This window comes from Nicotiana sylvestris, chromosome 8 (genome assembly GCF_000393655.2).
Source record: "Nicotiana sylvestris chromosome 8, ASM39365v2, whole genome shotgun sequence".
NCBI classification, from domain to species: Eukaryota; Viridiplantae; Streptophyta; class Magnoliopsida; order Solanales; family Solanaceae; genus Nicotiana; species Nicotiana sylvestris.
This window is the reverse complement of record NC_091064.1, coordinates 93,246,807-93,318,895: the sequence shown is the minus strand read 5'-3', so window position 1 is coordinate 93,318,895 and position 72,089 is coordinate 93,246,807.

Here is a 72,089-nt window from a genome sequence, read left to right as displayed (position 1 = left end):
GTCATGTGTTATGTCCATGGAATGTGTAACCGCTGTTAGGATATGTTTTTGGGGCTCTCTAACAGGTGGATAGGCCTAAATACAAAGGAAACTCTAGTGAATTTTTTTGAAATATAGGGAGTTAGCTAAATTTGGGGACTGGCAACATGTTTCGGGTTAAAAAGAATAGAAGATTGCACTAAGACTGTTAATAAGTGAACCTTGATCCTCATTTGAGGACGAATGATCTAAAGTGGGGTAGGATGTAAGGCCCTATTAATTTCCTACTCAGAACCACGAATCCCGTGGTGCCAAGTTAGGAGCATGTGTTAGGATTCATAAAAATTCTTCGCGGCTCGCTACACCTTTGGATTGAACAGTAAATTAAAAAGTCAAGAAATAATGTTTTCCAGAGAAGTGCGATTTTGCGGTCGAGAATGCGGTCGCATATAAGGTATGCAGACCGCATAGGGGGCATAGTCACTACAAAGTGAGTAAGTGTGTTAGTCAAATTTGAGGATAAATATGCGGTCCATTTTGCGATCGCATAACCGATATGCAGACCGCATAGTCGTCGCATAATTTCCTTGGGATTTTGTAAGGAGCAGTTTTGCGGTGCATTATGCGACCGTAGAACTGGTATGCGGACCGCATTTCTGCTGCATACCTAGACAGAATGTTCAGATTTTAGGAGCACTTTTGCGTTCCATTCTACGGGCCGTATTTCCACTATTTCCGATCGCAGACCTAACTCGGGGCTCCAATTTTCTAAATTTTAAACCCGACCCCTTAACGATATATTAACTGTTATAGCTCATTTTAAGCATTTTTCCTGATGCTTTTAGAGGCCAACTTCCCCTGTAGTGTATATCTCTTAGAGGCCATCTCGTCCACACGCTGCCTATGTTCGAGAATCTCAGAATCCTTGGCTCTAACCCCTCCTCCATCAGGGCATCTTTCTTCTCAAGCTGCAAAAATCAACCAAAGATGTTAAGCGCTAAAGTCAAGAAAGTGTGAAATTAGAGATACGGGAAGGTCGTATTACCTGCTCACAATATCGTTCCGTTTTCGAGACATCATCTACAAACGAGACTGGAGGTCGCAAAGTTCTTCCTCCTTCTTTGTTGAAAGAGCTCTGAACTCATCAACCTCTAATGAAATCCTCCTGCACTTTTCCACATAGTGGGCCCGCTCGGCTTGGGACTTAGCAAAGGCCTAATTGTAAAGCACTAAAAGCTGAAAGCATTGTATGCGATTAAAATTGGGGAAGGTTGATTTTAAGGTTTCTATGGCATTTTAGAGCCCGACCTCGATAGGACCAAAGCACAACCCATGGCTCATTTTCGAAGCACTCACCTCAGTAGAGGCACATTGAAGACTCGTTATGGCGCACCTCGAGGCGGCATCGAATTCAACGACCGTTGTAAAAAGGTAGAAGACCCCCGAGGGCATGTGACATGGATTGGCAGAGTCTGCAAAGGACAATACAAATCCACATTGAACCGTTATGCAGCTGTACCAATAGCATTTCCCCATCATGATTAGATATGCACTATATATGGATCCCCCTCATATATAAAGGGGACCCTTATCATATTGTAACTTCCCTCTGGAAGAATGATTGATTACACACACATTGAATACAATACAACACACTCTGCTCTCCTTATTAACATTATTGTTCTTTACATTTATTGCTTGTTCCTTCATTGTTCATTTACTGTTAATCATTTATTGCTCATTATTAGCCATAAAAGGCCATCTTTAAAGCCCCCATTATCATTGATTCTTCATCGATCTTTCGTAGCTATTAGCCCCGTCTACACCTCGAGTCCCTGCTCCAGCTAGCTCGAAGCCCAGCTTTGGAACCCTATTTGTTTGAATTTCCTATTTTCTTTACTCACACTTAGCATCTATTGTCTAACAACTAGCGTCAAGATAAATCATGTATTTTTAGAACCACAAAATCAAATATAATCGTAGTTACCATTTTCAAGGTAAAAAATATGAGAATGGGCCGACGACTAGTTAGTAGTTGATTCAGGAAGAGCCTAGTCATTAGTAGACAAGAAGTTACAGAAATATCTGCAGATCATGCAAGACAAATGTAGTAAACCCCAACATGGAGAATTCAGCCTCGCAGTAATGTCATTATAATATTTGAGATATATTCAAATAGGAGTTGGGGTAGTTAAAGGTACCGTATGAGTATTACGGGGATAAAAGAAAGTGCCACTGGAAAGGCAATAAAAATAGCAGTTCAGAAGCAACCATACAAGCACAAGGGCACAGAGCTAAGCAGCTATGGATGATTATAGGAAAGGAAGGACATCAAAAGGTCCGTAATAAGCTCAAAGCTTTACGTGAACCAAGGGTTCTACCTAAGTACTACAACGAAAGACTAGATGAGGAAATAAGGAAGAAGGCGTCAACCTAAGCACCATGACCTAAAGACGAAATGGTTGTGTACCAATAGTCTCACAAAAATATTGTAAGCACTCCAAAGGAAAGTGGCGCTTGCAGTGGCTAATGAAAGTGAAGTAAAATTATAAGTAATATTCGAGATCACATGAGTTGCACGAAAACTCTGGCATGTGTGGGCACTAAGATAAGCTAAGTATGGACACAACAAAGGGCGCAGAAATACCAGGAAAAGTTATAGCATACATTGAAAAAAAAAAACTAAGGTGGAACGAAAGAAATTATTCGATCAATGATATAGAGTGGATTACGTTATGAACACACTTAAGGGTTAAGAGTTTTATACACATAGCACATACAACCATAAAAGATTCTGGTATATGTTAAAAGAAGGAATTGAGCCTAGGTCATAGACTAAGGATTAAATTGCTAAAGGATTTGTCATGCATATTCCTCAGCGACCAGAAAAGGTTAAACAAAATAACTAATACCATGAACCAAAGATCGGGAGATAACTTAAGCTGCCATAAAGGCCGATCAGAAGAAGGAGGAAACTAAAAAGTTACATCAACGAAGTAAATCAGGAATCCGATTATTGGACCCAAAAGTTATAAGAATCATGATTGAGAACATAGCAGAATCACTCTTAATATTAGAGCTGTAGGAGAGATAGCACAACAACCATATTCTAAGACGACTCTACAATAAAGTAAGTTAGAAAAATACCAGCCTCATAAGAATTAAGTATGGAGCTCCCACCGGATTGTATAGGCACTAGAGGTGCAAGTATTATAACAGAGCTTCAAATGGTGAATGAAATCTCTACTTATGTGGGAGAGAGGTTATGAAACAGAGATAGAAGAATGTGAAGTGATATTTTAAAGTAAGGTAATGGTGAACAACGTACGAAATACTCATGTCTAGAAGGATGAGAGTGGTACATACTACAGGTAAAAGACTAGAAGTGTTATGATTCAGTATCAAGGAATGATAGTAGCATCATCGGTGGCATACCTTCCTGCCTATGGTTTCTAAGTACCGAAATTTCTAATTAGAAAGTAAGAGAAGAGTTAGACATGATGTGATTTGTTGTTTGATGTTCCAGAAAAGAATATGGGAATCGGTCGCAAGCTAAAGCATGATAGAACGACAAGGTTTTAGAAAGACAAGAGGAAGGATAAGAAGAAGGCAAGTGAGAAGGTAAAGAAAATGGATAAGTCCTCGGTATTAAGCCCATGAAAACAAAGGAGCTGATAGTTCCTCTAAGTTATAGAAAACTCAATATAGCATGAATGAACTCAAATGAGACTAAGACTAGTGCATTTAGAAGAGATGGAATGCTGCCCAGGTATCAGAATAGGGAGTAAATGTGATAAGGGCCTTCTCTTGAGTAATGATTTGAAAAAGAAAAAAAGGGGGAAGAGGATTTCATGAATTGTAAGGGGCTAAAATACCCATATAAGGTGAGTCACACTGGGATACTATAAAGTACGGTACTGGAAGTATAGCATCACCCCTAGGTGGATCAATCTAATTATTTCAGATGTCCCCATTAAGATGCAAGCCCAAGCGGGATGATGAATCAACATTAAGGTGGATCAACAACAGATGGATAAAAGTTCAATAGTATGAGATGAGATTAGACCATCAGTCTTAAGGATAAGCAACGAGAAGTAACCTGGAGTTGGTTGCAGACCATAGTAATTATAAATCAAAGTAAGAATCATGGTATAGTATGGCCTATATAGATGCAGTAAAGTCATAAAAATGGATAACCAGGTCTATGAAATAAGACATAGTCATATTCGCAAGTTCTACAAAGTACTTAGCAAAGAACTTCAGTACACCTATAGATGCCCATAGAGGCATTCTATCAAGCCTTGTATATATTTACAAAGTAAGGCCTAGAGATTGGCTAAAAGCTGGAAGAAAAAGGAGAGAAAAGTCGCATAGGCACACTTACAAGGTCAGTATCGTACAAGCTTCATGATAGAAGGTAACAAGAGTTACGACATTGGCAGGATTCCGACCATAACTCGTGGTGTGAGAAAAAGGCCTAAAGCGGGGAATGCTCTGGCCTTTAGAGTTATTTACATAATAGTTGCCTAGATGGCAAGAGGAGCACTAAAGTATTTATAAGAGCTATGGGTTATGAGAATGATAAGTGCATTAGTCAACATTCGAGGACGAATATTCCGAAGGAGTGAATGATATTAAATCCCGCATTTTCATATGTTAATGTTTGTCCTCAATTAATTGACATAGACTCGGGGATGAGATTATCTTGAAATTAGCATGTTTATGCTATTTATACAATGCATTAAGTAAGTGTGATGAAAGAAAGGGTACACGAATTAAAAAAATAAGTTCCATTTAAGGTTGTCGAATTTAGATAAAATACGATACGAGCTATAATGCCCAACACTTATGGACTAGTACCATCCAAGGTACCATATTACCACGGTAGTATGATGTATAAAGTGTATTAAAAATAAGTAGAATTTTAAGTAATTTGAGATAATTTTTAATTATGCGTGTAATTGGTTAATTACCGATTAACGGAACATTACCTAATTAACCAATAAGTGGATAAATATCAATAACTCCCACACCCCAAAACGTGGCAGCAAGCCCTTATTAAGAAAAAATAATCTTAGTCATTTTATGTTAGCTGGTATCTTAATGCCTTAGTTACAAGACACCTCCCCCTTTAAAGATTTCAAAACAAACCTTGCAAATTTCATTTCAATGTTTCAATACCAAGGAATATTGTTCAAACTCCATTATGCAGTCGTCTACACAAAATTCAAACTACGGTCAATTCTTTTAACTTAAGATTCCAATTTTGGGACTAAGTTTGCATTTCATTTGGTAACTTACCCGAAACCAAAATCAACCATCCTGATAAGTCATATAACCACAATATAATATAGGGAAAGAAATAAATAAGGGGACATGGCTAAAATACTCAAAATGATCGGCCGGGTCGTTACAATAAGTGTGGTTTGGACGCTTTCGGCGAATTCAAATTTTTGAAAGTTAAGAGAATGATTTGTTCTTCAATTCATGATCTTAATGTTATTTGTAGTGTTTCGAGCCTTTTGGATAAGTTTGGTTAATGTATTTGGACTTGTTGGTATGATTGGACAAGGTCCAGACGGTTTGAGGTGTGTTTTGGGTTATTAGTTGAGAGACTAGTTAAGTTACAGATTTGTAGGTTAACCACGGTCAAAATCGGGTCAAGACGACCTCATTTCAATGTTTAGAGTGTGTGAGTAGGTTCGTACGTGTTTGATGATTCAAATCCATATATTGTTTATGTCCGAGATGTTCTAGATGAGTTTCGGGTTCTCAAATTAAGATTTTACAATTGCTATATTTTGTGGTGCGATAATTTAGAAAATACTGGTTATGTCCTTATGTTCGTCCATAAATTTCAAACTTCCTTTAAAACTTTAAGCATCATATCTCTCTTATTTTAAGGCCAAATTGGGTAATTCAAAAGTCTATCTTGGGTGAAATCTCGCAGGGATTATGCTAGGATTATGAAATTTGAGTTTCAATATCATCTTGTATTTTATTTGGTTTGGGACAATTGCTATATTTTATTATTTGTTTATGGATTTAATCACTTTTTCTAAGCGCTCGAGAAGAGGAGATTTTATGGATATTTTCATCGCTACTTTGTGGGTAAGTAATTTCTACTTATTTTTTGTATTATTTTTGTTACGACACAAACCAATGGGCCATGATCAGTGCCTGAGTCTTACTTATCGAACACCCCTAAGCATACGTCTAAGATATAAACACGAAATAAGGGTAGGTCATGCATAACATCTATCAATAAACGGTTGAAGCATGTGAGTAACATATGTGAGGAAACATGCCCAAAAGACATATATATATATACATGCAGTATACGGTAGGGTGAGCCAACAAGGCTGCTATGGACAACTATTTATCAAAATAGAAGCCGACAAGACCACATACTATCAAACTATACATGATTGTCTACAAACCTTTAATAGTGTGTAAAACTGTATAAAGGATGGGAATGGACCTTGTCGTACCCATATATGTATACAAAAATATCATTCCAAAACCCAATAGCAGCTTCGGATCAAATAGAGCACACCACTTATCGCTTAGCAAGGATCATAAGAAAGGGGAACGTAAGCCTGTCTACCTGCACCTACGGGCATGAAACACAGGCCCCCAGGAAATAGGGGAGCCAGTACGAATTATGTAACGAGTATATAAGGTATGAAAATCAGTATGTAAAATTCGTGAAAAAAAAATGGATTAAAGGACTCAACCTGTAAGTCTGAATAGCTCCGTGAATCATGAAATATTTATGATTTCATGCATTTGCGTGCAAATATCATACCATGATAGGTATACGCATACATAAAATTGTCAAGCCTCTGAGGGCATCCCATCATATCATCACGGCCTTAATGGGCGAAATCATCAGCATATACCAGCTGATGAGGTGTTGGTGCATCAGTAACACTGTAACCTTTCCTCATACCCCATATATATATATACACGCATATACAACTTAATATGTTTACGGGTCAATGTACATGTATAAATGAATGCAATGCATACGTAAGTAAGTCAATAAGATCTCTCGAAAAGTAATAAGATCAATATGCCTTCAGTTAATATAGTCAAAATAAACTTTATCAACTTACGTATTTTTTTAGACCCATGAACAGACAATATAATAATAGGATACATGGGGAATCGAGAATATAGGCACCTCTAGTACTTTTATGAATAGAGTCATTTGTGAAAGTTGCGCGTTTACTCGTTTTGTTTGTATCATATGGACCATGCCAAAAGGAAAGAATGAATAGTTTTAACATACCTTTTTTGTTTACTTAACAACATGACATCTGTTAAGCCCGTTAGTACTTAAATTTACAACAAACAAGTTTGCTTTATCAAATCAACTACATATACATAGATGATATTAAATAGATATAGGAGAAGTTAAACCTTACCTTGGCAACAAGAATACTCATCCAACTAAGCTCTACATCAAGCCCAAATAAGCTCTTTACCACTAACAACAAAGTAGAGAGATAACTAGGTGACCTTGATATTCCAAGAGAGAAATTACCTTACCATATTATGGATTTGGTCTTGTACCCTAGGATAACGGTGAGAGAGGTTTTGGGATGATATTTTGGAGCTCCATCACGTTGCAAGAGAGAGAGAGAGAGAGATCTAAATTGTTCTCTAAGTGAAATATCTATGTATATATGGCCTTACTGATGGACTTGCGCAGCTGGGTTTGACTTCCCATCTCTATAATTTTCCTTTTACCTTTTAATCTTCTCTACAAACTCTAAGTAGGTGATGCACCTACTTAATCAAGCATGTGATACATGTTGGTTATTTTTCCATTTTTAAATATGTGTCTCATCCTCGTTAAATGATTTAGACATATGTCGAGTAGCTCAAGCAAGTAGGACGAAAAGTAAGTTGGTGAAGCAGGCACATGGGGTAAGCAAACAACTCATTTTTATTTTTCCAAATCTCCTTTCTCACAATTAGGTGCATTTGTTCTCAACCTAGTCGTGTATATGTTAAACAGAAATACAGGATGTAACATCATTAAATTACTTAACATACTTTCGAAGAGGATCTCATTTCCGATCTTACATAAATTGACTTACTACGTACTATTGCATGTGAATACATGGGGTGTAACATCATTCCCCCATTTAAAACATTCATCCTTGAATGTTAACTGATGCGCTTATCAGTCTCGTAACATATAGCCCTTATGAATACTTTAATACTGTATGTGTTATCTAAGCAATTACTTTGTGAATAAATCCAAAGGCAAGATCATCCCCCCCCCCACCTTTAGGCCTCTCGAATGTTAAACTGCCAAAGAATTAAAGAAATTTCGGTAGAGTCTCCTCCATAACTGTACTACTTACTACCAACCTGTCATGCAGCAAACCAACTAATACAAAGCCACACTGTGGTACAATCATCAATAACAATAATGGCCGCACACGAACAATGACATTAACTAACATATGAATCTAGTAACATATACGCACCTAAAGGCTGTGATGTCACAGTCTTGTCCCTGTCTAGAAGCGGAAACAAATGAGGATACATAGACTTCATATCTTCTTCGCTTCACAAGTGGTCTCCTCCAAAGTACTTTAACTAAAGCTACATCCTTAGTTTTCAATCTCTGAACCTGTGTATCTAGTATAGAAATGGGAGCTTATTTGTATGATAGCTGTTGCGCAACCTGGCCATCGTCAACTGGCATGACCATAGAAGTAGGGATGGTAATGGGGCAGTTTGGGTGCGGGGCAGTACAAGTTTTAGCGTTTACAAGGCGGTGCAGGTTTGGGAGTTTGCGGTTGCAGGGCGGGGAGGGATAATTTTTAAATACAAATATCGTGCGAGGTTGCGGGTCATGGGTTGGGGATTTGCATTGACTGATTCTTGGATAGCTACGTTTTCCTAGAAAAAAAAGAGATTTACCTCATGCCCTCTTGAAGGTGAGAACTTGACCATATATACTATGTAAAGAACTATAGAAACATTGCCAGTTACAACTTACATGGTAAATTTAATTATTTATAGTGTGTTACTATTTGCACTTTCCATAGGTTTGACCGACCTAGTTATCAAATTTGGCATATCTGTCAAAATATTTCTACTACAAATAAGAATATTATAATACATAAAATATATCATCTATTAGTATCCTTTAAAAAGTGAGTTTAAAAGAACGTCTACTGGTTTCGAGGTTCTATATGAAAATTTAAGTGGAAAATTTAAGATGTTATGTAGATGTTTGTGCCATCTTTATATAATGCAACTATTGGCAAAAAAGCATAAAAAAATAGATAATTTTAATATAAAAAAACTTGCGGGGCGGTTGAACGCGGGTGGACACAGGTTTAAATCCTCTGTGAGGTGGGGTGTGTTGAAATTATGCGGGTTCAGACAGAACTAGCTTCGCACCGCCTGCTATTCCTACTTGGAAGGATCTTTGATACTCTTACCGAGAATAGACACATGAAAGACTGGATGTACAGACTCCAAGCCAGAAGGCAAGTCTAACTCATATGCTACCTGGCCTACTTTGCCTATGATTTTATAAGGTCTATTTAACTGAGGGCTAAGTTTTCCTTTCTTACCGAATCTCATAATGCCTTTCATCAGTGATACCTTTAGGAATACCCAGTCGTCTACCTGAAACTCTAAGTCTCATCGTCAATTATCTGCATAAGACTTATGATGGCTCTGAGCTACTAATATCCTTTACTATATAAGCTTAATCTTCTCGGCTGCCTATTTTACCAACTTTGGTCCTACTAACATAGTTTCCCCAACATCGATCTATCTGATAGGAGACCTACACTTCCGTCCATAAAGAGCTTCATATGGAGCCATCTAAATGCTGGAATGATGGCTACTATTATACTCGAACTCAATAAGCAACAGATGATCATCCTAGCTACCTCTGAAGTCTATCACACAAGCCCGTAACAGATCTTCTAGTGTCTGAAAAACAAGTTCAGACTGACCGTCTGTCTGGGGATGAAATATTGTGCTATGACTTATCTGAGTCCCCAATCCTGTTGATGATGTCCAAATCCACGACTAAAAAGTAAATGGACATGGTTGCATGCAATATAATTTACCCAACTATGAGTCGGGGTCAAATCCCATAGAGAACAATATGTAGGCGATTAGGAATGTAAGAGAATTATCACTTTGTTAAGCAATTCCAAACGCTTAGAATTGTTTTTAGAAAATATTTATACCTAAATGCAGAAGTGTAAACTAACCTAGAAAGCAAGTAAAATAATCAATGGCTACAAGTATGGATGCATCGGGAATTACACTCATGAAACGATCCAATGTATTTCACGATTTTACAAATATAAGCGAGTTTATGTTAATTACCCTCGGGTAATAATTCTATATTAGCTTCTTTCGAAGACTAACAAGACTTCCTAATTGAATTATCCCTAAAACAATTAGGAGATTAAGCACACTCGATTATGGCTACAAGTAGTTCAATCCTATCCCTAGGGTTAAAGACTCACGTTCTTGTTAATTAATCTTTCCTAACCCCAGCTAATCTTTCCCAAAATTAATTCGGAGTTAATGAGTGAGTCCTAAGGTTTACTAATCCCTTTGAAAACATTAAAGAACAAGAATACTTAATTAAAGAAACAATAACTCACATCATAAAAATATAAATATTATTCAATACATAAGCACAACAAGATATTTAATCTACACATTAATTATGAATATTCCTATAAACAAGATTCAAGTGTTGAAATAAATACTACACACTTATATATTCAATACAAAATAAGAAAATGAAGAAATGAACATAAATGGGTAAGAAATTCTCAACCAAAGGCTTCAAATCTTCAAAACCAAGTGTGTGTGCAAACCCTAGCTTCCAACCTTGCTCTCTCTAGTCCTAAGAATGAAAATAAGCCAAAAAAGCTCTTTTACAAATGAGCTGGTTTGGGCATTAAAGGGTTTGAGGCCAAAAAATGTGCAATGACATAATTAACCAGAACTGAAGCACGATTTTTGCATTTGCGAACAAAAGTTTGCAATTGCGAACTATGACCATATTGTTGACCTTCGCATTTGCGATCAAGACTTGGCATTTGTGAAGGTTGACTGCCTAGGTTGACTTCACATTTTCGAAGTCTTCTTCGCATTTGTGAAGGCTTCTTGATTAATATTCCTTCGCAATTGCGATGGATTACTCGCAATTCCCAAATCTGCTTTCTTCGCATTTCCCAGGATAGTGTTGCATTTGCGACAACTGCGGTCCCTTTCCAAATTTTCGTCTTTTTAGCTTCTTTTTGACTTATTTCACTTGATTTCTTCAAGGTCGCGTGTAAAACACATAGAAGTTGTAATACAAAAGTAAATGGCATTAAACACATGATTTTATCACTCAAACATAGCAAAAATGTAGTCTTAAAGACAAGATAAGTTGGTAAAATACCAACTTATCAAACCTCCAAACTTAAACTATTGCTTGTCCTCAAACAATGAAAGCGACAAAATCTCCTCCCATCTATTTAACTCAACATTTTAACCTTATCATGCCAAGCCAAAAAGGTCTACTATAAGAACAAATACTTGATTTTGATTAGTATCAACAATTAATCCAAAGTATATGAATCATCGAACACTTCTCATGAACTTCATTACATTTCAAGTGTTCAAACGCTATGCAAATCCAAGTAGCAAATCAAGTCATGACACTAAAACTTCAAAATTTGCCTCTCTATCACAATTATCTTCCCTTGTTCATTCCTCTCAAAATGTGATTAAATTCACAACTCAAATCTCATGTGCCCTCACACTTTAGAGAGTATCCCATACTCATAATTTGCAATTCAAAATATAAATGGGATATCAAGTGGAAAGAATAGTCTCTCACTCTCACAAAGATATTCAGATGCATAAAAGTAGTGTCATAGGCTTGCCCTTATTTTAATAAGCCTCCTATTCAAGAACATTCGGTTAGAGGTCCCCTAAGGACTTTTTGAGCTGTAATGTAGGTTTAGGGAAGGATTGGAGCATTTAGGATATAAGTGACTACACCCTCCTTGAACATTACTAACATTTGTCTTTCTTTTTGCACTTTGCTTCAGCCCTTATTGGCATCTAGTTATCAACATAGAGCCACCTTAAAGCACCTCTCTTATTTTCTCAAGACTTCATATTTATATATCTACATAATTTTATTTTATTTTTTTATAGCTATTTTCTTTTGGAGCTTGAGTAATTTCATATGGTCACTTTGAGGTATATGTTTCTCCACTCAATGTACAACCTTACTGATTTTCCACTTTGATACCAACACCCCTAAACTTAGGCTTTTAGCCTCATTCTCAATATTCAAGGAGGGACGGGTGCAAAAGAGAGAATTATTTCACAAAAAGGTAAAGTATTGTAATGTGGTGGCCAAAGAAAAGGTTAAAGGCTCAAATAGGGGAAACTAGTTATTAAATTCATGCAATGGTAGGCTTGAAAGGCTATAAAGGATTTTTTTCAAAGATTACAAAGAATTCCTAAGGTCATCCCTCCATCCAAACACAATTAACATTAGAATTGAAAAACCAACCGGGCAATTCTTAGACTACAAATGATGCAAAAGAACTTCACAATAGGTCTCACCACACATGACACATGAAAACTCAAGTGGAATACAAATCCAAAATCCAATTTAAACCAATGAATCTCAAGGAAGTTTCATGTAGCCTAAGAAACTATTTAGTGAATCAAAGAGCCAAAAATTGAGTCTAAAATTCATGACAATGATTTTTTTTACTTCAATCATTTTTCTTTTTCAAGGATCAAAAATTCATATACCGAGGTTTAAATTGTGTTGGTACCAAGCAAGCCATACCATTGCCAATGGGCCCATACCCCACTCAAACCGCTTATTCTTCCTAAATTAACAAAATCTTTATCTAAACTACAAGACTAATTCCCTTAAGAAAGTTGCCTAGCTATCCATCTTCGGTAAAAGTCGACAATAATTTACTAACAATTACCTGGTTCAAGAAGAAAATTGCCATCCTCGAAAAAAGAACCGTGGTACAAAGAAAACCAAGGATATCACCACTAAAATAAAACATACTATATATAAAAAAAATTAAGAAGCTAGTAAACATACCAATATAACACATCACATAAAAATACAACATCACATGAAAACAACCAAAGTACCAATCTACCATATCCACATTTATCCACAATTATACAAGAACAACAGTTATACAGGAAGCCACCCCAACTAAAGATGTTGCAATGTCCCCAATGCAACTAAACATAATAGAGTAAAATGGTGGAAAGTGCTCCCTGAATACTGCATCAGGTGCTCTCCTCGTTGCTAGACTCAGAGGCATACTCCTCTCCTTCTTCCTCCGACCAATATACTGGAGCATCATCATCATCATCATCTACCGGTCTGGTCGATGGCATTGGGTCTTGAGGCTTTAGGACTTTCCACAGCCCATTCACACCCTTCCACATGCGGGTAAAGAATTTATCTATTTTCTTCTCCCTTTTTTCATCTTGGTGTTTGCCTTTTCAGAGTGTCATGAGAACTGATCAACTTAGCATATGCCTTGGCCATAACTGTGTATGCCTTCTCCAGTGTCTTAAGTTGATCCCCTGCTTCCTCTGATCATCAACATACCTTTGAAACTCTTTCTTTGACATGTATGCACCGGGTCCCTCAGATGTTTCCCCAGGTCCCTGTGGAGGCCAACTACTAGGTCGCAAATTAGCCGCATTTCCTCAGTAAGCACATCAAATGGTCCTCCTGCAGACGATGATGGCTAGCTACTCTGATCAATCTGAGAAGAAGACCCCATCTTTCTCTTTTTGCTCTTCACATATCCACCCTCTCATCTTTTCTTCAACTGATGTAGAGGCTTTCCCGGCTCAATCTAGTTGTCCCTGGAGCTTCTTCCACCCCAGCAAGTTGGCATAGCTCAGTGATAAGTGATGGGAATATCAATGATGTACTATTCTGGATCTGATATTCCCTCAGTTCATTTATGAAGATTTCACCAACATTTAGTTGAATACCATAAAGGATGCATGCTATCATTTGAGCTATTGTAGCCGGTACATTCCCTATATTCAACACAGGGTAGATACGACTACATATGATGGCCAGCCATATCTTTGCTTCGGCAAGTGAACTCCTTGGATGTGATCCTCTGCACCTGGGCATAATATAGGCACCAAACACTCCCCTGAGACACAGTCTTTTGCATGGAATGGAGCAAATTTTTATGACTTCCAAATCCACTACTAAAAAGTAAATGTACAAAGTCGCATGCAATACAATTTACCCAACTATGAGTCAGGGTCGAATCCCACAGAGAACAATATGTAGGAGATTAGTAATGTAAGAGAATTATTACTTGTTATGCAATGCCAAACACTTAGAATTATTTTTAGAAAATATTTATACCTAAATGCGAAAATATAAACTAATCTAGAAAGTAAGTAAAATGATCAATGGCTACAAGTATGGATGCATCGGAAATTACACTCAAGTAATGATCCAATATATTTCACGATTTTACAAGTATGAGCGAGTTATTATTATTTAGCCTCGGATAAAAATTCTATATTAGCTTCTTCCAAAGACATCCTGATTGAATTATCCCTAAAGCAATTAGGAGATTAAGCACACCCGATTATGGCTACAAGTAGTTCAATCCTATCCCTTGGTAGAATCTATAAAATGAGGGTTAAAGCTTCAAGTTCTTGTTAATTAATCTTTTCTAACCCCAAATAATATTTCCCAAAATTAATTCAGAGTTAATGGGAGAGTCCTAGGGTTAGCTAATCCCTTTGGAAATATTAAAGAAGCAAGAACTCACTTTGTTTACCGCGAAAATCGTAATAACAATCAAATTTGATTTAGTAGTTCTAAAAATACGTGATCTATCTTTATGCTAGGTGTTAGGCAGTTGATGCTATTTAAAAGACTTATAAGCGATATAAGATCTTAAGAACAAGGCGATAAACAAACCGAAAAGTTAACAATCGGGGCCTCGAGCTTGCCGATTCGATGGCCTCGGGGTCTTGTCTGAAGCTCGGCTGGGAGCTATCGAGGGTGGTCGATGGAGGCCAACAGTTATAAATAAATCAATGACATCTCTTTATGGCCAATAATAAGCAATAAATGATGAACAATGTGTGTAAGTAATGAATATATGCATGTAACGACCCAGCCTGACGTTTTGAGAGTTATAGCCTCATTTCCCCCATCTATGCTTCTTTATGTATTTTTCAGTTTTGTTGAGTTGATTCGAGTTGGTAGGTTTGGGCTCGGAGTAGTTTTGGAGTGAAATGAACACTTAGTTTCTTAGTTAGAAAGCTAAGTTAGAAAAGCCAATCGAATGTTGCCTTATGAGCAAACGAATTCGGATTTGAATTTTTATGATTTGATTAGCTTCGTTGGGTGATTTTAGATTTTGGAGTGTGTCCGAAATATAGTTTGGAGGTCTGTGGTAGAATTAGGCTTGAATTGGCGAAAGTTGGAAGTTTAGAAATTCTTAGGCTTGAATTCGAGGTTGATTTGGAGTTTTGGTGTTGTTTCGGGTGTTCTGGAGGTTCGACTAAGTTTGGGTAGTAATATACGACTTGTTGGAATTATTGGTTGAGGTCCCGAGGGTATCGGGTGAGTTTCGGATAAGTTTGGGTTGTGTTGCGCTCATTTTTCTTATGTTTCGACGTCGTTTTTCAAGCATAAATAATATCATATTGAACAAATGAGCTCCGATTTCTTTTTTTATTGAAGCATTAGATCCATATCGTAATTACGGACCTGTAGCAAAACGAATGATCGAATTTGGACATCGTATGAGGATTTAAGGGTCATTTTACTAAGAATTAGGTTGTTAGATTTTTCAGATTAATTACGAAATTGCCACTAGCAGCTTGTTTAAAAATCTGCACTATTTGTAAATATTAAAACCTACATATCTCATTCATTATAAGGTCAAATTGAGTTATTCAAAAGCCTAACTTGACTAGAATTTCATAAGAAATCTATTGGACGCATAAAATATGAGTTTCGGAATCATTTGGCATGAGAAACAAGGCATAATAATTGGCAAAAAAATATATAAAACTAGGGTTTGTTTATTCGGTCATATTTTGAGTTAGGGAGCTCGGATTTTGGCGATTTTTGGAGGCGTTTTTCACTATAGGGATTGGGGTAATTTCTCTTTACTCAGTTTTGGTTATATTTCATCTTCGTTTTTGGGATTTGATTTATGATTTCAAAATAAAATTGAGGGTGTTAGGATTTGAGTTTTGGAAAGTTTTAAGTGAGCATTTGAGGGACCAAACAGAGTTCAATTTTAATAAATTATATATGGTTAGACTCGGGAGGGGACGAGGATTATTATTCTATCATTGTTAACTGATTCCGAAACATAGGCCCGGGGGCTGGATTTTGGCCGATTTTGAATTTTTGGCATATTTTGTAGTTTTTATTATGGAATTCGATTCTTTAGCACATGGTGATGATATTAATCTGATTATGGTTAGATTCGGAGCTTTTGGACACTGAGTCTAGAGACGAGGCCATCCCGTAGTAGGATTTTATGCGATTGGATTGAGTAATAGTTTTAACTCTGGCCTTGAGGGTATAAACCTAGAGAATTTGATATCATGTGATTGTTCGGAGGTGATACCCATGATAGGTGATGGGCATGTAGGTGTATACCCCGAGAGATTGAGACTTGGTCCGTCCCGTGAGGCCTCATGGCCATAATCTGTGTTTACGTAGTTACTTGTTGTTGAACTTGCCTGCCTTCATGTTAGAGATCATGCTTAGGCTTTATTCATGCTCACAATTATTTATACTCAGTTATAGAGATTATTGTACCTGTTTACCTCAATCTCTATTAATTGCTAATATGCTATGATACGTGATGTGGGCTATGTTCCCCTATTTGTTGATGATGGTGGGGCTAGTGAGGTATATGATTGAGTGAGGTTGAGGGCCTTGTTGTGAGGATATTAATACCATAGCGCGTGAGTTGCCTGCGTTGCACGTGAGTTGACCGTGCGGGTCCAGGTATTGATATCATAGCGCGTGAGTTGTCCGCGTAGCACATGAGTTGTTCGTGCTTAGCGCTTGGGCTTTGGGAGTTCCTCCGGAATCTGTACACACCCCAAGTGAGCGCAGTGTGTTGAGTGTATTTAGTGTTGAGTGTTGAGTGTTGAGTGTTGGGTATTAGTGCTTAGTAATGGAGTGACATTATTGTGAAGTTGCATTTACTTTTGCTGTTGTTGCATTTATATGTTAAATTTTTTTGTGGTATTTACTGAGTTATGAAATTTACCTGTTTATTCATGTTTATTTTTTTAAAATTGTGAAAATAAATAATCGGACTGTTTTACTTAGCTCGTCACTACTGCTCAGTTCCTTAGTTATTTCTGTTACTACTGAGGTGGTTGTACTCATACTACTCCCTGCACTTTATTTGCAGATCTAGGTGAGTTAGAGCACGGTGATCGTTGATTTCAGGCCAACTATCTGTGGAGATTTCAAGGTAGCTGCCAGCGTCCGCAGGACCTTGTTACTCCTTTTGTCATTTCTTCTTTTAGACAGTTAGACATTTTATATATCTTAGTTTATAGTTTTAGACGCTCATGACTTAGTGACACCCCGATGATTAGGACTCCTTTCTGTATTTTATATTAGTTATATTTAGAGTTGATTTAGTTTATGAGAAATTTAAATGTTGAAAAGTTTTATTAAATTCTTATAAACAAATAAGTAGTAATATTTTGGGAATATGCATCCCTTGTAATACGATAGGCGCCATCATGATCATGCTTAGGTTTTGGGTCGTGACAAGTTGGTATTAGAGCGTAGGTTACATAGGTCTCACAAGTTATGAGCGGGTTTAGTAGAGTCTTGCGGATCGGTACGGAGACGTCTGTACTTATCTTCGAGAGGCTGCATAACCTTTAGGAAAATTTCTCCTTCATGAATTCTTATCGTGTTGTATTGATTCAGCTTGATGTGTAATTCTTTGAATTCCTTCCATGCATTCGTATGCACACATGAGTGCTCGGTATCAGTTGTGCATCGACGGATTGTGATTCCCTAGATGAGGTGCGAGATGTGATTTCTGTGTGTTGATGTTGGGCTAGTCTGGAGGATTTAAGGACGGGTTTTGACTGTAGATTGAGCACTAAGGTGTTGATTGTGTGAGCGCGTGCTTGTGGACTTATATGTTCGGTAGTGTCCCTATTAGTGAAAATAGTGACTGGATTGATACGTTATTAGTATGATGTGACCGCGAGATGCCAAACATGACTTCTCCCGAACTAATTGAGTTCATCTTGCACTATATTTACCCAATCTACATCCTACAAAGCCTTAACAACATTTTTAGGTTCAATAAGAGATAGGAAAGTATCAAAAGCACAAAGATTTTTAATTGTGATCTAGTTTTGACTCCATAGGTTGGATCATTAATTATGTTCTCAATAGGATAAGAACTTTGATACGTATGGGGTTTCACAACCAATTGATTTCTGCTTGGTGTTTCTCCCATGGTCTGTTGCTGAGGAACATGGTTATGAACAGGTTCCTTTAGAGGATTAATTTCAGTTCCTCTTCGATCAGTTCCCCCTGTCAGGTTGCCCTGAGTGGAAGGACATGTTCCTTCTTTTGGTGCCACTTTAGCTTGAGCTGAGACTTCAGTCAAATCTTTGACCAGTCCAATAGCTTCATCTTCATGTTCCTGTCTCTCATAAAGAATGTTAGTTTCATCGAACACTACATGTACACTTTCTTCTACACACAAAGTTCTTTTATTGAGCACTTTATATGCTTTGCTATGTGAAAAATATCCCAAGAATACTCTCTCATCACTTCTGGGATCCAACTTACCTAGGGAGTCCTTTCCATTATTGTGCACAAAGCACTTGCATCGAAATTCCCTAAGATGGGATATATTTGGTTTTCTCCCTTTAATTAATTCATAGGGAGTTTTCTCTACAAGAGGTCTAGTCATGCATCTATTGATGATATAACATGCAGTGTTTACAGCCTCAGCCCAGAAGCTTTGGGGTAGTTTACTAGAAAGAAGCATATCTTCAAGAGTCCTGTTCTTTTTTTCAACTACTCCATTTTTTTGGGGAGTCCTAGGGGCAGAGAAGTTATGATCTATACCATGCTCATCACAAAATTTAGTAAACTTAGCATTTTCAAATTCAGTTCCATGATCAGACCTAATGGATGCAAGTTGATTACCTAGATGTTTCTGAGTCTTTCTGACAAACGCAGTAAACATATCAAATGCTTCATCTTTAGATGTTAAGAATAGTACCCAGGTAAACCTAGAATAATCATCAACAAGTACCATCACATATTTCTTACCACCTCTCCTCAATGTTCTCATTGGACCACAGAGATCCATATTAACCAGTTCCAAAGTCCTGGTTGTGCTAATCATATTCTTACTCTTAAAGGATGATCTTACCTACTTCCCCCTTTGCACAGGCCTCACAAACTTTGTCTTTCTTGAACTTAATTAGGTAAACCTATCACTAAGTCACTGGAGACTAATTTTTTGAGTTGATTCAGACTTGCATGAACAAGTCTTTTGTGCCATAGGACGGGATCATTGTCCAACACACTCAAGCAAGTGAGTTCATTTTCTGAAAGAGTAGACAAATCTACAATATAAATATTGTTAACTATTTTTTCCCTGCAAAACAATCTTGTCAGTGGTAAGGTTAATCACAAAGCATTTGGTATAGTTAAATGCTACAAGGTCACTTTTGTCACATAATTGTGATACACTGATTAGGCTATATTTCAAGCCATCAATCATGTAGACATTCTCAATGGAGTGTGAGTCTGTCTTACCTACCTTTCCAACCCCAATAATCTCACCTTTCTTCCCATTTCAAAAGGAGACATTACCTCCTTTTAAGTCGTCATGTGAAAGGAGCCGGTTCTTGCTTCCAGTCATATGTTTTTAGCAGCCACTATGCATGTACCATATTTGGCTACTTCCCTTCACTTGGACATGCAAAAAGAAATCAGGGGTTAATCTTAGGAGCCCAAACTAGTTTGGGTCCCTTTCTATAGGCAAATGGGTAAATCAAACTCCTTTTACACCACTCAGGCAACCTATTTTTCTCTTGAACAAAGTCTTTGTTCTTTTAACTGGCCTTTTCTTTCGCATTACATTCATTTTTGTAATGACCAGTCTTACCACAGTGTATGCAGATTTTGTTTTCATGAAGAGTGAGATACTTGCTTTTAGGGTCCCATATAGGTACTTGAGCCCCATAGCCAAGTCCTCTCTTGTTGATACTGTGATGTTCTTGTAGTTAGGAAAGTGCATCAGAAGCCTTATTCCATTTACAAGTTTTGTCTAGTTCATGCTTTACCTTCCCTAGGTCTTCTTTTAAAACTCTTATCTGCTCATCTTTCTTGTACAACTCATCCTTCATTTTTCCTAAGTTTTCTTCTAAGGTGTGATGTGTGTGATCAGCTTTCTTCTTACTTGTGGCCATGTGTGTTGTGAAACTCGCACACTAAGTTGTGATTTCTTTGTGAGGGATCAGATTGTATAGGCCTGGGCCACTTGGCATCTCTCATTTTACTGATGGCGAAAATAATGTCCGATACATCAACATTGAAGTTGTATTCTGACAAATGAGGTGCACCTGTTGGCCCTGCGTTAATATCGAATCTGGCTCTATTGAGGAGTCCTCGAGGATCTTGTCCTCGATCCATTCTCTGATAACTGCGAGGTAGGTTGTGCCACGGGGCATTCCTCCTATCTTCGATATACGGCTAATATCTTTCATTATTTGGTTTTGGTTCATTTGCCAGGAGCCTACTTGGTTATACATAGACCGAGAGGGCTCCCAACTGCTTATCCTCGACCCTGATTTTTGATTGGTACTGGTTGTGGACGTTCGACCAGGTCATAGGTGGATACTCAATTAAATTCTATTTCAACTGTTTTGAAGCCACCGAGCTTTGTTTGTTCAGACCTTGGATGAAAGCCTGCACTTGCCAGTCGTCAAAGACTGGCAGAAGCTCCATCCTTCCATTTGAAAGCGAGACACGAATTCCCCTAGCATCTCATTCTCCCTTTGCTTAATTTTGAAAACGCCGGACTCGTCGCTACTTTGGTGGCACTGGCATGTGCCTTTACAAAGGAGTCTGCTAGCATGGCTAATTAATCTATGAAGTTTGGAGCCAAGTTGTGATACCACATCATGGCCCCCTTCAAGAGTGTTTCCCTGAACTTTTTCAGCAATACAGACTCGATCTCATCATTTTTTATATCGTTGCCTTTTACTTCGCAAGTGTAGGAAGTAAAGTCTTCATTGGGGTCTGAGGTCCCATTGTACTTTTGGAGTTCTAGCATTCTGAACTTCTTTGAAATGGGTTTTGGGTACGCTTCTTCGGGAAAAGGCCTTTGTATGAATTATTTTGAATCTATACCCTTCAGGACCAGGGTTGTGCTTGAAATCTGGTCGACCTTGGAGTTGTAGGTCTCAAATTTCTTATCGTTGGTTGATATCATTTTCTCGCCCGATTCGATCCTTTTGGTGAGGTCTTCGAGCATTTTCGCAATGGTTGGGGATGATATTGATGTGTTGTTGCTTGATATCTCAGATATATGTTTGGCTGGGGGAGCAGTCCCTAGTGCCACCGTGTTGGGAGTCTTCAGGTGGCTTTGTAGCTGAGCGATACCCAACTGTTGTGCCTACAACATTGCAAAAATAACATGAAGGTTAACTCCCCATTTTTCTAGAGCTGAGGTTTTTTTGGGCTTCCTATTGGTCGCCATGTCGTATGCTCGTGTCGGTGGGTGAGGTTTCGTCGACTTGCTATGCGTTTTGTGAAACCGCGTGCATTGGAATTGGTCTAGGCACGTTATCGGGGTTCTGTGGTGGCACGCCGATAATTGGAATTGCCGCACCGTCTTCTCCATAGTTTTCAAGGTTGTCGTTCTCAACTCTGTTCACTAAGCCAGACATTTTGACCTGAAATCAAAGATCTTGGACAAGAAAAAGTGCAAAAGATAACTTGCATTGTGTGACAAAACCAGCAAGAAAAAAATCACTATTATTTTTAGCCCCACGATGGGCGCCACACTATTTACCGTGAAAATGGTAATAATAATTAAATTTGTTGATGGGACTCTAAAATTATGTGATCTATTTTTATGCTAGTTGTTAAAGCAGTTGATGATAGATATATGAAGATAAGATATGAAGTGCGAGCCAAAATAGAGTAATAGTCGAACTAAGGGGTTAGCTATTCTGGCCTCGGACTGACCGATGAAGGGCTTCAAGGTTGATGCCTGGGCTCGGGCTTGAGCTATTGGGGACAATCGGGACGGGGCTAATAGTTAGAATATAGTTAAAGGAGGCTCTTTATGTACAATAACAAGCAATACGTGAAGAACTAGTATGAAAGTAGTAAGCAATAACAATAGTGTCGAAAGAATATGCTAGAGAGAAAAAAGAGAGTTCTTGTGTATTTCGTGTAGAATAGTTGGAGCAACATGGTTTACAAAGTGCCAAGATTCCCCCCTTACATAGGAGGGGAAATCCTAACATAGTACAAGATACATTAATGATAAGAAAAGCGGGATGCGACAACTGACTAACTTCATGATGTTGGAACAGACTAGCTTTAGACTAGCCTAATAGACTTAACCGACCCCGCCTGCATTCTTCGGAAACTCCATGTGCCTGTTGGGGTCTCGGCCAACATTATCCCCAGGCCGGGTGTCGATCGATCTCGAGGGGGAATATTCGGTCCGCGATTTTGAGCCTCCGGGGTGCTCTCCTGAAATAAATTATTAACGAGAAATTGGTTCCCCCGATTTCACCGTATACATTCATTGACCGAAAAGATAGGAGCAAAGAATATGCTCGGTGTAAGTCTTAGAGGAAAGCCCTTAAGGAGATCCATGCTAAAGGATTTGTCCTATCTAAAGAGTTGACACGGGTGAGGGTGGATGAGCATGGTGCTCGGTTACTTCTGTCTAACGCCGAGGATAGCGAAGATGAGGCTGATGGGCCATATCACCCAAGAGGGATGTAGATTTTACTTTTTGATTCTGTATACCGCATTTTCAAAGCACGTTTGTAAATGGAGCTTGCATTTTTTTGTATATGTGTACAAAAGAAAACCTTGCAGTTTTATTTCTTCTATATATCTTTTTGTCTTGAATTTAGCCAGATGAACTATTCTTTGAGTTATAATGAATCCTTAGATTCATAGTATGGCCTTGAGTCTCATTGGGCTGGCCCGTAGGCTCTTATGCGCTTGGCCGATGCGACCTCTAGAATAAGCCGACATTTGAGCACTTACGTTTTTGCTCTTAGGCATGTTTTGGTCAGCTGTTTTTGACTTAGTCTGCTAGTTGAGTATTGACTTGAGCTCATTTGACCCTCAAGTTGTTGAATTTTGGGCTAGCGATAATGGCTCTTACGCTTTTGGTCGATGCGATGTTTTAGTGTAAGCTAGCATTTGAGCTCTTACGCTTTTGCTCTTAGTCATATTCAGTTAACTATTTTGGATTCAGTCTCCAAATCAGATTTCGACTCGAGCTCATTTGACCCTCAAGTTTTTGAATTGCAAGATGGCCTTTAGGCTCTTACGCATTGGGTCCGTGCGACTGTTTGTGTGGGGTGGTGACAATAGCTCTTACGCCTTGGGTTGATGAGAACTTTTATGTATGCTGGCGGTAGTGTCTCTTATGCCTTGGGTCGATGTGACCTTTTATAGGCTTTATTTTTCCATTGTTAAGGACTTTTCCATTATTGTGCACAAAGCACTTGCATCGAAATACCCTAAGATGGGATATATTTGGTTTTCTCCCTTTAAGTAACTCATAGGGAGTTTTCTCTACAAGAGGTCTAGTCATGCATCTATTGATGATATAACATGCAGTGTTTACAGCCTCAACCCAGAAGATGTGGGGTAGTTTACTAGAAAGAAACATATCTTCAAGAGTCATGTTCTTTTTATCAACTACTCCATTTTGTTGGGGAGTCCTAGGGGCAGAGAAGTTATGATCTATACCATGCTCATCACAAAATTTAGTAAACTTAGCATTTTCAAATTCAGTTCCATGATCAGACCTAATGGATGCAAGTTGATTACCTAGATGTTTCTGAGTCTTTCTGACAAAAGCAGTAAACATATCAAATTCTTCATCTTTAGATGTTAAGAATAGTACCCCCTTGCACAGGCCTCACAAACTTTGTCTTTCTTGAACTTGATGTTAGGTAACCCTTTCACCAAGTCCCTGGAGACTAATTTACTGAGTTGAATCAGACTTGCATGACCAAGTCTTTTGTGCCATAGGACGGGATCATTGTCCAACACACTCAAGCAAGTGATTTCATTTTCTGAAAGAGTAGACAAATCTACAATATAAATATTGTTAACTATTTTTTCCCTGCAAAACAATCTTGTCAGTGGTAAGGTTAATCACAAAGCATTTGGTATAGTTAAATGCTACAAGGTCACCTTTGTCACGCAATTGTGATACACTGATTAGGCTATATTTCAAGCCATCAATCAAGTAGACATTCTCAATGGAGTGTGAGTCTGTCTTACCTACCTTTCCAACCCCAATAATCTCACCTTTCTTCCCATTTCCAAAGGAGACATTACCTCCTTTTAAGTCGTCATGTGAAAGGAGTCGGTTCTTGCTTCTAGTCATATGTTTTTAGCAGCCACTATACATGTACCATATTTGGATACTTCCCTTCACTTGGACATGCAAAAAGAAATCAGGGGTTAATCTTAGGAGCCCAAACTAGTTAGGGTCCCTTTCTATAGGCAAATGGGTAAATCAAACTCCTTTTAGCCCACCCAGGCAACCTATTTTTCTCTTGAATAAAGTATTTGTTCTTTTAACTGGCCTTTTCTTTTGCATTACATTCATTTTTGTAATGACCAGTCTTACCATAGTGTGTGCAGATTTTGTTTTCATGAAGAGTGAGATACTTGCTTTTACGGTCCCATATAGGTGCTTGAGCCTCATAGCCAAGTCCTCTCTTGTTGATGCTGTGATGTTCTTGTAGTCAGGAAAGTGCATCAGAAGACTTATTCCATTTACAAGTTTTGTCTAGTTCATGCTTTACCTTCCCTAGGTCTTCTTTTAAAACTCTTATCCGCACATCTTTCTTGTACAACTCATCCTTCATTTTTCCTATGTTTTCTTGTAAGGTGAGATGTGTGTGATCATCTTTCTTCTTACTTGTGGCCATGTGTGTTGTGAAACTCACACACTAAGTTGTGATTTCTTTGTGAGGGATCGTATTGTATAGGCCTGGGCCACTTGGCGTCTCTCATTTTACTGATGGCGAAAATGATGTCCGATACATCAACATTGAAGTTGTATTCTTACAAATGAGGTGCACCTGTTGGCCCTGAATTCCTATCGAATCTGGCTCTATTGATGAGTCCTCAAGGATCTTGTCCTCGATCCATTCTATGATCACTGCGAGGTAGGTTGTGCCACGGGGCATTCCTCCTACCTTCGATATACGGCTAATATCTTTCTTTATTTGGTTTCAGTTCATTTGCCAGGATCCTACTTGGTTATACATAGACCGAGAGGGCTCCCAACTGCTCATCCTCGACCCTTATTTTTGACTGGTACCGGTTGTGGACATTCGACCACGTCATAGGTGGATACTCGATCAAATTCTATTTCAACAATTTTGAAGCCACCGAGCATTGTTCGTTCAGACCTTGGATGAAAGCCTACATTTGCCAGCCGTCAAATACTGGCAGAAGCTCCATCCGTTCCATTTGAAAGAGAGACATGAATTCCCCTAGCATCTCATTCTCCCTTTGCTTAATTTTGAAAACGTCGGACTTCCTCGTCGCTACTTTGGTGGCACTGGCATGTGCCTTTAAAAAAGAGTCTGCTAGAATGGCTAATTAATCTATGGAGTTTGGAGTCAAGTTGTGATACCTCATCATGGCCCCCTTCAAGAGTGTTTCCCTGAACTTTTTCAGCAATACAGACTCGATCTCATCATTTCTTATATCGTTGCCTTTTACCTCGCAAGTGTAGGAAGTAAAGTCTTCATTGGGGTCTGAGGTCCCATTGTACTTTTAGAGTTCTAGCATTCTGAACTTCTTTGGAATGGGTTTTGGGGACGCTTCTTTGGGAAAAGGCCTTTGTATGAATTATTTTGAATCTATACCCTTCAGGACCAGGGGTGTGCTCGAAATCTGGTCGACCTTGGAGTTGTAGGTGGCTTTGCAGCTGAGCGATAGTCAACTGTTGTGCCTACAACATTGCAAAAATAACATGAAGGTTAACTCCCCATTCTTCTCGAGCTGAGGTTTTTTTGGGCTTCCTGTTGGTCGCCATGTCGTATGCTCGTGTCGGTGGGTGCGGTTTCGTCGACTTGCTATGCGTTTTGTGAACACGCGTGCATTGGAATTGGTCTAAGCGCGTTCTCGGGATTCTTTGGTGGCACGCTGATAATTGGAATAGCTGCACCGTCTACTCCATAGTTTTCAAGGTTGTCGTTCTCAACTCTGTTCACTAAGCCAGACATTTTGACCTGAAATCAAAGATCTTGGACAAGAAAAAGTGCAAAAGATAGCTTGCACTATGTGACGAAACCAACAAGAAAAAAATCACTATTATTTTTAGCCCCACGATGGCCGCCACACTATTTACCGTGAAAATGGTAATAATAATTAAATTTGTTGATGGGACTCTAAAAATATGTGATCTATTTTTATGCTAGTTGTTAAAGCAGTTGATGATAGATATATGAAGATAAGATATGAAGTGCGAGCCAAAATAGAGTAATAGTCGAACTAAGGGGTTAGCTATTCTGGCCTCGGACTGACCGATGAGGGGCTTCAAAGTTGATGCCTGGGCTCGGGCTTGAGCTATTGGGGACAATCGGGAAGGGGCTAATAGTTAGAATATAGTTAAAGGAGGATCTTTATGTCCAATAACAAGCAAAAAGTGAAGAACTAGTATGAAAGTAGTAAGCAATAACAATAGTGTTGGAAGAATATGCTAGAGAGAAAAGAGGGAGTTCTTGTATATTTCGTGTACAATAGTTGGAGCAACATGGTTTACAAAGTGCCAAGAATCCCCCCTTACATAGGAGGGGAAATCCAAACATAGTACAAGATACATTAATGATAAGGAAAGCGGGATGGGACAACTGACTAACTTCATTATGTTGGCGCAGACTAGCTTTAGACTAGCCTAATAGACTTCACCGACCCCGCCTGCATTCTTCGGAAACTCCATGTGCCTGTTGGGGTCTCGGCTAACATTATCCCCGGGCCGGGTGTCGATCGATCTCGAGGGGGAATATTCGGTCCGCGATCTCGAGCCTCCGGGGTGCTCTCCTGAAATAACTTATTAACGAGAAATTGGTTCCCCCGATTTCACCGTATACATTCATTGACCGCAAAGATAGGAGCAAAGAATTTGCTCGGTGTAAGTCTCAGAGGAAAACCCTTAAGGAGATCCGTGCTAGAGGATTTGTCCTATCGGAAGAGTTGACGCGGGTGAGGGTGGATGAGCGTGGTGCTCGGTTACTTCTGTCTAACTCCGAGGATAGCGAAGATGAGGCCGATGGGCCATAGCCCCCAAGGGGGATGTAGATTTTACTTTTTGATTCTGTATACCGCATTTTCAAAGCACGTTTATAAATGGAGCTTGCATTTTTTTGTATATATGTACAAAAGAAAATCTTGCAATTTTATTTCTTCTGTATCTCTTTTTGTCTTGAATTTAGCCAGATGAACTATTCTTTGAGTTAGAATGAATCCTTAGATTCATAGTATGGCCTTGAGGCTCATTGGGCTGGCCCGTAGGCTCTTATGCGCTTGGCCAATGCGACCTTTAGAATAAGCCGGCATTTGAGCACTTACGTTTTTGCTCTTAGGCATGTTTTAGTCAGCTGTTTTTGACTCAGTCTGCTAGTTGAGTATTCACTTGAGCTCATTTGACCCTCAAGTGGTTGAATTTTAGGCTAGCGACAGTGGCTCTTATGCTTTTGGTAGATGCGATGTTTTAGTGTAAGCCGGCATTTGAGCTCTTTGTCATATTCAGTTAACTGTTTTGGGTTCAGTCTCCAAATCGGGTTTCGACTCGAGCTCTTTTGACCCTCAAGTTTTTGAATTGCAAGATGGCCCTTAGGCTCTTACGCATTGGGTCCGTGCGACTATTTGTGTGGGCTGGTGACAATGGCTCTTACGCCTTAGGTTGATGAGACCTTTTATGTGTGCTGGCGGCAGTGGCTCTTATGCCTTGGGTGGATGTGATCTTTTAAAGGCTTATTTTTCCATTATTAAGGACCTTTTGAAGTAATGCTTTCCTGACTCTTCGACGGTTCGATAAATAACCTCGATTGTGAGTTGTTATATGGCGATAATCGAGAACCTCGGGAGGTTTGGCTCGGAGGCTGAGTATCTCGAAGCCAGTGCTTAGGAGATGACATGGTCGAAGCTCTTTTACCTATGTCGAGGGTAGCTTGTTTAACTGGTTCTTTTTGAAGTATATTCAAAGTAATTGAAGGATTTGTGATTTTATAGCGACGGTAGGGCCTCCCCGAGTCGTGTTAGTTTGGCTGGTACAGCCTTATGACCAGAGTCATTTGTGTTTGGCCGAAGCGTTTAGGTCTTGAGTGAAGTAGTTTCGGTGTCTATATCGAGAGTATGCCTTTTTAGGGGTCTTACAAGTACGATATGTAGCATAAAGTATGAGGTATGGTTTATGCCTTTAGTAAGGTCTTACAAGTTTTACATGCCTTTGAGGTCTTATAATTTTGGATACTTGGTACAGGTATGGTTCATGCCTTCCTTGAGGTCATACAGATATTACTGTTGCCTTATATAGGTCTTACGAGACCGAGGCTGCCCGCATGTGGTCTTACGACCTTTAGTTTTGATAAGTCGATGGAGATGGCGATTGACGACATTCCTCGAGTCATCGAGGCTTTGTTCGCTCCGGAGTCATTGCTTGTAGACTTGGTATTGCTGCATTGAGGGCTTACAATTTCAGAGTTCCCGACCCGGCGGTCTTGTGGTCTTGAGTTTTTGATGCCAGTCCCCGAGTGTTTGGGATGTTTTTGGCTCTGGAGCCACTTTAAGATATTGATGTTGCCTCATTGAGGGCATATGAGTTAGGAGGTCTGACTCTAAGGTCGCATTGTTTTAAGTTGTTGACGTCACTCCCCGAGTATTCAGGACATCTTTTAGCTCTAGGCCATTTTTGAAAAAATATCCAGCTTCCTTGAAATGCAAAATGCTTTTGGGAAGTATTCTTTGATTGCTTGGTACAAGTATACATGCCTTTGCTGTTAAGGGCTCAGTTGTTCTACACGGGCAAAGTTCATTCGACCGTTTGTCCCGGTACATTATTTTCCTATCGTGACCCTGTTTGATATATCTTGGCTTCTCCTAATAGGTGACCTTCTGAAGGGATGCCCCCCAGTATTTGAGATTGATTTCAAAAGAAGCCTTGAATACTTGTTGGATCTTCCTTAGGTAGCATATAGATGTTTCCTCGTTAAAAACCTTGCCCGTAAAACACTTTTTTGGGATAAAAACCCGGTCGAAGGAAAAGAGTGCAATGCATGCTTTTTGAATCCTAGGGCCTTCGAGTTGGAGAGTGCTTTGGACGTTTCGATCGGTTACCTGCACTCGGATCACCATAGAATGTAATTGAAAGAGAAAGGATATGGTCATACCTTAGTGTAGAATGTGCCAACGATTTTTCGAGCCCTGATATGTTTTAATCGCTTGTGATAAGGATGCGGTACGGTCACGCAGTATGGTCCCCCGCTTTTTTTAGTCGAGAGTGTAGCTTGTTATCGCTATTTTACTATTTGCTTGTCCTTCGGCTCCTTTAAAGGAGGATATTTGGGTGTCGGGGCGACATCGTGCACCCTTCATCATTTGATGGAGGGTGGATGGTATTGCTCTCATGCAGTATATCCATGGCCTTCGGAGTAAGGCGTTGTATCTCATGTCTCCCTTGATGACATGGAATTTGGCATTTTGGGTCGTGCCAGCCACGCTGACTATGAGGGTGATTTTCCCATTTGTTGTTTCCCTCGCCATGTTGAATTCGTTGAGGACTCGAGAGGCGGGTACGATTTGGTCAAGCAGACCGAGTTGGTGTACGACCCTCGACCTGATAATGTTAGCCGAGCTACCTAGATCCACAAGTACATGTTTGATCTGAAATGTATTTACAAGAAAAGAGATTACCAATGCGTTGTTAGGAGGCTGAGACAAGATGTCGATTTCCTTGTCGCTGATTGTGAGAGCATCTTCAGGTATGTAACCCCGAGTCCGCTTTTCTCTGGTGATATATATTTTTGTTCTTCTCATTATGGGCTCCTACGGGGCATCATTCCTCCCAAGATCATGTGGATGACATTTTGCGAGTCATTTGTCTCATTCTTCATGGTCACCTCTCTTTCTTTCAACTGATTTTTGGCCCGATCACTGATGAATTCTCGGAGTTGACCTTTATTGAGTAGTCTGGCTATTTCTTCTTGGAGTTGGTGGCAATCTTCGGTCCTGTGGCTGGGCCACCTGGATTTTCTGATTTTACTAATGGCAAATACGATGTCTGATACATCGACATTGAAGTTGTATTCCGACAAGCGCTGTGCCTCTGTTGGCCTTGTGAGCCTACCGAATCCGGCTCTGTCGACGAGTCCTAGAGAATTTTGGCCTTGATACATTTTTCGATCATTACAGGGCATGTTACGCCTTGGGGCGTTTCTCCTGTCTTCGGTTTATGGCTAGTATCTTTCCTTGTTTGGCATTGGCTCTTTCGCTAGAATCTTTCTTGGGTATACCGAGCCCAAGAGGTCTCCTAGTTTGTCGTCCTCAACCCTGATTTTAGATTGATATCGGTTGTGAATGTACGACCAAGTCACTACGGGATATTCAACCAGATTCTATTTCGTCTAATTTGAAGCCACTGAGCTTCGTTCATTTAGACCTTGAGTGAAGGCTTGTACTGACCAGTCATCAGAGACTGGAGGTAGTTCCATTCGTTCCATTTGAAAGCGGACACAAACTCTCGCAGCATCTCGTTTTCCCTCTACTCGATCTTGAAGACATCAGACTTCCTTGTTGCTACTTTGATGGCACCGGCATATGCCTTTATGAAAGCATCTAATATCATGGCAAATGAGTCTATGGAATTAGGAGCTAGGTTGTGATACCAAATTATGGCCACTTTCGAGAGCGTTTCCTTGAACTTCTTTAGTAAGACGGACTCGATCTCGTCGTCCTTTAGGTCGTTGCCCTTCACTGCACATGTGTAAGTAGTAACGTGCTCCTTGGGGTATGAGGTTCCATTGTATTTTGGAAGGTCTAGCATTCTGAACTTCTTAGGGATGGGTTTTGGAGACGCTTCCTCTAGGAACTTCCATTGTATGAACTTCTTTGAATCCACACCTTTCAGGATCAGGAGTGCGCCCGGAATTTGGTCGACTTTGGAGTTGTAGGTCTCGACTTTTTTGTCGTTGGCTTCTATCTTCTTCTCGCCCAATTCGGTCCTCTTTGTGAGGTCCTCGAGCATTTTTATGATGGCGGGGTCGGCTAATAACACATTGTTTCTTGACCTCTCCGGTACCTGCTCGGCTGGTGGAGCTGTCCCGGCACTACCATGTTGGGAGTCTTATGGTGACTTTGCAGCCGAGCAATCGCTAGCTGTTGTGCCTGCAACATTTCAAAAATAACGTGAAGGCTAACCTCCTGTTCTTCCCTAGCCGGGATTTCCTAAGCTTCTTTTTGGTCTCTTTAGTGCATGCTCCTGTTAGTGTGGGAGCATACATCGACGTGTTGAGCATCGCGTGAGACCGCTTTCACGAGAATCAGTTCTGGTGCGTTCTCAGGGTTTCGTGGCGGTACACTACCATATGAGATATCCACACCATTTTCAAGATTGTTCTAGTGCATTCTCAAGATTGTTGTTCACTGAGTCAGACATTTTGACCTAAAATCAAAGATTTTTGACAAGAGAAATTGTGAAAGATAACTTGTGTTATGTAGTTAAACCAACAAGAAAATAATCACTATTTTTTTAGCCCCACGGTGGGCGCCAAACTGTTTACCGCGAAAATGGTAATAACAATTAAATTTAATTTAGTGGTTCTAAATATACGTGATCTGTTTTTATATTACTTATTAGGAAGTTGATGCTATGTAAAAGACATAGAAACGAGATAAGAGCTTAAGAACAAGGCGATAACCAAACCGAAAAGTTAACAATCGTGGCCTCAAGCTTGCCTATTCGAAGGACTCGAGGTCGAGTCTGAAGCTCGACTGGGAGCTATCAAGGGTGGTCGATGGAGGCTAACAGTTATAAATAAATCAATAACAGGCCTTGTGAAAAACAAATTACGTTATTTTATTGCTTGCTATAAATAACATAAATACGTTAACGTCAGAATGAGCTCATCCCCGAGTCCACGTCAATTAACTGAAGACGAATCTTTTAACGTACGAAAACGCGAGATGTAACATAAAACACATAAGTATCATAAAGTTTCAAACAAATATGCAACTTATAGTTGCTTTGGGATGGACCAAATCATAATCCCCAATGGTTCTCGCACACAGGCTCGTCACATTGCATGTGCATCACCTCAAAATAGTAAAGCGGTATGAAATTTGGGGTTTCATATCCTCAAGACTAGATTTACAATCATTACATACCTCAATCCGTGCAAAATCTTACTCTGAAATGCCTTTGTCCTTCGAATCGGCCTTTAACTGTCCCGAATATAACCACAAGCAACAGAATATGATCAAAATAGGCTAAAGGAACCAAGTCCACAAGAAAAATATGAAATTGTAATCAAAACCCGAAATTGGCACAAAACGGCCCTCAGGCCCATGCCTGAAATCCAACAAAAATTACAAAACTTAAAAACCCATTCACTCGTGAGACCATACATACGAAATTTATCAAAATCCGACCTCATTTGGTCACTCAAATCCTCACAATCCACTCTCTAAATTTTCAAGCCATAATTCCCAAATTTATTGCTCACCTTCCCAACTAGATGATGAATAAAGCCATAGATTCATGAAATTAATACCATTATAGGTTAGAATCACTTAACCCAACATTGCTCCTTCAAATCCCTCGAAAAATCGCCTCTCTCCCGAGTTCCTTAAACCCAAAATCAAAAATGGAGAACAAAACCTCGAGCTGGGGTTTTCTGCCCAGCAAAACCGAACCTGCTATCACATTTCAGCTTCTGCAACACCGCACCTATGAAATTTCTCTCGCTGGTACAGAACTCACTTATTGCACAATATCCGCCTTTGCGGCCCCTAAATTGTACCTGCGACCTCGCAGATGCGACCAATCCTTCGCATCTGCGGCTCAAGCCCTGGCCTTCAATTTCCGCATCTGCCATTCTTCGAGCGTACATGCGGCCTCGCACCTGTGGTTCGCACTCCGCAGGTGTAGAAACATCAGAAGCAGCAGCTTCAGCGGCATTATTCCACATCGAAACTCTCTGTTAACCCAAACACTCATAGTGATAACTTCTAATCACAGCAGCTGCTGAAGCAACCCAATACTAGCAATAAACCGCTTATCAAACATTGCCTCATTCCAACACTTTCGTATACTGCCAATGATGAATGAAACACGCAGAAATCATAATCATTCCTCTGATAAACTAGACATGGAGTTCCCTCTACGTCGGTAAGGACTGTAGTAAATTTCTAAGCCAAATTTCGATAATCATTCCTCTGATAAACCGGACATGGAGTTCCCTCTCCATTGGCAAGGACTGTAGTAAACTTCTAAGCCAAATTCTGATATTATCCTTCCAACATGATGAAATTGAATCTGATAGTATTCATTTTATGTCCAATGACTATTCCATCCCGTACTTTGATATTACGATGAGTCGTAGGAATCCATAAGAGCATGAAGAGATTAAGACCATTTATGAGATTATAGAGGATTTGTGACTATGCTATTGTAATACCCTGTAAGTTTAACAACAATGATACCGTTATACACATTTGATATGGTATTTTGAGTGAAAATTTTAAAAAGGTTTGAAAAATTTTATTTTTGTATAGTTATTAATATTACTACTTTCGAATATGCTTTAAATTATACATATAATATGAGGAAGTTTATGAGATTTTCTTTTATTGTAAAGAAGGATATTTTTTTACCATTTTAAGAGTTAAGCGTACGAAAGTTTGTACTCTTTATATGAGAGTAGGAAAATTAGATGTTGAGAAGATATATGTATTTTTACATGGATATTTTAATAAAATAAGAGTGTATGTATTGATTTTATATGGTACCATAATTTATTAATATTTTAATAGTAGTACTTTAGGATGAGTATAAGACTATCTTCGAGGTTATAAGTATTTATGCTATTCTCGATGGATAAGTAATTTCGTGTAGATTAGAAGGTAAGCAAATCGATGAAAATGAGTTTCGTTAAAGTTTGACCATTTCAGATAAAATACGGTCCAAGCTATAATACAAAGTATTTATGTACTAGTATCATACAAGGTACCACATGACCATAATAGTAAGGTGTATAAAGTATATTAAAGGTAAGTAGTATTTTAAGTAATTTGACATAATTCATAATTATGTGAATAATTGGGTAATCATAAATTTTTAGTGGGTGATTAATTAAAATCGTTAGAAAAAGTTTAAGGAATATTAATGTGGCAGTATTTGCCTTAGTAAGTGATGACTCTTAAGTCATAGAGCAAGATATCTTATAAACTACATCTGTCTAGTTTTTAGGCTGCAAGCATATGTATGTGTATACGGTAAAATCGGAGGGTCCAATTTTCGGTCATTACGATGCTTCATAAGCATGTTTCCAAATCCTCGAGGCTATGGTCGAGTTTAACAACCGAGTGGTTATCGACGTCCGACTTATGGGCAGTGTAGATCGATAGTTATGGTGAAAAAGTGGGAAGTTCCCAAGGCATGTGACTAAAGCTAACCAAATCGGTTTGGCTAGTTCAAGTCCGTACCGTGGCATTGAATAGATGTACCAACCATGTATCTCTCTAATAAATGCATTTGTACTATGTTGGGATTCCTCCTCATATATAAAAAGGACCCTTGTCATTTTGTAAAGATCATCCGAGACACTCTCTATAGTGAATATACAAGAACATTCTCTCATTATTTATATTTATTGCTTACATTTATTTTGTTCTATATATTATTCTTCATTTATTTCTCATTATTGGCTATAAAGAGTCACCATCGAATTTATCATAACTGTTAATCCTTCATCGACTGCCCCTGGCCAGGCATACGACTCGATCTCGAGGCCCTCGATTTTCATCCATTCGGTTTTGTCATTAAACTATTTTAAAGCTATTATTTGATTTTATAGTCTTTTCTTAACATCTATTGCCTAACAACTAGCATAAAAATAGACCACATATTTTTAGAACCACAAAATAATATTTAATTGTTATTACCATTTTCAAGGTAAACAGTTTGGCGCCAACCGTGGGGCTAAAAATGGTAGTGATTATTTTCTTGTTGGTTCACTCCATAACGCAAGTTATCTTTCACATTTTTTCTTGTCCAAGAGTCAAAATGTCTAACTCAGTAAACACGCATGAAAACAACAATCTTGAGGACCATCGAGAAAATGGTATGGTTGTTCCAGATGTTGGTGTACCACCACAAAATCCTGAGGATGCACCAGAACCGATTCCTATGGACGTGGTATCGTGCAACGCTCAACATATAGAAATAAGCTCCAACACCAACAGGAGCATACACCAAGGAGATCAACAAGAAGCTCAAAAAACCCCGGCTCAGGAAGAACAAGGGGTTAGCCTTCACATAATCTTCGAGATGTTACAAGAACAATAGTTGGCGATTGCTCAGCTGCAATGCCACCAGAAAACTCCCAACATGGTAGCACCGGAAATGACTCCCTGAGCCAAGCATGTACCAGAAAGATCAAGCAACAAAGGTCGGCAGCCGACCCCCTCATAAAGATGTTCGTGGACCTTACAATGAGGATCAAATCGGGCGAGAAAAAGATAAAAGCCAACGACAATAAGGTACAGACCTACAATTCTAGGGTCGATCAAATTTCGGGCACACCCCCGATCCTGAAAGAGTAGATTCGAAGAAGTTCGTACAAAAGCTATTCCCAAAGGATGTAGCCCCAAAACCCATTTTAATGAAGTTTAGAATGCCCGACCTTCCGAAGTACAATAGAACCTAGGATCCCAACGTGCACGTCTATGCTTACACTTGTGCAGTGAAAGGCAACAACCTAAAAGACAACGAGATCAAATTCGGCCTACTAAAAAAGTTCAAAGAAACGCTTTCAAAAGGGGCAAAGATGTGGTATCACAACCTAGCCCCAAACTCGATAGATTTATTTGCCATTCTGGCTGATTCTTTCATAAAGGCACATGCTGGTGCCATTAAGGTAGCTACAAGGAAATTGGACGTCTTTAAAATCAAGAAAAGGGGGAATGAGATGATGCGAGAGTTCGTATCTCGCTCTAATGGAACGAATGGAACTACCACCTGTTTCCGACGACAAGGTAGTGCATAACTAAAGCATAACTTAGACTAGTATCCCGCCGTGACATGGTCAAACGTCCACAACCGATACCAATCAAAGATCAGGGTCAATATGACCAACTAGGAGTCCCCTCGTGCTCGGTATATCCTAGCAGGCTTCCGACAAATGAGCCAAAACCAAACAGAGAAAGATACCAACCATACACTGAGGATAGAAGGAATGCCCCGAGGCGCAACATACCCCGCAATGACCAAATGATGGATTGAGGCCGGAATCCTCGGGGACTTGTTAGTAGAGTTGGATTCGATAGGGACACAGGGCAGACTGAGGCACTTCACTTGTCGAATTACATCGTATGTCTCAGACATCGTATTCACCATCGTTAAAATCAGAGACACCAGGTGGCCAAGGCCTGTGCAATCAGACCCTTCACAAAGGAACCATAACTTAGTGTGTGAATTTCACAACACGCACGGTCATAGGACCGAGGATTGCCGACAACTCCGTGAAGAGGTAGCCTGACTTCTCAGCAGAGGTCAGCTCCGAGAATTCCATAGCGACCGAGCCAAAAATTTATTCTGGGAAAGAGAGGCGACCAAGAAGAATGAAGTAGATGAGCCACAACACGTCATCCACATGATCTTAGGAGGCATCGATGCTCCACAATAACCCATGGTCAAAAGAACAAAAATATCCATCACCAGGGAAAAGCGAACTAGAGGTTACATACCCAAGGACGCTTTTACATTCAACGACGAGGACATCAAGACCTTGTCTTAGCCTCACAACGACGCACTAGTAATCTCTTTTCTTGTAAATAAATTTAAAATAAAACGTTTACTTGTGGATCCAGGTAGCTCGGCCAATATTATCCAGTCGAGGGTGGTGGGGCAGCTCGAACTGATTGACCAAATTGTTCCCGTCTCTCGAGTCCTCAATGGGTTCAACATGGCAAGCAAAGCAACAAAAGGGGAAACCACCCTCCCGGTCAAGGTGGCCGGCAATATCCAAAATTCTAAATTCCATGTCATTGAAAGAGTTAGGAGGTACAACGCATTGCTTAGAAGGCCGTGGATACACTGCATGAGAGCAGTATCATCCACTCTCCATCAAATAATGAATTTTTTTACAATGGACAGGATAAAAACTATCTACGGGGAATAGCATGCCGCAAAAAAGATGTTTGCGGTGCACGATGTGGCACCAGCACAAATACCCCCACCATCGAGGGAGCCGAATGATAAACAAACAATGAAATAGCGATCACGAGATACATTCTTGGCTAAGCCCGACTAAACAAAGTGAAGGACCGTACCGCGTCCTCATAAGAAGCGATTGAATCATATCAAGGCCCGAAGCGCCGTCAACACTAAGGTATCATCATCTCCCCTTTTAGTTACATTATACATTAACCTGCGTGCATGTATCCGATCCAAACAGCCAAAGCACTTTCCAACTCGAAGGACTTACGTCCCAAAAGCATGCGTTGCACTCTTTTCCTTCGATCGGGTTTTTATCCCAAGAAGGGTTTTTACCGGCACGTTTTTTAATGAGGAAACATATATATGCTACCTAAGGAAGACTCAACAATTATTCAAGGCCTCTATTCAATCAACCTAGAATATTGAGGGGCATCCCCTCGGAAGGTCACCCCCACGAAGAAGCCGAGATGTGCTAAATAGGGTCTTGATAGAAAAATCATGTACCGGGCCAAATGGTCAAAACGAATTGTGTCCATATAGAATGACTGAGCCCTTGACAGAAAAAACGTATATTCTTTTACCAAGTAATCAAAGAATACTTTCCCCTCCATCAAAGCATTTCACGTTTCAAAAAAGCTCTATATTTGTTACAAAAATGGCTTCAGAGTCAAAAATGTCCTGAACACCCGGGGACTAACGTCAAAAACTCGAAGCCGTAAGACCTCCGGGTCGGAAACTTGAAACTTGTAAGCCCTCAACGAGGCAACATTAAGGTTACAAAAACGACATTCTAGAAACCAAAAACACCCCGAAACACTAGGGGACTGGCGTCGAAAACTCAACGCCACATGACCTCCGGGTCGGAAACTCCTAACTCGTAAGCCCTCAATGAGGCAATACCAAGTTTACAAGGAATGGCTCCAGAGACAAGAAACTTTCGATGACTGGGGGACTGCCGCCAAGTGCCACCCTCATCGATATGTCAAAAACCTGAGGCTATAAGGCCCCATGCAGGCAACCTCGATCGCGTAAGACATTCATAAGGCAACATCAAAACTGTAAGACATCATGCAAGACATGAACCATACGTGTACCAAGTAACCAAAACTGTATTACCTCAAAGGCATGTAAAAATTATAAGACCTTACAAAAAGGCATTATCCCGACCTTAAAGTTAAAGATATATATTCGAAATTTCAAGACCCCAAAAAAGGCATACCCTTGATGTAGACGCCGAAAATATTTCACTTGGGAACTGAAAGACTCCGGCCAAACATAATGACTCGGGGACTGCCGCCAAATGCCACCCTCATCGATCTGTCAAAATCCCGAGGCTATAAGTCCCCATGCAGGGAACCTCGAGCACGTAAAACCTCAAGAAAGGCATGAACCATACTTTTACCAAGTAACCAAAACTATAAGACCTCAGAGGCATGTAAAAATTATAAGACCTTCAATAAGGCATTATCCCGATCTTAAAGTTAAGGCTATATATTCAAACATCTAAGATCCCTAAAAAGGCATACACTCGATGTAGACACCGAAAATATTTCACTTGGGGACTGAAAGGCTCCGGCAAAACACATTCACTTGGGGATGCCCGATCATCACTATAAAATCACAGGCCTTCAATTACTTCGAAAGAGCTTCAAAAATAACCGGTTAAATAGACTACCCTCGACATAGGCAAAAGAGCTTCGACCATGTCAGCTCCAAACTATAGGCTTCGAAACATTCAGCCACCGATTAAAACCTCCCAAGGTACTCAATCATCGCTATATAATGAATCACAATCAAGGTTTTTATCGAATCATCAAACAGTCAGGCAAACACTATTTCAAAAAGTCCATAATGAGGGAAACATAAAGCCTATTAATTGTAAGGCCCCGTGAAATTTTTACTCAACCAGACGTTTGTGAAAAACCAGACGCTTGAGGACATGTTACGTGCTTGTGTTCTTGATTTTAATGGTAACTGGGATGATCATTTTCCATTCATAGAGTTTGCTTATAATAACAACTTCATGCTATTATCTAGATGACACCATTTGAGGCATTTCATGGTAGGAGATGTAGGTTTCCCAATGGGTGGTTCAAGGTTGGAGAAGCTGAATTGATAGGGTCGAACCTTGTGCATCAATATATAGAGGAAGCCAAGATTATTAAGGTTGTTGAAAACTGCTTAAAGTCGCAAAAAATCTTATTTGGACATTCGTCGCAGGGATTTAGAGATCAAAGAAGATGATTGGGTATTTTTGAAGGTTTCCCCCATGAAGGGTATCATATGGTTTGGAAAAAAAAGGAAAATTGAGTCCGAGGTATGTCGGACCGTACAGGATCATTCAGAGGATAGGCCAGGTAGCAAATAAGCTTAAGCTACCACCCGAGATGTCATTGGTACACCCAGTCTTCCATGTGTCTATGTTGAAGAAGGTAGTGGGAGATCCGTCCACTATTGTGCCGGTCGGAACTATTGAGGTTAATGAAGAACTGTCATATGAAGAAATTCCAGTTGCCATTCTCAACAGGCAGGTCCGGAAGTTTAGCAATAAAGAAATTGCCTCTGTAAAAGTGTTATGGCAAAACCAGCAGGTTGAACAAGCCACTCGGGAAACCGAGGAAGAGATGAAAAGGAAGTACCCACATTTGTTAGCATAGCCATGTAACATCTTCTATGAATTCAGATCCTATGAACTTTGTATCACTTGATTAGTCTATGTAAAACTGTTCCATTTTTATTATATATTTCCCATAAGGCCATGGTTGTTGTGGTTATGAGTTATATCTTATCAATAGTTTGTGTACATGCTGTTCGGATATGTTTTTGGGGCTCTCTGGCAGGTGGATAGGCCTAGATACAAAAGAAACTTTGGCAAAATTTTTGGAAATTTAGAGAGTTAGCCAAATTTGGGGGCTGTTGGTATTGTGTATCAAACTGAAGTTGCATAAGGTGCTGATAAGTGAGCCTTGTCCCTCATTCGGGGACAAATGATCTTAAGTGAGGGAGGATGTAAGCCCCCGTGAAATTTTTACTCAAAAACACGAAACCTTATAGTGCCAAGTTAATAATATTTGTTAGAAATTTATAAAATTCATTGCGGCGAGCATGCTCGCAACCGTTCGGACCTTTTGGATTGATCTGTGCATTAAAAAGTTAAAGAAAAATGTTTTTTAGAGGAGCGCGTTTATGCTGCCCATTATGTGCCAGTGGATGATCCTCGAGATAAGGAGCCCGATCATGATCCCACAACCTCGAGGAGCTGACATGACATTCTGAATATACCTTAATGGCGGGAAATGGATTCCCCTGATTTCACCGCATACAGATAGTCTCCGTGTTTCCTAGAATGAAGTAATAAGTAACAATATTGAATCGTCATCTGGAGGTCATTATTGTCATGACGTCAACCGTCTAAGAGTATTAAATGCCATTCACTAGAGAACCGTGCAGGGCCGACATCAAATACGATAATCGAGAAACCCGTGAACTACCGCAGGCTCATCTCTTCTACTTCCCCAGCGATTCCTATAAATGCACTGATTGCTAGATTCTCCCCATCTTCACCCTTCCTTTCTCTTCATATGAGGTTGGCCCTATAATGATGCCTTCCTGTCCTTTGTTTATAGAAACTCATTGGTTTCCCGATGAGGTCCCTGATTTAGCCAAATGGTCTCGTATGATGGCAGCTTGCTGGGCTCACGATAGATACTGTGGCCAGATATTTCAAAAGGGGGATGGGAGGCGAAGCATTATGGTAGGTGCCTGGTGTTCCCCCCTTTTTAGGAATGACTTCCTTTTTGCTGATTTGCCTGATTCCTCTGTCGCAGGTGCCAGGAGCTCATTCGAGGAGATACTAGGTTCCCCGAGGGAGGAGGAGAGATTGCTGGCCTAGGAATCAAGGAGCGCTGGAAAAAGGAAAGGTGCTCCGTGGTGTGAGAAGGCTTGTGGTGAGGTGCCTTCTCCGCAGCTGTTGAGGGGAAGCGATTCGGTCGGCCGACAAGCTTTAGGGATTGATGCACCATGGGACGCTGCTTCGGCCCTCGACGAGGCTCATCGTTTTAACCTTGTGGTGAGTTTTCGGCCGCGGTAGGGATTTTCTGGACTCGTGCTCCTTTCTCTTCCATTTACTCACCCGGTTTTCTTCTTCAGGCATTTGATAGGCTCAAAGTCAAACTGCTTCATTGCGAGGCCCCGTTGTGGGAGGCTCGAGAAAGGGAAAAATCCCTCAAACTTCTCTGTGCGGCAATGGAAAGTGAGCTTGTTTCTTTACGGCGTGGGGTGGACCAAAGTCGTGCTCGGGAGGCCCTCTTGGAGAAACAGGTATTTTGCATTTCGCGTTGGCCTATATTCCCCTTTTTTCCTTGATGTCTTTGACGTGTTGTTGTTTCAGTTGAAGGACAAGGCGGATGAGCTGGAGCAACTCTAGGGCGAGGTCGGCAAAGACAAACGTGAATTCACTGAGTTACAAGTGCGTGTTAGTGCCCATTCTAAGGCCAAAGAGAGGGCTCAGGCTGTGATATCCAATCTTAAGGCGCAAATTCAGGTCGCCCATACTAATGATTCAGCTCAGGCAAAGATGATCGCGAGACTCTCATCCGAGCTATCAATGGAGAAAACCGAGGTGGTGAATTTCCTGGCCGAGGTTGTAATGAATAATACTAGGGTAGGGAAAAAATGGCGGCTCATTCAAGGAGTGCCGCTGCCGCTAAGCCCGAGCTGAAGAAGACCCTAGACTGTTCAAACAATAGTAGGGAGTACGAGAGGTGCAGATCCCGGAGGGTGACCCTTAAGGAGATTCATGCCAGAGGCTTTTATCTTTTGGAGGAGATCGAACAAACCAAAGGAGAGGAGTACGATGCCAAATTTCTGATGTTTGATGATAAGGATAATGAGGAGGAGACAGTCGGGCAGTAGCTGCCGGAAAAAAAAGGGGTAACGAATATTCCCTGCCTTCTTCATTATGTATATATAGTTTTCATTATACGACGTAGGCCAAGATTGCGCTTCTTCATCAATATGTAGTAATAAGAGGGGAAACCCCGCAACTTGTATCTTCTGTATGTCTGCTTGTTGGAGATTCCATTAGGTCGATTCGATCCCGGATTTGCCCTTAGGCTTGCATGCCTTAACTATCTTTGGGTTCAGTCTTCGATTCGAGGTCCGACTCGAGCTTAATATACCATCGAGTTTTGCGTTTGTTAGGGCTGGCGATGATTTTTTTTTTATTTCCTGCCCTTGGGCGTTTGGTTTTTTCATCAACTTCGGGTCTAGTCTCCGAGTCGTGTTGCGGCTCGAACTTTAATTGACCTATTGGAAACTTCATCATTTGATGCAGGGTTAATGGTACCACCTTCATATTATGTATCCATGGCCTACTGAGCAAGGCATTATACCTCGTGTCACCATTTATAACATGGAACCTAGTACCCTGAACTGCATCATATATGTTAACCGAGAGGGTGATTTCTCTTTCTATAGTTTCATTGGCTATATTGATGCCGCTGAGGATTTGGGAGGTAGGGTATGACCTGATCGAGTAATCCAAGCTGTTTTACCACCGTCGACCTAATTACATTGGTCCAGCTACCTAGATCCACAAGTACACGTTTAATTTGGATACTATTTAAGAGGAACGAGATTACCAGTGCATCGTCTTCTTCGCTGAATGAGAGGATGTCCTCATATGCCCGGCCTCGGGTTTGCCGTTGCGTTGCCGCAAAATCCTTTATCCGCTTGATCTTCGGCCCCCGGGGAATGTCGGTCTTCCCGATAATCATATGAACGATGTCCTAAGGTTTTCCCACTTCGATTCCCCTGCTTGCTTCTCTTTCTTCCCGGGTGAGGTTTTTTTGAGTGTCCAGTTGATTTTCTCGGCATACACTCCTGTTGGTGTAGGAACTTACGTCAATACATTAAGTGTTGTGTGAGACCATTTCGACGGGAATCGGTTCTAGTGTGACCTCAGGGTTTTGTGGAGGTACACCACTACCTGGAACAACTGCACCATACTCTTTATGGTCTTTGAGGTCGTTGTTGTCATGCACATTTACCGAGTTAGATATTTTGACCTGAAATCAAAGATTATTGAACAAGAAAAAGCGTGAAAGATAATTTGTGTTATGTAGTAAACTACCAAGAAAACAATCACTATTATTTTTAGACCCACGGTGGCCGCCAAACTGTTTACCTTGAAAATGGTAATAACAATTAGATTTGATTTTGTGGTTCTAAAAATATGTGATCTATCTTGTAACCTCCCTCTGGAAGAATGATTGATTACACAAGACATTGATTATAATACAACACTCTCTGCTCTCTTTATTAACATTATTGTTCTTTACATTTATTGCTTGTTCCTTCATTGTTCATTTATTATTTTTTATTTATTGCTCCTTATTAGCCATAAAAGGTCATCTTTAAGGCCCCCATTATTATTCATTATTCATCGATCGTTCATAGCTATTAGCCCCGTCTGGACCTCGAGGACCTGCTCCAGCTAGCTCGAGGCCCAGCTTTGGAACTATATTGGTTTGCATGTCATATTTTCTTTACTCACACTTAGGGTCTATTTTCTAACAACTAGCGTCAAGATAAATCACGTATTTTTAGAACCACAAAATCAAATATAATTGTAGTTATCATTTTTAAGGTAAACAGTTTGGCGCCCACCGTGGGGCTAAAAATAATAATGATTTTTTTGGTGCTAGTTTTCTGATAACACACGTTACTCTTCACACTTTTCTTGTCAAAGATTTTTTGATTTTACAACAAAATTCCTAACTCAGCAGATGCACACGAAATCAACGGTGTTGGGCTTCATGTAACAAACGGACCAGAAGAACCTCAACACATCATTCACATGATCATTGGAGGGATCGACGTCCCGCAGGGATCCATGTTCAAACAGGCTAGAGTGTCCATCATAACGGAAAGATAATCTCGGAGCTGTATACCCGAGGACGCCTTTATATTTAGACAAGAAGACATCGAGGCCTTGACCCAAAAATATGATGATGCGCTGGTAATCTCTTTTTTTTGGAATAATGTTCAAATCAAACGTGTGCTCGTGGATCCAGGTAGGTCGGCCAACGTAATCAGATGGAAGGTGGTGGAGCAGCTCCGACTGCTCTACCAAATCGCGCCCACCTCTCGAATCCTCCATGGATTCAACATGGCAAGCAAGACAACGAAAGGGGAAATCATCCTCCCAGTCACCATGTCCGGCACAGTTCAGGAAACCAAGTTTCATATCTTTGAAGGCTACATGGGTTACAACACCTTACTTGGAAGACCGTGGATACACAACATGAGGGTAGTTCCATCAACTCTTCACTAAATGATGAAGTTCTCAACAAAAGACAATATAAAAACGGTGTACGGAGAACAACATGCAGCAAATGAGATGTTTGCGGTAAACGATGCGGCACCCACGTCGACTCCCCTGATCCACGACGAGGTAGGAAACGGGTCGACCCCCAAGGAACAGGTTGTTTATGAGCATTCAAACGATGACAACAAAGAAGACATGCTCACTCCTCGGACTTTCATAGCCCACGAGGAATCGGATGAAACCAAATCAACGGTCGAAGAGCTCGAATAGGTCGTCTTGATCAGGCATCTTCCAGATCGAAAGGTATACCTGGGAACGGAATTGACCCCCGAACTGAGGAAAAAACTCATCCAATTCCTTGTTAACAACATTGAATGCTTCGCTTGGTCCTATTTAGACATGCCAGGGACCCCACGAGAAATAGGCACCCATCGACTAAGCATCAATCCAAGGTTCAAACAAATAAAGTAAAAAAGCAGGCCTCAATCCGAGGTAAAACACGCGTTCATCAAAGAACAGGTGAGATAACTCCTCAAAATAGGATCGATTATGGAGGTAAAATACCCCGGATAGTTGGCTAATGTAGTAGTGGTCTCCAAAAAAGGAAATAAATTAAGAATGTGTGTGAGCATGTGATTTTTGCTCTATGTGAAATACTACTACAAATTAATTGTTTGCATTGTTGTGCACGTTTAATTTTGTTAAAAAATCATTAATAAAAGCCCCCAATAATGTCAAAAATACCATGCATTACATATTAGATTTTATATTCTTATTTGTACGATTAATTGTTTAAATAATTGAATTATTAAAATAAAATCACAAAATATTGCTCATTTTTACATTTTTGTCTTTAATGCTAAATTAGTAAATTTCTCTTCTTTAACTTAGGATCAACTAAATTTTTTAAATATTATAATTATATAATTAGCTTAATTTTTCAAATTAGATTAATTTAGGATTTTAACTAATTAGAGAAAAAGAAAAAGGAAAAAATAAAATAACAATGAAAAGGAAAATAGAGAAAGAATTTGTTCCGGTTTTTTATTTTTTGGGCCACCCAAAACAAATTCAGTGGCCCAATTCCCTCTTTTAATTCAAGCCCGCCCAAGCTCAAACCTACCCATACCCGGTCGAATCCCCTGCCCAAAACAACCCTGTATTGACCCCTCCCTAATCTTAGCCGTTGATCATCATGAATCTAACGGCTGGGAACTAGTCTTTATTTTTGTATCAAACTGTCCGAAATGAGAGACCCCCCATAGACACCTTTCTCATTCGTCTCTCAAACACTCTCCAAACACCAAACCCCAGCCGCCCCCTTATACCACGCTGGCTCTGCCTCTCTCCGCTGCTCGGAAATCGCCTTAAGGCGGCGGTGCTTCTCCAAACTACTCCAAATTAACACCAAGAAATCATCCTCTTCTTCTCTTTCCATATCTCAAAACCGTTTCTTTCAAACAAAAAACCTAAAGTTTCTTTTTGATTTGTCGGTCAGTTTCTGGGATATTTGAACCTAAGACTTCCATTAGTCAACTATTCTAGTTAAGAACGGTCGATTAATGGTCGTCCAAGTCCACTTTACGCCCTTATATTCGTAACTGGTCCAGTTCAAAACGAGCTTAGGTAATTTCTTTCACTTTTCTGTTTATTTTTTATCTTTTTTGTTCTTCTTCATGTTCAATTGCTTTTTCTAGTCGCACGTTTTAGGTAATCGCAACTGTAGGTTTTCTCTTTTTTCCTTTTTCATGATTGTTTTGTTTGTTTATTATGCATCTGCTTATTCGATTAATGAAAACATGCTAGGATTTCATTTTCTAAATTTTAATTTCAATATGCATAGCTTTGGTTTAATTAGAAAACTTTAGCTCTAGTTGTTTACTCTTCTTAATGGCAAATTAACTAGTTTAATTTCTAGGTTTCTTTACATTGGCATTTATTTTGTTTAGCTACTGTTTGGTGCTAAGTTAAAATTCATTGTTTATTCCAGTTTAATTAGATGAATTTGTCATTTAGGTTTAATTGGTGAAAATTAGAACCTTAATACCCTAGACTTTAGTTTAATTTTAGAAATAAAGGGTAAATACCCCATGGCTACAAATTGAAGCAAGTTTAAGAAACCGTATTCATCTAGCTGATTCCAGAAAGTCCTAAAGGGATTTCTAGAATCAGAATAGTATCACATTTATTTAAAACTGAAATATCTAGTAATTGAAAAGATAAAATTGAGTTTCACATAAGGTAAAAAAATCAAAAGGTTCTAGAACTTTGTACAACTGCTCCATTTTTAGTAAAAAATGCTGAAATTGGTTGGGAAAAAGGATATACAACTGTCAAAGATGCTGTACTATTCTGACATTTCAGAAATTAGGTTAGAATATTCCATTTTTTATGCCACCTTTGTGCACTCTATATAAAGAAAAGCATTCACTCATTCTCATACACACATTAATCAACATATTTGTACCTAAAATTTCAGAATACAAAAGGGATTTTCTGAAACTTTCTTCTTGGCTAAGAACACGGGTTCTATGATTGATATCCTAGGCTAATTCTCTTTAACTACTCTGAGTTTGATGTGTAAGGGTTGCTTTCTTTTGTTTCTGGGCTAGTTTCTCCTGATACATTGATTTTATGGAAATTGGATTACCTTTTCTTGGTCTTCTGGGCTGTGTTTTCTACCTCTGTTGTTTGCTCTTGACTATTGTTCCATCTATAGATCTTCAGCTATCAGTCTCTTTTATTCTTTTCTATTTTTCACTCTTTAAGGTACTGATTCCAGATCTCCTATGTAACTGCTTTGTTTGATAGATTATAAAATATCAGAATTTGCAAAGTTATATGTAGTAAATGAATGTTTCTTCATATGTTGGTTGATTAATATGTTCTAAAACCTAGCTAATTTTGTTTTGTGAGCTTAAATGTGAAATAGACTTGCATGAGCCCTTTTGTTTGGTTTACTAATACTTGTAATCCCTTCTTCAAAAATTGGCCAAATCTGAAGTTCTTTCTTTTAGACAAAATCTCACATTGATTCTGAATATGGATTACTGAAGTTGTTTGTTCATTCTTCTGTTCATAATGATACTAGTGTATTGTTTTATTTGAGGTCGTGTGGCCTATTAGTCTATAACTTGTGGATTTGGCCACTAATTCGCCAAATCAGCATGTGTTAAACAACAAAAACTAGATTTGTTTGTTGGTATTTGTACCAAAGTTGAGAGCCTCATATCGTTGAACTAAGCTTGATGGATCAACTATATCCAAAGGGAGTGGATGGTCATTGGGCTTTTAGTTTCTTCCTAGAAATTTTGATATAGTTAGATTTTATATTATTCTCATAAGATTCTAATGTAATAGATTAGTTATTAATGTAGTACTTTATGTATTAATAGGCCATAATGTAGTTTTTTCTAATTTTGGAAAACTTTGTTCTCGCCCGATGCACTGTAGTTAATTAGTTTTTTTCTGATTTTTTTGTATTGCAATTAAAACTACTAATGTTAGGAATGTATTAAGTGATTATTTTGGTATTAGATTTTCGTAGTGTAAGCACAATGGTGCAATGGCTAAGGCTATGGGCTAAATCTGTAAAAGTTGAAGGCATGTTTTCTACGATTTGAGTTGGGCCAGACTCGCAAATGAGTCCAATTGGAAAAACAACCTCAAATGAGTCTGGGCCTAGGCTTTTGGGCCTGAGCATTAAACCAAATAGTTTGATCCAGTTATAAGCTTACCTTGTAAATTATAGTATAAGCTCATTTTTTTTATGTCTCGCAAATCATGTGTAGTGTAATTAATTTCGAAACATGAATTATGAGCTTGTGTTTTATTTTGTTCTTAACATGAATGGATCTTGAGCTTAAACATTCATTGTTGAGGTATTCACTGCCATATTCTTCGGATTTTTTGGTGTTACAATTATTCAGCCCTTCTTATTGAAACGAAATAAAACTTTGCAGTATATTAATGAAATAGGCATATCCATGTTCTAAAAGTAGTACTTCAGTTAATTGTAACCGATCAAATATTTGTGCAAATTGGATCGAAATTGACAAGTCAGTAGCCATCAAGTATTTGAGGATTATACGTGTCTTCTCATTTTGTCTTTTGAAGCATATCTTCACATGTGCAAATTTGTCAGCTCATGAGGAGTATAAGATGTTTAATATATCTAAGGCTGTAATCTTGCAATTTTATCTATCCAATGCATATCTTTCGTTAGTGGCCTTCTATTGAACTTCAAATTAGTTTTTAAATATGAACATTCGTAGTTCGCTTTAGTTTAGTACAATTTTTTAAAATAAATTGAGGTGTGCATTCCAAAAATGAATCCCATAACCTATGACCCTCATATTAATACCAAAACTAGTGTGACAAGACTTGGAACATTCATAACTATTGTAGAAAATACTTTGAACATTCGTAGATTGATTTAGGCGCGTTTAAAATAAAATTATCATAGCTACGGGTACGGTTCCCGTGACGTAGTTGTGATACATAATTTCCAAATCCGGTGGTCATTTATGTGACCCGGCAACAACTTCTAATACCATTAAAAAATTAAACATGTTGTAGATAGTGGGTATGGTTCCCGTGACACAATTCACAATGTGTATCAAACAAACAGGTGTAGGACAATCGTAACTTTTTCAAGAAATAATTCCATAAATCCTAAAAGCGGTTAATTAATTAAAAGTAGTTATAAAATTAAAAATGCACACTAGGTTTAATATTAAAAGTAGTTATAAAGTTAAAAGTAGTTATGTGTGGTTCATTCCTTGCTTGAGGCCTTACAAATATTGTTGTTGCCTTATATAGGTCTTACGAGACCGAGGCTGCGTGCATGTGGTCTTTTGGCCTCGGGTTTTGATAAGTTGTTGGAGTTAGCAATTGACGGCAGTCCCCGAGTTGTCGAGGAGTTCTTGGCTCGGGAGCCATTACTTGTAAAGTAGGTGTTGCATCATTGAGGGATTACGATTTCGGAGTTTCTAACCCGGTGGTCGTGTGTCCTTGAGTTTACGACGCAAGTCCCCGTGTGTTCGGGACGTTTTTGGCTTTGGAGCCATTTCGTGATCTTGTTGTTGCCTCGTTGAGGGCTTACGAGTTTGAAGCTCCTACCCAGGGGTCGTACTGTTTCGAGTTGTTGACGGCAATCCCCGAGTATTCAGGACATATGTTGGCTCTGGAGCCGTATTTTGCAAAATAAATCGAGCTTCCTTGAAACGCAAAATGCTTTTGGGAAGTGTTCTTTTATTACTTGGTACAAGTATACATGCCTTTTCTGTTAAGAGCTTAGTTGTTCTATACAAAGGTTGATTGCAAAGGAAGCCTTGAATACTTGTTGAGACTTCCTTAGGTAGTATATGGATGTTTTCTCGTTAAAAACCTTGCCGGTAAAACCCTTCGAGGTATAAAATTTGGACGAAGAAAAAGAGTGCAATGCATGCTTTTATGAGCCCGATGTCCTTGAGCTCGAGGGTGTTTCAGAATCTTCCATCGGTCACCTTAGTAGTAGTGTCGTTTCAGCATTGATATTTTCCAATTGCTTGGAAGCTGCTCCCCTTCCATGGTACCGAGCATGTAGGATCCTTTGCCGATTACTCTGAGGATGCGGTATGGTCATTCCCAATTTTGGCCTAGCTTTCCTTCATTAGGGTTTCGGGTGTTGAGGGTAACTTTCCTTAGGACCAAGTCTGCGACTTCGAAATGTCGGAAGCTTGTTCTCCTGTTATAGTAACTTTTGATCCTTTGGTTTTTGGTGGCCATTCGGACCAGCGACGCTTCTCGCTTTTCATCCGATAGTTCGAGGTCCGTAGTCATGGCCTCGTTGTTCAAGCTCTCAGTGGTGTGTCGGAATCTGTCACTTGGTTACCCGACTCAACTAGTATCAAAGCCTCGGTGCCATACACTAGAGAGGAAGGTGTTTCCCCTGTGCTTGATTTTGAAGTTGTTAGGTATGCCCATCGCACTTCGAGAAAAATTTCTCTCCGTCATACCTTAGCGCTTTCCAACTACTTTTTTATGTTTTGGATGATGGTTTTATTTGTGGACTCGGGCTGGCCGTTTACACACGAGTGGTAGGGTGTTGATAGGATTATTTTGATTTTGTGATACTCGAGGAACTGTGTTACTTTGATTCCAATGAACTGCCTCCAATTATCACATGTTATTTCGGACGGGATCCCTAATCGGCACATAATATGATCCCAGATGACGTCAATGACTTCTTTTTCTCTTATATTTTCGAAGGCATGAACTTCCACCCATTTTGAGAAATAGTCAATCATAAATAAAATGAATTTAGCTTTACCTGTTGTTGTAGGTAGAGGTCCGACAATGTCCATAAAATCGAATGCAGTTTCTTGCCAGGTTGGTGAATCATAGGGGCAAATATCTGGCATTTGTCGCACTTTTGGACGAATTCCTTAGTGTCCTTTTCCATGTTGTCCCAGTAGTAGCCTGCCCTGATCACCTTTCCGACTAAGGAATCGGCGCCTGAGTGGTTTTCGCAAGTACCCTCGTGAATTTCTCGGTGTACATAATCTGTGTCTCCTACCCCCAGACATACTGCAAGGGGGCCATCGAAAGTTCTTCTATACAGAGTCTCGTTTTCATTGAGCAAGAACCATGCTACTTTGATTCGTAGGACCCTCGATTCCTTTGGATCTGTTGGTAATTTTCCGTTTTTCAGATAGTCAATATATTTGGCCGTTCGGGGTTGACACTCGATAACATACCCCCCGAGTTCGATGGCCCATTTGGCCAATCAGCCCTATAGTTTGGTCTTATGCAATATGCTTCAGAGAGTGTACGCTGTTAGAATGCAAATACGGTGGCATTGATAAAAGGGTTTCAATTTTTGCGATGCACTTATTAATGCAAGAACTAATTTTTCTACGTGCGGCTACTTGATTCCGGCATCCCGTAGGGTACAACTTACATAATAAATAGAAAATTGCGTACCTTGCTCTTATCGAACCAGTACACCGCTTACCGCTCTCTCGGATACGGCCAGGTATAGATACAACATTTCATCCTCTTTTGGCGTGTGGAGCAAAGGCGGACTAGTCATATATCGCTTCAATTCCTCTAAGGCATGTTGGCATTTTGGAGTCCACTTGAAGTTGTTTTTCTTTTTGAGTAAAGTGAAGAAATGATGACTGCGGTACGACGACCTTGATATAAATCTGCCTAGAGCTGCTATCCGCCCTGTCAGCCGTTGCACGACCTTTACATTATTTACCATCGTGATTTCTTAGATAGCCTTGATTTTGTCGGTGTTGATCTCGATTCCCCTATTCGATATCATGAAGCCTAAGAATTTGCCAGAACCCACTTCGAAGGCATATGTCTCGGGGTTAAGCTTCATGTTGTAACTTCTGAGGATGTCAAATGTTTCCTGCAAATGTGTCAAATGGTCCTCTGCGTGCAGGGACTTAACTAACATGTCATCAATATGAACTTTCATGGGTTTGCCTATTTGATACTTGAAAATTTTATTAACTAGGTGTTTGTATTTAGCCCTTGAGTTTTTCAGCCCGAAGGGCATTACATTGTAACAGTATGTACCATACTTCATGATGAACGAAGTCTTTTCCCTATCCTCGGGGTTCATCTGAATTTGATTATTCCCCGAGTAGGCATCGAGAAATGTGAGGGTCTCGTGGCCGGCTGTAGCATCGATCAGATGATCGATTTTAGGCAATGGGAACGAATCCTTGGGGCACGCTTTATTTAAGTCTTTATAATTTATGTACATTCTTAACTTATTTCCCTTTTTGGGTACTACCACTACGTTGACTAGCCATTGGGGTACTTTACCTCTCTAATAGACCCTATTTTAAGGAGTTTTGTTACTTTGTCCTTGATTAATGAGTGTTTTACTTCGGACTGGGGTCTTCTATTTTTCCTCACTAGTTTAAACCTAGGATCGACACCCAATCGGTGGGTGGTTATTTCCGGCGGGATTCCTGTCATATCTAAGTGGGACTAAGTGAAACAGCTGATGTTATTAATAAGAAATTGAATGAGTTCTTTCCTGAGTTTGGGGATTAATTGAGTGAGTTCTTTCCAGGTACACCTTCTGATCTGGGAGGTGCTCGATCAAAATAGCTTGCTCCAGTTCTTCAATTGTCGATTTCGTTGAATCCAATTCTTCGAGGGCAATGAAATTTTGAGGGGAGAGGAATTCTTCTTCATTGTCCTCGGGGGTCAATGCGCTCCAAGACTCATCCGAGGCGGAGTGTATGGGATTCGGCGTCTCCTGGTAAATCGCAAACATTTCTTTTGTCGTATGTTGTTCTCCATATATGGTTGTTATACCATCCTTTGTTGGAAATTTCATCATCTGATGCAGAGTTGACGGCACTGCCCTCATTCTGTGTATCCACGGCTAGCGCGGCGTTCTGTGGTTCTACCAAGGTCTCGAGATCCTCCTAGCTGAATGCAAGGTGTCTTCGGTCATGCGGTCTCGGATCGGTCCCTTTATCGCAGCGGTTGTTTTTATCCGTTTGACCACGAATCTTTGGGGAACGTCGGTCCCCCCGATAATCATATGAACGACATGCCGAGGAGTCTCTCCTTTTGCCCAGGTTAGATTTTTTCAGTTTCCCGCTAAATTCTTGGCGTGCTCCCTGGTTAATGTGAGCACTGGTGTTAACGCATCAGGCGTCGCATAAGGTCGTACCTTTGGGAATCGGCTCCAGTGTGCTCCCCAGGTTTCGCAGTGGCACACACATACCTGGAATAGCCATACCGCCCTTTCCATAGTTTTTGAGTCTGCTACTTTCAGGTACATTTACTGGTTTAGGATTTTTGACCTGAAAGCAAAGGTCCTGGGCAAGAAAAGTGTGAAAGATAACTTGCATTAAGTAGTTAAACCAGCAAGAAAATAATCACAATTATTTTTAGCCCTATAGTGGGCGCCAAAATGTTTACCGTGAAAATGGTAATAACAATTAAATTTGATTTAGTGGTTCAAAAAATACGTGATCTATTTTTATGGTAGTTGTTAAGCAGTTGATGCTGTTTACGTGAAAATGTTAACAACAATTAAATTTGTAAATGGGATTCTAAAAACACGTGATCTATCTTTATGCTAGTTGTTAGAGCAGTTGGTGCTAGGAATGTGATGTTTAACGATGAAACACAAGCTAAAACGGGGCAGTAATCAAACCAAATGGCTTGCTGCCCAGGGTTCGGACTAGTCAATGAGGGGCCTCGGGGTCGATATCCGGCTGGCCAAGCAATAAATGAAGAACAAGTATGGAAGCAATAAATGCAAAGGGTAGCCTTAAGCGAGTAAGAGTGAATAAATTATAGAGAAGAAAGAGAGAGATATTATTTATCTTATGTAGAGTAGTTGGAGCCCTGCCTTACAAAGTGTTAACGACTCCCCTTTTATAATAGGGGGGAGTCCAAACTTAGTAAATGATACGTTGAGTGGCAAAGGAAACGGGGATAAGACAGATAACTAGCTTCATGACGTATACGTAGGCTAATGTTAGGCTGCCCAGATAGACATAATTGACTCCGGATGCACTCTTTGGAGGCTTCTCATGTTTGTCGGGGTTTGGGCCGATGTTATCCTCGGCTGGGTATCGACAAATTTTGAGGGAAGTAAACGGCTCGAGGTCCGGAGCCTCCGAGGAGACCTCCTGAAGCAATTTGCTAAATGAGAAATTGGTCTTCTGATTTCACCATACACAGATAGTCTCCGCATTTCTTAGAGGGGAGTAATAATAAATGATTTTGACATCCCACTTATGGGTTCCCGAAATGACGTCGTGCTGATGGCACATCCCCTTTTACAAGTGTCGAGGCGTTTCACCCTTTCACTTCTTCAGGATCGTCTGGCATGTCGTGACTCCTTGTTCTTCGTGGTCATAATGTTGCCGTCGATTCATCTTCCATGAACGCTTTTATTGCTCCTGCTATTACGCTTTTTTAGGGCGATAATTGGCGTCGTCGGTTAGCTTGCCTTCCCCCCTATAAAAGGGGCTTCTTATGATAAGTTTTTTCATCCAAACATTCTTTGATATCCATCCTTTCCTCCTTTCTTGCTATTTTTTTCTTTGCCATCTCACCATGTTTGAGGCTCACGGCCTCAAGGTCTCATGCCAACGTCATGTACGCTATGGGCCAACTTCCGAACCTTCTCCGGTCGGGCGAAGTCGTGCTGCCGTGATGCTATTGCTATTGTTGTTGTTGTTGTTGCTGCTGTCTCCGTTGGCTCGAGATGATGAAATAAAGGACCGATTTTCTCTGACCCGTAGAGATATTTGGATTATGCACAGCAACTCAAGAGGGGGCTCGAATTATACACCACTGCTCACACTCCTTCCTCGGCTTGGCATATTACACCCCCTTTGGATTCCTAGGGGTATCGCGACACTCTCTACCGGTTTTCGCCTCCCAGGCTGAGGCAACGTCCCAAGAAGTGGCCTTATAATAGTATTACTGGTGGAGTTCGTACTAGGTAGATTTTTCACCCAACCACTTCTTGTCTTCTTCTGGATTCTCCTTCGTCACTTTGCTCTTCTCCATCGACTTCCTCTTCTATATCCTTCCTTTTGAAGCTACCATTCTGAGAGGTCGAGATGAGGTCCCCGAGGGGATCGGACTTGGAAGAATTGTCTTTGAGGTCGCACGTTTGAGGAGATGATGCCGACGATGCCGTACTTTGGGAATAGGCTAGATTCTTAGACTTTTGTTGTATGCATACCCTTAAACTTCTTTGTTCCTGCGTAAAGATCCCCTTGCAGGCTTCTGTAATCACATGTGAGGACCTCCCGAGGGCTGTTGTAAGCGAACATTTATGAATACAAAGATATTTTCTTGACTCCTGCCTTTGATACTTGCTGTATTTCTTTATGTTTGCGGCGGCTCAGAACGCATGATCGTGTTTTTTGTTGCTAATACTGAACCCGGATGTGAGTATACCTTCTAGCCTTCTGTTGATGGAAACGGCTTCGCTCAGGGCCCTTCGCGGTTCCTCGTACTGAACTCATATATGTTTGGCCGGAGCCATTTTTGATTCTGAGTGATAGTTTACGCGTCTATATTGAGGGTATGCCCTTTCAGGAGTCTTAGAAATGCGAAATATAGCCTAAATTTCAGGATTGAGTTTTATGCCTGTAGTAAGGTATTAAAATTTGTCATGCCTATTGAGGTCTTACGATTTTTATTTCTATGTAAAATGGACCTGGCTAGACCGAGTTTGCCCGCTTGAGGTTTATGGCCTCGGGTTTTTCAGTGTATGGCGATTGATGGCAACTCTGAAGTCATCGAGTTTGATTAGGCTCGAAGACCGTTAACAGTGAGCTCGAAATTGCCTTGTTGGAGCCTTATGATCCCGGAGTTCCGACCCTGAGGTCGTGCGAGTGCCAAATTTGTTGTCGCCAAGTCTCCGAGTATTTTGGGACGTACTTGGTGGAAGGATCTCTGCCGTGAGCATGCTGAACTTTCTTTTGGAGTACGATATGCCTTTGGTGAGAGATACTCTTGGGGTGCTTAACGTAAATACGTGTTGTTGTGTTGCATAGTCCTTTGCCATACCATGTTTGCTCCCTCAAGGTCTTATTGCCTCGGGTTATTAAGTGCGCGGCGACTGGCGGCAGTCTCCTAGTACCTTAGGTACTTTTGATGTTTGGTGAGGTATGGAGATTTCCGCATTGTCTGGCCTGAAGGTTTTGCGATTTCGGAGTTTTCAACCCGGAGGCCGTTTAAGTATTGAATTGCTGGCGTCAGTCCCCGAGTATTCGGGACATTTCTAGCGAAGGAATTGTTACCTTATTTTGCAAAGGTGTACTTTGGCAAAAGGTATTCTTTGATTGCTCGGTACAATAGTACACATATTTGCCGACGGGAGCCTGGCTATATGGACACGGTTCGTTTGACGGTTTGGCCCGGTACATGACTTTTCTATAGGAAACCCATTTGGCGTATCAAGACCTTTTCGAGCAAATAGCTATCCGGGGGAATGCTCCTCATCGTTCAAAGTTTTCTACAAAAGAAGTTTTCGAGCATTTGCGGAGTTTTTCTTAGGTAGCTCGCAGGCGTTGCCTCATTAAAAACCTTGACGGTAAAACCCTTCTTTTGGGAGAAAAATTCGGTCAAAGGAAAAGAGTGCAACGGCTGCATTTTTAGATCCTCAAGGTCTTCGGATAGTATTAGCGTTCTGACTGCTCCGGTCGAGTGCCTGCATAAGGGTTAGTCCTAAATTCGAAACAAAAAAGGTAGTTAGTTGTACCTTGAAGTGAGATATGCTGGCGATACCTCGGGATTGATTTGTTACAACCATGAGGGACGATCTGTTTCAATTGCCTGAGGCGAAGATGCGGTATGGTTCTTTACTTCTTCTCGTCCAGTTTGACCGAGGGTGAGTCCCGATTCGCCTTTTCGTTTATTCAGGGGAGGAGGCACGAACATTGGTACCACATTGTGTATTGCGAACATTTTCCTTAACGCATGTTATTCCCCGTAGACGGTTTTAATTCCATCCTTTGTTGGGAATTTTATCATCTGGTGAAGGGTGGATGGCACTGCTCTCATGCATTGTATCCATGAGCGTTATATCTCATGTCACATTTGATGACATGGAATTTGGTGTCTTGGGTCGTGCCGGCCACGGTATCCGGGAAGATGATTTCCCCTTTCGTTATTTCGCTTGCCATGTTGAATCCGTTGAGGACCCGAGTGGCGGGCACGATTTGGCTAAGCAATCCCAGCTACTCTATCACCCTGGACGTGACAATATTGGCCGAGCTACCTGGATCCACGAGTACATGTTTTATTTGAAAAGAATTTACAAGGAAGGAGACTACCAGTGTGTCGTTGTTGGGATGTGACAGGGTCTCGGTGTCCTCTTCACGAAATGTGAGGGCATCTTCGGGGATATATCCCTGAGTCCTATTTTCTCTGGTGATGGATATTTTTGTTCTTCTCATCACGGGTTCCTGCAGCGCATCGGCACCCCCATGATCATATGGATGACATGTTGCGGCTCGTTTGCCTCATTCTTCTTGGTTGCATCCCTTTCTCGGAACTGATTTTTGGATTGATCACTGAGGAATTCCCAAAAATGTCCTTAGTTAAGCAGCCGAGCTACCTCTTCCAGTAGCTGATGAAAATCTTTTGTCTTGTGGCTGTGCGTGTTGTGAAACTCGCATACTAAGTTGTAATTCCTTTGCGAAGAGTCTGACTGTATAGGTTTAGGCCACTTGGCATCTCTGATCTTACTTATGGCAAACACGATGTCTGACTTATTGACGTTGAAGTTGTATTCTAACAGGTGGGGGGCACCCGTTAATACTATGTTTTGATTGAACCTGGTTCTGTTGACGAGCCCTCGAGGGTCCTATCATCGATCATTGTGTGGCTGATACCTTTGTTTGTTTGGTTTCGGCTCCTTTGTCAGGAGCTTGCTTGGGATTACTGAGCCCGAAGGGGCTCCCAATTGGTCATCCTCGGCCTTGATCTTCGACTGGTACCGGTTGTGGACGTCTGACCAGGTCACGACTGGATACTCGATCAGGTTTTGTTTCAGCTGATTCGAAGCCACCGAGCTTCATTCGTTCAAGCCTTGGGTGAAGGCCTACACTGCCTAGTCGTTGGAGACTGGTGGTAGCTCCATCTGTTCCATATAAAAGCGAGACACAAATTCCCGCAGCGTCTCGTTCTCTCTTTACTTGATTTTGAAAACGTTGGACTTCCTTGTCGCTACCTTGATGGCTCGGGCATGTGCCTTTACGAAGGAGTCTGGTACCTTGGCGAATGAATCTACAGAATTAGGAGCCATGTTGTGATACCACGTCATGGCCCCCTTCGAGAGTGTTCCCTGAATTTTTTTTGTAATGCGGACTCAATCTCATCACTCTTTATATCATTGCCTTTTACCACAAAGGTGTAGGCAGTGACGTGTTCATTTAGGTCATTGGTCTCATTGTACTTAGGGAGTTCCGGCATTCTAAACTTTTTGGAATGGGCTTCAGGCCCGCTTCCTCGGGGAACGACCTTTGTATGAACTTCTTCGAATCCATGCCCTTGAGGATTGGGGGCGTGCACCGGATCTGGTCGACCCTAGAGTTGTAGGTTTCGACCTTCTTATCGTTGGCCGCTATCATTTTCTCGCCTAACTCGATCCTTTTGGTGAGGTACTCCAGCATTTTCACGGTGGCGGGATCAGTTACCAATCCGTTATTGCTCGATCTGTGGGGTACTTGCTTGGCTGGGGAAGTTGTTTCCCGCGCAGCTGTGCTGGGACTCTTGGGGTGAATTTGTAAATGAGCGATGGCCAACTGTTGTGCCTGCAACATTTCAAAAATAACATGAAGACTAACTTCCTATTCTTCCTGGACTAGGGTTTTTTGGTCTTCCTGTTGGTCACCATGCCGTATGCTCATGTTTGTGTCCGAGGTTTCATCGACATGTTGTGCATCCTGCGAATCCGCATCCGCTAGAATCGGTTCGGGCATGTTATCGGGGTTTTGTGGTGGCGCGCCATAGCCGGAACAACCACGCCATTTTTCCCCTAGTTTTTGAGGTTGTCATTCTTTTCTCTGTTTACCGATCCAGACATTTTGAGCTGAAATCAAGAGATCTTGGACAAAAAAAAGTATGAAAGATAACTTGCATTTGTGCAATGATACTAGCAAGAAAATAATCACTATTATTTTTAGCCCCACGGTGGGCGCCAAACTGTTTACCGTGAAAATGGTAACAATAATTAAATTTGTAAATGGGATTCTAAAAATACATGATCTATTTTTATGCTAGTTATTCGAGTAGTTGGTGCTATGAATGTGAAGTTTAACGATGAAATAAGAGCTAAAACGGGGCAGTAATCAAACTGAAGGGCTTGCTGCCCGGGCTTCGGACTGGTTGATGAGGGGCCTCGAGGTTGATATCCAGCTCGAGCTCGAGCTATTTGGGGTAACTGGGAGAGGGATAATAGTTAGAATATAATTAAATAAGGGTCTTTATGGCCAATTCCAAGCAATAAATGAAGAACAAGTATAGAGGCAATAAATTCAAAGAGTAGCCTCGAGCGAGCAAGAGCGAATGAATTAGAGAGAAGAAAGAGAGAGATATTATTGATCTTATGTAGAGTAGTTGGAGCTCTGCCTCAAAGTGTTAATGACTCCTCTTTTATAAGAGGGGGGAGTCCAATCTTAGTACAAGATACCTTGAGAGACAAAGGAAATGGGGATGGGACAGATAACTAGCTTCATGACGTATACGTAGGCTAATGTTAGGCTGCCCAGATAGACTTAATTGACTCCGAATGCACTCTTCGGAGTCTTCTCATGTTTGTCGGGGTTTCGACCGATGTTATCCTCTGCTGGGTATCGACAGATCTTGAGGGAAGTAACCGACTCGAGGTCCCGAGCCTCCGAGGCGACCTCCTAAAGCAATATTCTAAATGAGAAATTGGTCTTCCGATTTCACCGTACACAGATTCTATGTGAAAGACTTAGAAACGAGATAAGAGCTTAAAACGAGATATTAACCAAACCGAATCACTATCAATCGGCGCCTCGAACATGCTTTTTCGGGGCCTCGAGGTTGAGTCCGATGACCGCCGAGGGCGGTCGATAGAGAATAATAGTTAGAATAAATAAATGACGGCTCTTTATTGACAATAATAAGCAATAACTGATGAACAGTAACTAGAACACAGTAAATATAAGCAATAAATGAAGTAATGAAATCAAGAGGATATGTTAGAGAGCAGAGAGAATGTTCTTTTGTATTTAGTATTTAGTAACAAATGACTACAAAATGACAAGGATCCCCTTTATATGAGGGGAAATCCCAACATAGTACAAATACATTTATTACAAAGATATGGAGATGGGACAACTAGTTGATGTCATTATTCGGGTCTGGATTTAGGTCACTAGACTTTGTAAGCTCAAGTCATACGCCTTGGGAACTCCCCACTTTTCCATCATAGCCGTTGGTCAGCATCGCCCCGAGGTCGAGCGTCGATAGCCCTCGAGAGTGAACCTCGACCCTAGTCTCGAACCTGTGAAATATGCTTATGAGGCACCACAATGACATAAAATTGGACTATCCAATTTTACCTTATACATGTATGAGATCGAGTATCAACCCCGAATAGCTATCAAGTACCAAATTTTGGCAGACTTCGTGGCTGATTTCATACCTGCTCTCGTTCCCGATGCAGAGAAGGATCTTTTGCTTGAAACGTGCACATAATCGGGGGTATGGACCCTATTCACCGATACTGCCTCGAACGTAAAAGGGTCCGGGCTGGGCATCGTTCTAAAACCGCCTACAGGCGGCATGATTAGACAATCTATAAAAACATCAAAATTCAGTAACAATGATGGCAAGTGTGAGGCTATGATTACATGTCTCGAGTTGGCCAAGAGCCTAGGAGCACAAGTCATCGAAGCAAAATGCGTCTCCCTCCTGGTAGTTAACAAAGTCAATGGGAGCTTCGAGGTTCGAGAAGACAGGATGCAAGTATACTTAGACAAACATCAGGTCATATTGCATAATTCCAAAGAATGGACCCTAGTCCACATTCCCCAAGATCAGAACTGTGAGGCCGATGCACTCATGAACCCGGGGTCGTCCGTCGAAGAAGATGACATACTCCCAGGGGTTGTTATACAGTTTTCCAAATCGGTGATTAAGGAAAGCCATGTTGAGATCAAATCGACAACTCTAACATGGTATTGGAGTAATAAATATATCGACTATTTGAAAAGCGGGAAGCTGCCCACGGATCCAAAGGAATCGAGGGCCCTCCGAGCCAAGGCAGCTCGATTTTCACTCGACGAGAATGGAACACTATATAGAAGCACCTTCGACGGACCTCTAGCAATATGCTTGGGACTGGGAGATACCGATTATGTGCTTCGAGAAATCCACGAGCGCACTTATGGAAATCATTCCGACGCTGATTCTTTATTTAGAAAAGTGATCAGGGCAGGCTATACTATTGGAACAGCATGGGGAAGGACACCAAGGAATTCGTTCGAAGATGTGACAAATGCCAAAGGTTTGCGCCAATGATTCACCAACCTGGCGAACAACTACATTCACTCTTATCACCATATTCGTTCATGAAATGGAGAATGGACATGTCGGCCCCTTAAAAACAGCACTAGGTAAAACTAGATTTATTCTATTTATGACTAACTAATTCTCAAAATGGGTGGAAGTACAAGCCTTCGAGAAGATAAGAGAAAAATAAGTCATCAACATCATCTGGGATCACATCATATGCCAATTCGGAATCCCTTCCGAGATTGCATGAGACGATAGGAAGTAGTTCATATGGAGCAAGGTGATGGAATTCCTTGAAGATCATAAGATCAAGAGAATCCTATCAACGCCCTATCACCCATGTGCAAATAAACAGGCCGAGTCCACAAACAAGGCCATCATCCAAAACATAAAAAAGAAGTTAAAAAATGCAAAGGGGAAATGGAGAGAGGTATTGCCCGAAGTACTATGGGCATACCGAACAACTTCAAAGTCGAGGCCAGGAGAAACACCGTTCTCTTTGGTATACGGGTCCGAGGCCCTGATACCAATCAAAGTCGGAGAGTCAAGTGCCAGATTTTGGGATGCCACTGAGAAATCAAATAGCGAGGCCATGACTATAGCCCTTGAGCTACTAGATGAAAAGCGAGAGGCCGTATTGTTCCGAATGGCCTCCCAAAAGCAGTTAATCGAGAGATATTATAATAAGAGAACAAACCTCCGATACTTTGGGGTCGGTGACTTAGTCCTAAGGAAAGTCACCGTCAACACTCGAAACCCAAATGAAGGGAAGCTAGGACAGAGCTAGGAAGGACCATACCGTGTCCTTGGAATAGTGGGAAAGGGGTCCTACAAACATGGCACCATGGAAGACGTACAACTCCCAAGCAATTGGAACATATCAATGCTCAAACGCTATTATTGCAAAGGTATAATGTCCTCCCTTTTTTTTTGTTCTATGAATCACATCGATTTTTTTCATGTGTTCGACGAAAGGCGCCGAAGAACCTTTTGACTCGAAAAACTTAGGTTTTAAAGCATGTGTTGCCCTCTTTTTCCCTTAGACCAGATTTTATCCCGAATGGGCTACCCAAGGAGAACTCAGCAAGTATTCAAGGCTCCTCTTCGATCAACCTCATATACTGGGGGAATCACCCCCGGAGGTCGCCTCTTCAAAGGACTCAGACTAATCCTAAGAGGACCCCGTTAGGAGAATGATGAATTGGGCCAAACGGTCGAATGAACCGTGTCCATGTAGAATAATTGGGCCTCCAAAGGCAAAAATCATGTACACATACATTAAATAATTGAGGAAACCTCTTTTCTTATCAAAACACTCGAAGAATTTCAACAGTTTCACACAAAACGGCTCAATGGACAAAAATCTTCGAGCACCCGGGGACTGTCATCAACAGTCAGCTCATCGAAGCCATCAAAAACTCAAATTCGTAAGACCTCAATAAGGCAATTTCGCGCTCGTATGACCTTAGTGAGGCAACACCAAATCTGTAAGAGATCAACAAGGAATGCAAAAACATATAAGACCTAAGGCATAACCCCGATATTCAGACCAAGGCTATATATCGAACTTGTAAGACCCTTAAAAAGGCATACATTCGATATAGACGCCGAGGTCATCCCACCCGGGGACTATCGACTATGGTTGTACCAAAAGGCTCTGGCCAAATTAACGCGACTAGGAGATGTATGTCTGCTGCCATCAAACTAAAGGACTCCAAATACTTCGAAAAGAACCGGTTAATCAGTCTACCTTCGGCATAAGCAAAGGACCTTCGATAGTATCAACTCCAAATAGTAAAAAGGCTTGGAAAACAATTAGCCTTCGATAAAAAGGTTTCAAAAACTCAACCTTTGAGGAAGCCTCCCGAGGTACTCAGTTGTCGTCACATATCGACTCATAATCGAGGTTCTCGTTTGAGCCATCGAAGAGTCAGACAAACATAAAACAAGCCAAGTCACAATCGAAACTTCAAAAGTCTTTAGCCAAAATGAGGGAAAAACTATAGTCATATCAAAGGTCACATCAACCCAATATAAATAGCGCCTAAGGGCCAACGCATAAGAGCCTAAGGGCTAGCCCAAAAAGCCTCAGGGTTATCTTTACTTCGAGTTTGATCGAAAGATCGCTTGACTATTAAGCCCAAGGGCTACCCGAGTTTGAACCAGTTCTCACTCGAGGACTATTCACAAAGCCTTAGGGCTGTCCTTACTTCAAGTTCGAGCGAATGCTAGCTCGACTATTAAGATCAAGGGATATACGAGTTTGAGCCAGTTCTCACTCGGTGACTATTCATAAAGCCTCAGGGCTATCCTTACTGCAAGTTTGAGCAAACGCTCGCTCGACTATTAAGCTCAAGGGCTACCTGAGTTCGAGCCAGTTCTCGCTCGGGGACAATTCATAAAGCCTCATGGCTATCCTTACTTCAAGTTCGAGTGAATGCTCGCTTGACTATTAAGCTCAATGGCTACCCGAGTTCAAGCCAAATCTCTCTCGGGGACTACTCATAATGCATCAGGGCCATCCTTACTTTGAGTACGAACGAACGCTCTCTTGACTATTTGTATACGGCAAATCCGGGGGCCCGATTTCCCCGTCATAAATGTCGTCTCGCAGTCAAGTCCCTTGAATCTCAAATCTAAGGTCGAGACTCATACTCGAGGTTAGACATATATCGGCTCGAAGGATATCACATTCTAGCAAATACAGCGGGCTACGGCAGAAGAGGGGGAATTTCCAAGGCACGCGGCATAACTTGACAAGGCTGGTTAACACGTCTAGCCATCCTATCTCCATACCATTATGGATAACACGTTTAGTATTATAATGGATTCCCCTCATATATAAAGGGGATCCCCATCACATTGTAGGCTCGGCTGATGTTGCTCTATTTCTCCACAATTGCAATAATATCTCTCTCTCTCTCTTTTCTTTCTAACTTGCTCGTTCTCGTTGGCCCAAGGCCACTTTAATATTTATCGCTTTCATACTTGTTCTTCATTCTATCGCTTGGTATTGGCCATATTGAGCTTTGTTTGATCCTTATTTAGCAGTTATCCCATTCCCGACTATCCCTAATAGCTCGAGCTCGAGCCGGACATTGACCCTGAGGTACCCATCGACCAGTCCTATATTCGGCCAGCAGGCCCCTCAGTTTTATTACTGCCTCGTTTTAGCTTGCATTTCATCATTAAACTCCACATTCTTAGCATCATCTACTCTAACAACAACCATAAAAATATATCACGTTTTTTATAATCCCATTTGCAAATTTAATTGTTGTTACCATTTTCACGGTTAACAGTTTGGCGCCCACCGTGGGGCTAAAGATAATAGTGATTATTTTCTTGCTGGTTTCATTGCAAAAACGCAAGTTATCTTTCACACTTTTTCTTGCCCAAGATTTGTGCTTCAGGACGGAGCGCCTGGCTCGACTAGTGTAATGGGAAGCCGGAACCTCAAAGGCGACAGAGAAAAGGGCACGGCCGACCTAGAGACCGATGTCCAAATGATCATTGGGGGAACCAGCGTTCCCTAAGGACCCGTGTCCAAGTGAACGAGAATGTCCGCTATAGAAGTGGGACCGCCCCGAAAACTCTTACCCGAAGAAACCCTCATATTCAGCGAAGAGGATCTCGAGGCTATGATGGAACCACACAATGATGTGCTAGCAATCTCATTTCTCTCGAGTCCTCGGTCAACATAATTAGGGCAGAGGTAGTAGAATAGCCGGGGCTGCTCAATCAAGTTGATCCCACCCCTCGAGTCCTCCACGGCTTGAACATGATCGAAGAATAAACAAAAGAAGAGATCACCCTCCCGATCAACACATCTGGCACAACCTAGAACATCGAGTTTCAGGTCATCGACGATGACATGAGATACAACGCCTTACTTGGCATGCCTTGGATACACAACATAATAGCAGTGCCCTCGACCTTGCACCAGATGATAAGGTTGCCCACAAGGGATGGCATCACGACAATACATGGAGAACAGCGGGCAGCGAGGGAAATGTTCGCGGTCCACCACGAGACGCCAACCCCCACATGCCTGGCCTCAAACGAGGAGGGAAGCGTGCAGACCCTTGCAGATGACGAAGAAGACTTCTTCGCCCCCCGAACCTTCATCGTCCCCAAGGAATCGGATGCGACCAAGTCAATTGTCGAAGAGCTGGAGCGGACCGTTTTGATCAAACACCTCCGGGATCGCAAGGTATACCTTGGAACGGGGTTGACCCCCGAACTTATGATAAGGTTTATTTAATTCCTTAGTAATAATATCGACTGTTTTGCCTTGTCCCACTTAGATATGACAGGTATCCCACAAGAAAAAACCTCCCATAGACTAAGCATTAACCCTAAATTCAAACCAATGAAGCAAAAGAGATGGCCGCAGTCCAAGGTAAAACATGCCTTCATCAAAGAGGAAGTAGCGAAACTTCTTAAAGCCGGATCCATTAGGGAGGTAAAGTATCCCAAATGGCTAGCTAACGTAGAGGTAGTGCCATAAAAGGGGAACAAGCTAAGGATATGCGTAGACTATAAAGATTTTAACAAAGCGTGCCCAAAAGATTTTTTCCCGATGCCTAACATCGATCGCCTGATCAATGCTATGGCCGGCCACGAGACCCTCACTTTCCTCGATGCCTACTCGGGGTACGATCAAATCCAGATGAACCCTGATGACAGGGAAAAAACCACATTCATCATGAAATATGGTACATATTGCTATAGTATAATGCCCTTCGGGCTAAAAAATGCGAGAGCAACATACCAACCCCTAGTTAATAAAATGTTCGAGCACCAAATAGGTAAATCAATGGAGGTATATATCAATGATATGATAGTCAAATCTCTACGCACAGAGGACCATCTGACCCATTTGTAGGAAACATTCGACATCCTTAGAAGCTACAACATGCAGCTTAATCCTAAGATGTGTGCCTTCGGGGTAGGCTCGGGAAAATTCCTGGGTTTCATGGTTTCAAACAGGGGGATAGAAATCAACCCCGACAAAATAAGGGCCATCGATGAGGTCATGGTGGTGAACAACGTAAAGGCCGTTCAACGGCTGACAGGGTGAATCGCGGCCCTGGGCGGATTCATATCGAGATCATCAGACAAAAGCCACCATTTCTTTGTCCTACTCAAAATAAAGAACAACTTTGAATGCACTCTAGAATGCCAACACGTCCTAGAAGAACTGAAACGGTACCTATTCTAGCCCGCCTTTGCTGCACACTCCCAAGGAGGATGAAACGTTATACCTATACATGGCCATGTCCGAAATAGCGGTAAGCAGCGTACTGGTCCGAGAAGAACAAGGTACGCAATTTCCTATATATTATGTAAGGTCAACCTTGGGGGACGCTAAAACCCTGTACCCTCACCTGGAAAAATTAGCTCTAGCACTGATAAGCACCTCGCGCAAGCTGAAGCTTTACTTTCAGTGCCACCGTATCTACATCTTGTCGACTTATCCCCTTCGGAGTGTATTGCATAAACCTGAGTTATCGGGTCGATTGGCCAAATGGGCCATTGAACTCGGGGGGTATGATATTGAGTATCAACCTCGAACAACCATCAAGTCTCAAATCCCTCGTGCCTGAGGTTGAGAAGGAGCTTCTGTTAAAATCAGCCACGTACTCTGGGGTATGGACTCTGTTCACAGATGGTGCCACAAACGTAAGAGGATCCGGACTCGGTATAGTCCTAAAGTTACCTGTCGGCGGCATAATCAGGCAATCCACAAAAACCACAAAGCTAACTAATAATGAAGCCAAGTACAAGGCTATGATTGCAGGTTTGTAGTTAGCCAAAAGTTTGGGAGCCGAGACTGTCGAGGCAAAATTAGATTCGCTCCTCATGGAGAAAATCCAAATCACATTACATTGCTTCAAAAAATGGACCTTGGTCCATGTACCTCGAGAGAAGAACAACGAGGACGATGCCCTTGCAAACCTGGGATCTTCTGCTAAAGAAGAAGGCCTGATCACCGAAACAGTTGTCCAACTGTTCAAATCTGTGGTCGAGGAAGGTCACGCGGAAATTAACTCCACCAGCCTGACATGGAATTGGTGAAACAAATACATCGTTTATCTTAATGACGGGAAGCTACCCACAGACCCAAAAAAATTGAGGGCCCTGCGAACCAAAGAAGCCCGGTTCTCACTTGACGAAAATGGGGCTCTCTAAAGGATAACTTTTATGGCCCCCTGGCGATATGCTTGGGACCTGGCGACACTGATTATGTGCTCCAAGAGATTCACGAGGGCACATGCGAAAATCCCTTCGGGGACGATTCCTTAGCCCGAAAGGTGATTATAGCGGGATATTATTGGGACAACATGGAAATAGATGATAGGGAATTCGTCCGAAAATACGACAAGTGCCAGAGGTTTGCTCCCATGATCCACCAGCCCGGCGAACAACTGCATTCTCTTTTATCACCATGGCCATTCATAATGTGGGGATGGACATCATCGGCCCTTTGCCAATGGCCCCAGGTAAGGCCATATTCATTCTATTTATGACTATTTACTTCTCAAAATGGGTGGAAGCGCAGGCCTTCGAGAAAATAAGAGAGAAGGAAGTCATCAATATTATATGGGAACACATCATATGCCGGTTTGGGGTCCCGTCCGAAAAAACATGCGACAATGGGAGGCAATTTATCGGGATCAAGGTAACGTAGTTCCTTGAAGACAACAAAATCAAGAGAATCATGTCGACCCCATACCACACGTGTGCGAACGGCCAAGCCGAATCTATGAATAAAACCATCATTCAAAACATGAAAATAAGTTGGAAAAATATAAGGGAAAATGGAGAGAAACGTTGACCGAGGTGTTATGGGCATATCAGACAACTCCAAAATCGAGCACCGGGGAGACACCCTTCTCTCTAGTATATGGCGCTGAAGCACTAATACCAGTGGAGTTCGGGGAACCAAGCGCCAGATTCCGGCACACTAATGAGGGATTGAACAACGAAGCCATGGCAATGGCCTTCGAGCTGCTCGATGAAAGACGGGAAGCCTCGCTGGTTCGGATGGCTGCCTAGAAGCAGAAAATTGAAAGGTACTACAACACAAGAACGAATCTCTTATACTTCGGAATCGGAGACTTGGTCCTAAAGAAGGTCACTCTCAACACCAGAAACACTTATGTAGGGAAGTTGGGCCAAAATTGGAAAGGGCCGACCATATCCTTGGGATAGTTGGCAAAGGATCCTATAAGCTTGGTACCATGGGACGCAATCAGCTTAAGAGTAACTGGAATGTATCAATTCTTAAGCGGTATTACTGCTAGGGCGTCCGGTTGTGAAACCCCACAACTATCCTCGAGCAAACGTCGCACTATTTTCCTTTGACCGGGTTTCTTTAACCCCGAAACGGGTTTTTCCCGGCAAGGGTTTTAACAAGGCGACATCCACGCATTTCCCAAAAAGGATCCAAAGAGCCTACAAGACTTCTTTTGCAATCAGCCTCGCCTCGAGAAAATGACAAATGAAGCTCCGATAGGAAACAACATACTGGGTAAGACGGTCCGAGGAGCCACGCCCGTGCGGTCCGAGCTAACAAAAACAAAACAACATGTATTTATTCCAAGCAATAAAGAATATTTTTTGGCACCTCGTACTCCAGAAAAGGGGATTTCAACATGCTCGCAGCGAAGGCCTCTCCACCAAATGCATCCCGAAATACTCGAAAACTTAGCATCAACAAATCAACACCCGCACGACCCCAGGGTCGGAACTCCAGGATCATAAAACTCCCGCAAGGTAACTCCAAGCTCACGAATAATGGCCTTCTAGCCTAAGCAAACTCGATGACTTAGAGACTGTCACCAATCACCATGCATTAGAAAACCCGAAACTATAAGACCCCGAGTGGGCAGACTCGGTGTAACCAGATCTATTCTATAAAGTAACATAAACTGTAAGACCTCAACAGGCATAAAACTCAAAATCCCGAAGTTTAGGCTATATGTCGCATTTGTAAGAATCCCAAAAGGGCATACCCTCAGTGTAGACGCCTAAACTATCTCTCGAGACCAAAAATAGCTCCAGTCAAACATATATGACTACGGTCAAAACGGTTTATCCAGCCAAATTAATGCCACTCGGGGACGCCCAACCATCGCTAAACAAAATCGTATCCTTGAGCTTCCACATATATCGGTCTGAAAGATATCACATTCCGACAAATACAGCGAGCTACAATAGGCGAGGGGGGAGTTCCCAAGGCATGCGGTTTGACCTGACAAGGTTGGTCTATCCGGGGCCTATTTTGAAGATCACTCCTAACCATCCTATCTCCATACCTTTATAGATAACACATTTTGTATTATAACGGATTCCCCTCCTATATAAAGGGAATCCCCGTCACTTTGTAGTCTCGGCTAATGTTGCTCCATTTTCTCGACAATTGCAATAATGTCTCTCTATATATATATTTTCTTTCTAACTTGCTCGTTCTAGCTGGCCCGAGGCCACTTTAATATTTATCGCTTTCTTACTTGTTCTGCATTCTATCGCTTGGTTTGGCCATATTGAGCTTTGTTTGATCATAATTTAGCTATTATCCCATTCCCGACTATCCCCGATAGCTCGAGCTCAACCCAGACATCGACCCCGAGGTCCCCATCGACCAGTCCTATATCCGGGAAGCAGGCCTCTCGGTTTGATTACTGCCTCATTTTAGCTTTCATTTCATCATTAAACTCCACATTCTTAGCATTATCTACTCTAACAAATAGAATAAAAATAGATCCTATATTTTTAGAATCCTATTTACAAGTTTAATTGTTGTTACCATTTTCACGGTAATCACTATTAAGCCTAAAGGCTACCAGAGTTCGAGTAATTCCTCGCTTGGGGACTATTTGTAAAAGCCTAAAGGCTATCCTTGTTTTCAGATAATCAAACGAACACCCCCGGTATCTAAGTCCAAAGGTTAGTCTGAGAATACTATTAATCTAGAACTATCAATGAGATCCAACTCCCACCCAATTCGGACTCAGAAGTCTTGATGACCTAAGTTCACATCAAATCAATCCAAACTTAGTAAGAAAGGTAACAAAGGACTTTTATAAGCACTGTATAGATCAATTAATAACCTAATGTTTTGTGATAATCCTGGCCTAATATTCGTACTAATCATTAGAATCATACATTTGAATTTTCACAAACGAATGTAGAATGGGGCTCAACACAAACTGAAGGTGAAAAAAAGAAATTCTTATATTGATTAAAGATGTTTACAAAGCCCACAAGGGGCCCTTACACAAAAACAAAAAGAAAGCCTAATCCTAAGTCAGAGCCACTTGGTCGGATGGAGTTCCCTCATGAGTTGCGCCTCTAGCAGCTTGACCCTCAGCACTCTGGTCATCAACGTCTTCTTCCCCCTCGGGGACTTCTTCTACATCTCCACCGCTCTCCGAGCCAGTAGTTGAATCCTTATCAAAACTAAGTGAGGTCGCCGACTCTTCCGCTAAGGCCTTCACCTTCTCAATCTCAGCAGCCAAATCAATGCCATACATCCTCGAGAGCATGTCACCGAGAATCTAATTGGGCACGCTCCCAGGCTTGGGCCAGTTCAAACTCGGCATCTTCGAAGACCTTCCTGGCCCGAGCATTTGCAGCAGTGGCAGCCTTTTGGTACGAGTACATGAGCGCATCGGCCCCAGCCTTGCCTGTGGATAATGCAGCAACCGATTCAGCATGGAGATCCTTATAATTAAGACTATCCGCTATCGCCTTCTAAAGGTACAGCTCAACCGAAGTCAGATTCCCTTGGAGGGTATCTCTCTTAGAGGCCATCTCGTCCACACGCTACCTATGTTCGAGAATCTCAGCATCCCTGGCTCTAAGCCCCTTCGCAATCAGGGCATCTTTCTTCTCAAGCTGGAAAAATCAACCAAAGATGTTAAGCGCTAAAGTCG